The 64,944-nt window shown below is 43.4% G+C and overlaps 2 long non-coding RNA genes across 3 annotated transcripts; one reads left to right on the top strand and one right to left on the bottom strand.

Annotated features, from left to right (window-relative positions):
* Positions 1–16,864: 16,864 nt before the first annotated feature.
* On the bottom strand, positions 16,865–41,580 carry LOC116440265. 2 transcript variants are annotated; one of them, XR_004238519.1, is made up of 2 exons: positions 40,171–41,580; positions 16,865–17,586 (listed from the first exon to the last, which is right to left on the bottom strand). It is a non-coding gene; the product is annotated as an uncharacterized LOC116440265 (long non-coding RNA). The 2 variants fall into 2 exon arrangements; XR_004238518.1 differs by lacking the exon at positions 40,171–41,580 and adding an exon at positions 22,668–22,837.
* On the top strand, positions 20,492–22,905 carry LOC116440258. Its single transcript, XR_004238515.1, has 3 exons — positions 20,492–20,572; positions 21,101–21,207; positions 22,833–22,905. It is a non-coding gene; the product is annotated as an uncharacterized LOC116440258 (long non-coding RNA).
* Positions 41,581–64,944: the final 23,364 nt, after the last annotated feature.

Below are 64,944 nucleotides of genomic sequence, written 5' to 3'. Positions count from 1 at the left end.
TGTTTGTACTCTTGAGCAACAAACCTGCTGTAATTACTTGTGCAAACTGAGTATATGTGAAGCTTGCTTCACTTGGGGGGGATCTGTAGCTCCACCCCAGCAGGGAGGACATGAGCTGCCAGCTGCAACCACTGAATGCTGGACAAGAGTCAGCAACATTGAATATTTTTTAATTGGCGAGCTCAACATATTTCAACCAGCTTCAGGAGCATTGCAGAAAAACCTTGTGGAACAGATCCCACCCTGCTGTTGTGTTTCTGCAGCCTACATCAACATCTGATCCATCACTCAGGTTTTATGCTCAGAAAAATGGGGAACTAACTTGCTGCGTAGCACCAACCACTAATTTTAATGACAGCTAACTTAACATGGCATTAACAAAACTAATTATTTTATTTTCCAAAATCTACTGAGTTGGAATACGTTTTGAGGGAAATCTTCTATGGATATCTTATAGAGACTCACACTCAGCATTCTGGGAAACTTCTGCCCAGTTTCTAAGGATAATGCCATATGTACTGTTTCTCCCATTTCTCCCTGGATCCACAACAAACATGAATAAGATGCTTTCTTTGGACACTATCTACAAAACATCATACTGCCAGTCTGACCTGTGCTCTCTTTCTCTGGCCATGACCCAGTAGCTCACCCCCATTGCCCTGCCCTGAGTGAAACACAAACATCTTTTTGTCTTTCCTTTTGGCAGTGATCTCTGTGCTCCATTTGCATACTCTCTTCCTTAGACTTTTTTATTCCTCACCTCTTGCACAGGTCTCCATCCCTTCAGAGTTCATTCTTTAGCATTCACAGACCACAGGCTGGAAGCAGAGATGGCTGTCCAATGCTCACCTTGTGGGTGGTTTCCCCTGGATATCCAGGACACCAGGGGTTTTTAACAAGGTTTTCCAGAAGTAGACCCAGGACTTGAAGTTTCAGGATTACATCCCCTTCTGTATATTTTTCATTATCACAAATTTTTCCTTGTCTATTATTCTGTAATTATCCCTAACCTACTGAATTCCAAACATTCAAGCTTGAGAAAATACCTGTTAGGATTCAGTATGAAAGGATCATGGTAGCTTTATAACTACCCTGAATATTTATAGCATCTGGAATCTCGAGTGCCTCAGTGCTCAGGGCTTTGGCTTTTATTCTGTCAATTAGTGGAGATTAACTGAGCTGAGTGAGGTGACTTGGATTTCCTCCTCCTTGTGTAACAAGGACTGTTGGATCCCAACAGGTCTTCTTTCTGTGAGTAGATGTGACTGGTCATCACACACAGAGGCTATTATTTTATAGATCTATATTGATTTTTTGTTGTTGTTGTTTTTTAACTTCACCTTGCAAGAAGTTTGGGAGATGATGCTCTCTTTGCTGCAGCCAGCCATGACTTCTAGAGGTGTATCTGCATTTCCACAAAGGTGGTAAATAGTTTTTCTGTGGAGGTGACTGTCTTCTCTTCGCACATTAGCTTATTTAAATATATTCCTTAGCACCTGTGTAGACAGCTCACCTTGGCAGAGCTCAGGGTAAGGTCCCAGAGCTAAGACCTTCTCATGCTGGCAAATCTGCAACCTCCTCCTTGGGTACAGGGACACATTCTCTGAGCTGTGGTTGCTGCAGAGGGTTACACTGTCCCTCTGTTCTGTTGTCACTAGGACTCAAAATGGGTAAAACAAAAACCAAGGATTTTTAGATGTATTTACAAACCTTGAAAAACCTGGAGTTACAGAGCAACTTTTGTTGTGGCATTACTGTAAGGGCCCATAAGATCATGTTTCTTAGCAAGAATTTATTTTATTTCCTTTCAGACCCTGGCACCTGGCCTAGCCAATGCATTTTAAGATGCACTGAGCAGGACAGACATTCCCATCTCAATTCCCACCAAGATTCCTGGGACTGGACAGGGCTTTGCTGGCAGGTGACAGAGACATCTTGACACCTAGAGACTATTTCTGTGCCTTCACTTTTCATTGCTGCTTCCCGGCACAACATCCTACTTTGAAAGAAAAATTCAGCCTGGTACCCCTTTGTCCTGATTTCTGCTCCCTGGGTTTCATTGTAGGAGGTCTGGAGGCGTCACAGCTTCAGAGGTGGCCACACAGCATTGAAAACCCATTGCAAAGACCAAGAAACATCTAGGTGTACATCCATGTTAAACAAGACATCTAAAATCTGTTTCAGAAAACAACTGCAGACTGTATAGTGCAATGCACATTATTTTCTTTTAAAGTTAGGTTAATAAAGAGTGAAAAAAGGAAAACAAAAAGCAAGCAAGCAAACAAACAAAAAGTCAAAAAGCCTGGCTACACAGCAGCTTTTATGAAGTGGTTAGCTCAGTCCAGCCCTAAGTCATTGCTATTTCTTTTCTGTAGGATCTTAAAACTGGAATTCTTCACAAGCCTCCCGTAATATGCTGCTAATGACTCCTGTAAAGTTCTTTGTCAAATGAATTAAAAAAGGATCCTCGTGCCTCATTGTTCCCATTTTCATGATTTTACAGGCACAGCCTCAGTCAGCAGTGAGGTCTTCTCTGGCTTTTATCATCCAAGATTACCCTGGTGCTGATGACTTAACAAGATCTGACAAGATCGTAGCACAGGGCAGTATACCTGCAGGTAAAACAAAGGTCGCTTTGGAGTAATTTTCTCACAGTCTGGAGCACATAAATATTCAACTCTTAGATGTCTTTCAGTGGCAAGGGGAGCCTGGTAGCCCAATAAATACAGTTGTGCTTGTTGGAGGTGCACCTGGATCTCCTCCATGGGCTGATGGTGGTCTGTAGAACATCACCAGCACAAGCTCTGTGTGCAAATGAGTTAGTGGCTGAGATAATTTAGCAACCAGCTGTCAGATGCAGGAGAAGCAAGCACAAAACCAAGTCCTTCTTGTAACCCAAAAGGCAGTCAAAAGTTATCCCAGCCTATTTTAAACTGCAGGGTCCACTGTGACCCACTGTGAGGGGAAAGTTTCCCGTACTGCTGGGAAGAGTGTTGCCTGACTTGTCCCTGCCAGAGCTATCCAGGACTAATGCACTGTGGTTGGATCATGCATATTCTGAGGAGGACTTGGTCCCCATTATGGAGTTCTGTATATGTACAGTCGGATTTTACACTGCTTATTCCCATTTACATTCCCTCAAAGAGTCCACAGCTCATCCTTGCGAGTGTCCTCTATAGCTAATGTCCAGTTTATTTCAGTCCCTTGGTAAGGCTCTGACATAGGTCAGATCTTCTTATGGTCATCTTTAGGTCAGATGTCTCTGCTTATATTGCAGGGGGATCGGACCAGATGACCTTCAAAGGTCCCTTCCAACCCAAACCATCCTATAATTGTATGATAGGATGAATTCTCATATAATTTTATCTCCCAGCGATTGTATCTGTGTTTGCACAATGAAAAATGGATTTAAATAACCATGGAAAAATGCAAAAATCACCCAGTTACACTCAGCCTAGGTGATGTAAGCCCCTTTTCCTTCCCTTGTTGGGAGCACTAGGAAGGCAGAGGTGTAGCACTCGTGTTACCAAGTTCTTTACAGACCACCCGATTACTACCCTTTCTACCCCCAGCATGCCTTGCCTCTCTTTTAAAGAACAAACTCTTTTGGGTCCATTTTGAGCTGGTTTGGGCCAGTGTGACATGGCCAAGCAAACAGCACGTATTCTAGGAAACATAACATGTTTTCTTTCAGGAGTTTTTTCTGTGTCTTCCCATAAATCTTGGCTATGATTTTCTGAGCTCTTCCTTTCCACTGGAGACTTTGTCATGCACAGAGGCAGACTGTGAATTTTCAAGACCTATTTTCTTGAGACAAAATCTGAATGCAGATAAGCCACGTTCTCTAGTGCCCAGTCACAGGATGAACAACAGCATGATGACAACTGGGACCCATATGAGACCCTGGGTGCATGTTTGGGCAGGGCTTCAGAGAGAAATGTTTGCATCATAGGCAGGGAACAGCCTTCAGCAGAAACTCTGGACCCAGTGGTGCTGGAGGGGGAAGCACAGCCTTCCTGAAATGTGAGTCAGCCACCAGGAGCATGACAACCAATCTAGCAGTGACCATAAGCATAGCAAGGATTACTTTACCCCTTTACTGGGCTCTGCAGAGCCATCAAGCCTGTTGGAGTGAGGCTGTGGGTGTGCTCTTGTGCAGCAGAGCTGCCTGCACCAATTCTGTGGTGGAGTCCTGGAAAAGAGACAAAAAAAAGCTGAACTGCATGTTGAGATGGTTGCTGCAGAATGCTTTACCTACGTCATCTTCCCTACCGCTTTCTGTAATGCAGAGAAGTGATGCTTCCTCCTGTGACTGATTATATTGCTTTTTATTAGAACATCTCAGGCACTGGCTGTTTGGAGCACCCCATCCCAGGGCTTTAGGAGGTGTGCAAGCCTGTGAAGGTGGTCCCTGCCCCAAGCAGCCCATGCTATAAAACAGAATAATGGGTAGATAAAACAGCGAGATTGGGAGGCAGCAAGAGAAACCAGTGGGACAGGTTTGGGAGGCACGTCAGCCAGTAAAGGCAGCTCACCAGTGCAATTTTAGGGGAATTGTGCTGGTAGAGGCGTGATTTGAGAGAGGTTAGCTTTGGGCTGTTTCTAATGGGGGTTCCTCACTATCCAGGAGACAACAAGAATTTTCTGGCAGAAAATGTGCTTGGGCTTTGCTGTGTGTTGGGGGAGTTGGCAGCACTGACATCTGAGAGATGAGACGCTCTGAAGACCTTGGAAGCCAAGAAACGTAGATACCAGCAAATTCCCATGCAGTGCCCTGACTGATAGGTATTTTTCCACTCTGAGGATCCAGAGTGGCTGACTGTAGCAATCTGCAGGGCCATAATATTGACTGCAGTTTCCCCCTCCTCCTCTCCTTTAATTTTCCTTCCTTCCTTTGTGCAAATAAAGAAAATGCACTGGGAATTCTTTTGAAGACAGCATGGTTGGGGTTTGCACTGGAATTTCATAAGGAAGCTTATGAGACATTATAAGATGTCTTTAGAAAAAAGCTCTTTGAACCTTTTATCTTAATGTATTTACCTCTAGAATACACAGACTTTGCATTCAAGAAAAGCACTTTACAGGGAGAAAATTAAATACATAATGACTTGCAGGAGACCAGCAGACTCCAAGATCACTGTGTGTTAGCACTAGGGAAATTAAACCACTGACATACTCTTGACCTTGATTTTAGCATTTCTGTTCCATGACATAAAACAATTGAGTTAGTAGGAATATTTTATTATTGTCCCCTATAAATAAACTAGGAGCAGGATGCTGTAGATCAGTATCACTCATAATGGTGTAGTTGGTAGAAAATTCTGTTTCAGTATTTCACTTCAATTGTAAGAGCTCATATTGCCTTAGGTGAGTGTGATAAAAAAATCCCATAATAACAGGTTATTGTGCAATGGACTGTAAAACCATCAGACAAGGGTGTAAGCTTTTTTTTTTAAGTGAAAACCAACTGAATAAAGTGCCTGAAGTAATTTCTGTTATTTTTCTGGCGTTCCTCTGGTTACTTTCTAGTACATGCTGAAGACATGCTGTAACTTCTATTAGCACAGTACTGTTGACTTACATGAAATGAAGAAAATTATTATGTACAATTGGATGAATCACCTTAGTTAGGAAGGCAGGAAACTTCAAATACAATGTATTCTTCTAACAACATACATTGAAAGGAAATATTGAACACCAAGCTGTGTGTTTCGTAGAGAGGTTGGCTACTGAGATGGCTGGTGGTGTTTTCCTTAGGCAATGTGACAGCACTAGCATGGTCTTGGTTAAACATTTATTGAACTAATGAAGGTGTGTCTAGAAAAGGGGTGATTGCATTAGGTTGGTCTAAGGCACCTGTATCCAAGGTGGATCCAAGGCCACTGAAGTACAGCACACTTGGCTAAACCTGTTTCACCAAAGCCCAATCAAACTGCAGAGAAGATGTTGGCATTAGGCATTTTTGAGATCTTCTCTGCAGCTCTCAGATGAGGATGTTTTGTACTTTTTACAACAGCGTTTAGGAGAGCAAATGAACAAGTGTGTACTCTGACAGCCAGATAATTGTATACAAAAGATTGTCTAAAATCTGTGGCTTCAGGGGCCTTCTTGATAGATGCAGGGTTACACATAAAATTAAATTACTTAAAAAGCATACTGCTGTGGAATTGCATAGCCCACCTTTTGATCACCTATGGATATTTCACCTGTACTTACCAGCAGTGGCACTAGTGCTATAGGATTTCTTTTGTCTTTTCATTATCATGCTATCCCTTTAGCCTAGAGCAAGATATGACGACTGAAGTTATGGGAGATAGTTGCCAAGGCAGGTCATGGATCAGGTCATCTCCTGTACTTTGTCTTTGTAAGGGAAAATGTGTCCAGAACTGCTAAGAAATAAAGGGAGCTCAACAAGGTTATCCCTCCAGGATACCTACCCAAAAAAACCCCCCTTGTAGTCATGCAACATTGCCTGAAGTAAATGTAGAAATACAACGGAAAAGAAATCTACTGGTTTGCAGTTGCACAGAATAGTACAATAATAATACGAATTTGCCATGGAATTAATTATGGGTTAAAGTTCTGTGCTAATTTGTGCCTCATAAAATAATGAAAAGAGCACTGAGGCAACAGATCCATCTCTTCTGAGTCACTACTTCAGCTATTAGATGTCTTAATATTGTGAATCAGAAATTACATTGGGATTTAGGTCTTTAGCAAAACTGGTGTTCCAGTGTCTCTAGCTGCTATCCTGCCAGACTCACTCTTTTCTGTTGGAACACGTTTTGTGAGGTCTTGCTTTAACATCTGTGCAACCAGTTCCTATGCAAAATCTTGACTTATAAATAAAACATGTAATATATACATGTGTGTGTGCATCTGTAGACCCACATGCATCCATGTAGATTTTGCTGCTTTGTGAATTCCTAAATGCTTTTAGAGACAGACTACTTTACTTTGGTGGCAAATGCTGCAGGCAGACAACTCTATATGAAAGAGAGGAGTGATTCCTATAGCTCTGTGTCGCAATGTGTGCAGGCACAGTTCCTGCCTGCTGAAGGGGTTGATTGCACAGAGGCTCCCCAAGTGGAAGCAAGGAGTCAGATGGCATACCAACCGTGTCCTATCAACTGATCCCTGCCATAATCTAATCTTTTTCCTCCCTGCTGTTTATGATGCGTTTTATTTTGCTGTTAATGTTTCTCACCTGATGTTCAAGTTCACTTCTGCAGTAGCATCACAGCACCCAACCTCTGATCCTTGCCACATGTCTGTCAGCAGCTAAACCAGCTGTGCCAGATGGCTTAGAGCTAATGGAGGGATTGGTTCCTTTATGACTAGCCCCCATGGTGGATAATGGAGTCGATAGCTCTCAGTGTCAGCTGAGATGCAAAATTCTGCATTTAGCCTATCTCCCACTGGGTGCTTAGTTCTCTGCTCTGAATTGATTTTGTGTGATACATTCTTTCTTATCTGAATTTTTATAAATTATTTTCCAGTGCCAGATTTGCTTTGCTTTCAGTGGATATGCTTGCACTTTCCAGTGGCAAAATCCTCTTTGGGCAGACAGTGACTGTGAAAATCCCCGGTCTCTCCATCGAAAGAGACCGTGAGAGCAAACTTGCCTGTACAGCAAAGCACTCCCATAAATAGCAGGCTTATTTGGTAAACGGTGGTTTTGTTAGGCAGGGAAGGGAGAGACATTTCATGGCAATTTTGTATCACTAGATATTTAGGTTCAGAAATATCGTTATCCGCTTTGGGAATGCAAAACTTCCTGTTTTGACTTGCACTCTAAATATATATAATTTTTAAATTACAGGTTTACGTCAAGAGAACAATTTAGTCAAGTATTACTTTCTTTGGAGAATACATCCTTGTTGTTACTCATAAATTAGGGCATGCATTCAGGCATAAAGTATGTACGGATATATTAATCAAAACCCATGATCCACATTATGGGTTTTCTGCTGGAAATAGCTCTTTTGGACATGGGGCAATTGCTACAAAGCCGGCAAAATGAATGACAACGGGGGTCTGATTGGAGGTGAGGGGAGTTACTTGTCAGGAAGGACAAGAGGACATGTTAGAGATTTTGGAGGATCCAGTTCATGCCTTGATATAGCCTGTCTGCACTGCAGAGCTGAGGTGGCCCGTGATCAGGGTGTGCTTTGCCTTCCATCTTCCTCTGCTTAGACAAACTGGTAACTTCACAGAGTGCAGCAAAGTCAACCAAGGTTCAGCCTTGTTTAGCCACCCCAGTACCTGAAAACTAGAAATTTATCCTTCAGTACTGGGCTGTCTCTGTGCTGAGTCTTGCTTTAAGCCCTGGGTTGCAAAGAACTGAGTAGAAAGATGCCCCACATTGTGGATGTCCTTGTTAAGGAAACTTCCCTGTCTGGAGACAACCAGCTGGAGCTGTAATTTTGTTATTTAGTTATTGCACCAAGATTACATTATTATTTTAAGGATCGAGACGTCTTGAGGCTCTGCTATGGGAAATCTGGGGTCGAGCCAGTAGGGAAACCTGGTTTCACTGTGTGAGTGTTTTGTGTGTCGCTGTGAAGGGGCTTCAATCACACCTTAGGTGGTGTGAGTGTGACTGCCAGAGTGGCTCCTGGATGGTTGGAGAGGGAGGTTTCCTTGGCGTTCCGACTAGATGTGTTGCAAATAATACCGTAAGAGGTTTACTCACCAGGGACAGTGCCTTGGGCATGTCTCCAGCCTGCATTTCTTTCAAAGGGTAGAAGTTTGCTACCTGATCTCTAGACAAGGACAGGGCAGTTCAGGGAAGAAAGGCTGCTGGAATTTTGTTCAAGGAGCAGCCTGCTGCAGTAAGAGTGGCAAATGTACAAGTGGACTAGGCTGTACTCCACACCTATGAGAGTCACAGGAAGGATGCAGGTGGCCGAGACAGTTCTGATGGTGGTTTTTTTCAAAAGCTCAGCAGTCAGGAAGAGATCCAAAACTTTGTTACAAGGTCCTCCTTAGTCAAAACTTCAGACATATTTGTTTCATGGTGAGTTTACCCCAACAGCTCTAATGTATAATCATGAGAAGATTGTTCTTCTAAAAACAATTTTTCACATGTGTTTTCTGGTGGCTGCTGCAATTCCTGAGGTTTATAGTGATCCATGAGCAACTTTGTCATAAAATGCAAGCACAGTGTTTGATTGTATTAAAAGAATGATCGTATGTAAAATAGCATAATTACATACTCTTCTGAATACTGAATAGGGCTTATCTGTATGCAATTCAAAATATCATGCTTGAAAAAATGTGTGCTTTTCTCTCATGCGAATTGCCATAATAAAAGCTGAACCTGTCCCAAGAAACATTTGTGGGCATCAGTACCACACCCAGAAGCAAAAGGCCACTGCTAAGGCCTTGAATACAACCTTTGCCTTCCTCTGGAGCTGGGAATCAGAGCCAGGTTATGCCCCTTTGGAAGGCTAATTCTGCTAAGCTTAGAACTGCTTGGCGCACCTCCTCCCATGGAAGACATCCTGTAACTTAACACAAATGACCTGCTTGTGTAGTTCTGCTGCAGCAGCCTTGTGGAAGGAAGATGGTTAATTTGTATATCCTGCTTCCACTTAGGGCATTTTATGAGATAAAAGGATGAGAAACAGCCATTGCCCCACCCCTCCAGAGCAGCATTTGGTGTAGCACAGGCAGTGATGTGTTTTGGTGTCACACTGGCTGATGTCACACACATAAGTTTTTGATGGAATCTGTGTGTTCCATGTGACAAGCTCAAACACTCACATCCACTGTGTACATGCCTAACTCTCAGCCTTTCCCTAATTTTAGAGTAATCTGCATTACTTTGTGTAGTACATCCTACACAAACCTGCCCCAAGGAATATTTGGTTCCCAGTACAGAGGATAATAACATCTGTTTATGACCACTGTGGTAAAGAGAAAGTGCCATAAGAGTTTGGCAATGAGTTTTGAGTTTTCCCCATTAAGCTGATTCAGCAAAGCTAAAATGAAATGGCCTGTCAGAGCATGCCAAAGGGAGCCATTTACTGCTCAGAGAGCTCACAAAGTGTCTCTTTGTTTGTTTTCCCCAATATCTCAACCCCAAAACTTTCAGGAAAATGATAAACAACACCTCATTATGTTTATGTAAAAGAAATTGAAATTACTGCGCACAGCTATCAGTCACTGGCCAGGCTTCAGCCCAGAATGATTTTGGCTAAAGAAACCTTTGCAACAAATGTACCCACCCTCTTGCTCCACAGTGCTGTGAAATCTCTGAACCAGGGTCATGGTATCACTGGTAACACAGGATGTGCCGAGGCCCTGCTGAGCCCACCCATGTTGCAGCAGTCTTGTGTCTAGAAGATCCCCCAGCTTCCTCCACTTACTTAATCTTTCTCATATCATTATATATCCCCTTTGGAGCCAAGTTCCAAAAACAGTGCCCATCCTTTTCCTTTTCATATTGGTAATGTTCTTTTGTCCAGCACATATACACTTGCACGTATACACACACACAAACTGGTTCCAGCTGTTGTAAATTATAGCACAGAAAATGCTTTTTTCTTTAAAAAAAAAAAAAGTGAATGGAGGATCAGCACACAATCCAGATAGTGAGGGAGCAAATGTTTATCATTAGCGACTAGATCTTTCTCATGTTTTCCTGCATACTTGTGTTCCTTAGCTAGTTCCGTGCTCTTAATTGACTTGGTTTGGACTAGAACGCTTGCTGGTCATTTTTGAAGAGCCTTTACCTTCTGTGAGGCCAACTTAGTTGGTCTTTTTTTGTTTGAATTTTGCACCTTATGGATTCTCATCTTGTCTGGAAAGAATATTTATGTCCACATCTTTGGCCTGAACTTTGGGTTAGCTCAGTAACATTCATACGAACAGCAATGCCTTTATTAAAGGCCATCACTGAAGCCTCTCACCAAGTCTCAAAAGGAAGGCATAAGTGTCACTAAAAGGTTGTCTGAGACTTTTTCTGTCCTAATTATCTTTTCTTGGGACATATTCAGGTTTGTATTAAGATATTTCATATGTAGGACCAATGGTATTTCTTTTCTTATGGTATGTTTTCTTTAAGTTACTCTAGAGGTCAAAGAAATGTCCTTTCTAGACTATCCCAAAAGATTACAATGGACAGAGAAAACAAATTCATTCTTATCTTGTTGGACTGTTCTGCTCCTGCATGATGGCAAGTTTTCTGATACCATTGATGTGTTTGAAATGTGTTATGGATTTCTGCAACTAATAATAAGCAGCCTAAGTGTTGAATAGCAGATGGGATAGAAGCAGACCTGGTACGGACCTACCAGAGAGGAAAATATGTCATGAACAAAATATGAAATCCATGCCTAATGACAGTTGTTTGCATTTCTCTCACTATTGGTCCCCAGCCTTCAAACCTGTATTTTGGTCATTGAAGTATCTCATCTGACAGGCTGGTTTGTGCTGCTGCTCAGGCAGTATAATGAACAGTAAAATAAAGCCACGTGCTAGGAATATATTAGAACTGTTGCCAAAATGTGCTGAGAAAAGTCTGCTAAAATTAACAAGTGTGTTGTTTTCCTTGAAAACATTATCTGTCCTGAAAATGAAGTTCAAGACAGTCATGTTTAAACCCATAGGCTGGGGCCAATTTCTAATCCTGTTTACATGGATGTAATTGACATCAGAAGTCGGCTTGCAGTGTGCTAATACTACACCTCAGTGCCATTAGTAGTAACTGCAATAGAACTAAGGGCAATTTTTGAATATGTTCTACTTCACGTCATATATCCATCACAATGTCACTTAGCAAATGAGACATTTCTTTTATCTGTCTGCAGAAAATGTATACATCAAATTAACCCCTAGCCAGAGAGAAGCTAACAGACCTCACAGCTGAATTTTAAAGTATTCCATTGGCTGCAGTTTTCCTTTGCAAGAAACATTGCTCTGTCTGTAAGTAATTTTTGCTTCAACCACAAAGAATACGTTGGTGCACAGAAAATTTCTTTCAGGAATGTCTTGTTAACCTAGCAATTTAAAAGTGCTCTGAGTGTGGGAACAGTAAATAACTTTGGTTTCTGCTTTTCTAACTCTGTTACAGAAAAGCTCCATGATCTTTTAACTCCTTGGTCTGTGCATAACTCTTTTTGTGGAGACAAGACTGAGGGCTTCTAATGTCTTCTGCCAGTGCCATATTTCAAGCCTGGTATCAAAGACCAGCCAAAGAATGCACTTAGGCAACACTTGCCAAAGACTCCCAGTCTGATAGTGCACAAACTGTCAGGAGTTTTTTGATGATATTCCAAATAAATATTCTGTGACTTAACAAAAATACATAATCTCTGAGGCCAAAGACCATATAACCTGGGCAACCAGACTTTTGCAAATATCACCCAATTTTCTGTACATTTGTTGTCCCTGCCAGCTCACTATTAGGCATCCAGCAGCATCTCCAGCAGTACTTCAAGGCAGTAAGTACAAGGTTCTATTGAGGCAAAAAATAATTTAGGTCTTTTCTAGCCTTAACGATTCTATGATTCTATGCTCTCCACATTTGCAAATATTTAAGTGCTCATGCATATTTATGTGTGTCAGGAAGGTTGAGATTGGATATTAGGAATAATTTCTTCACTGAAGGCACTATCAAGCACTGTCACAGGCTACCCAGGGAAATGGTGGAGTCGCCATCCTTGGAGGTATTCAAAAGATGTCTATTCATGGCACTTAGGGACACGGTTTAGTGGTGGACTGGGCAGGGCTGAGTTAATGGTTGGACTCAACAATCTCAAGGGTGTTTTCCAAACTAAACTATTCCATGATCCTATGTGTGCTCACTCACTGATGGGCCCAGCACAGAGCACCACTGCTGGTTCACCGGCAGAGCTTCACCCCGTTCCCGCTCACCGGTTTTCACGGTTTGTCTGAGCCAAATGCCAAACATATTTGGCTCTGTTTTGCTGTGAGGTCTGATGAGCTCACAGAAAGGAAAATCCCCTCAAGACATTGCGATAGAAATTAACCAAAAGACTTCCTCTTGGGGAAATGCCCTAGCAGGCATGAATCAAATGTCAACAACATGTAGATTACAAAAGTCCTTCCAATCTGGTGCCATATAAGGATCATAACCAGCAGGATGATCCCAGTCTGGATCAAAATCAGCACAGGCAAGGAAAAGGGCTTTCTAGAGCTGAATGTGAATATACATGTTGGCAGATAAGAGTCTTCAGTCTTCACTTTGTATCCACACACTGTATGCTGGTAGTGGGTTCATTTAATTTCATTTGGGGTTTTTTAGTTCATTTCACACACAAAGTTTTCATGTAGAAACATCCATGCTTTCCCCTGTCTCTGTTCAGCCATGAGATGGTCATCCTTTTATCTGCCAGGAATCATCAACTTGACAAATCTTAACCCAGTGGTGATTGAACCTGTCAAGTCTTGTATTTGCACTGTGGCAGCACAGCATATCTGGGCATGAAGTCTTCAGGAAATTTTGGCTAGCAGCAAGTAGTGTGAGCTACTGTAAACTCAAGAACAAACATTATTTTCTCTCTGTGCTAGTTATCAGGTCATGTGTACAGTCCTGGGTGCAGGGACCTCAAGCCCCAACTGAGGACTCTGGTAAACGCCATTCCATTTGTACAGTTAACTTTCTATATGTCTCTGTGTGGAACAGAACTTCCTCAGGAGCAAGCTTTAGCAGAACAAGCTCACAAAGTCTCTCACAGCCCAGCACCGGCCTCCTCACTCCTTTTTTGAAGGTGTGCTTCTATGACCTAACATGCATATTGAGCCATAGGTAGTCAAACAAAGCATGAACACACACACTCACAACTGCTTTTTCTCCTGAGGGGAAGGATCAAAGATGCTGACTAGCATTGATGCCTACTGATTTTTGCCTTTTTTTCTTTTACATATTCTCTGTATTTTTTGTACATATATTTGGAGCTCTGTAGGCTGTTACTGCATTCATAGCTAGTCTTCCCAGTGCTTTTCCCTGCTCTGATAGGCAGAAAGACAAAACATATTCCAAAGCTCCTATCCTATCTTGGTTCTCCTTAGAAACCAAGGCCGAAAAACAGCTCTTTGAGACATTTTCATCAACAAGTTCAGTTTCCATCTGAAGGGGGAGGACTTAGAAGGAGCTTGGACTGTGAGGGAATTGCATCACCACTTGTGCTCCTAATTGGTGTTGTCAATTATGCTAATTTACTAAACTTATAAAAACTGTATTCACCCCGTGAGGGTGGGCTTTTGTGGACATTTTCCATATCTGCCCCTGGAGGCCTCCAAATAAAGACCAGCTTTTATATTACCTCCTATATCAATATTATCTCAAAAGTGTGTGATGTTTCATTTCTAGGTTGAAAAAGGCACCAGCATGTGGCAAAGTTGGTCTCTTGGCACAGCACAGGCAAGCCCAGCACATAGGCACTGGTGTGGGGAGGGAGTACAGCAGCCATGAAAAACAGAAACCAGTAAAATAGAGCAGCCTTTCTCACACTCCTTGGTTTTTGATAGTGACTTGAGGAATGTCCTGTTTGTGACACAGAGTGAAAGCAACCTGTTGGTCTGTATATGCAGCCAAGTGCCTCATGCAAGGCATGCCTGTTACCAATAGAGACCTCGCTGTGTCCCTTGAGAATGGCCCAAGCCACAGTCTCACGTGGGCTAAATGGGAGGATCTGGGATGCAGCACCAGGCTCAGCAGCTGAGCAGCATGGGAAAGCTGCTGGGAAGGGCAGCACTAAAGGTGGGGGAAACATGCCACAGAAAAGGGCTGGTGACACCAGTGGGGCATCCGGAGAATGGGTTTTGTGGGAAAATTTTTATGGGGAAATCCAACAAGTTTGAGAGACAGTATGGTGAACAGAGAAAACAGAACTCAGACAAAACTTGTGAGAGCAGAACGTAACCTTCTTATGTGCTTGTGGTCTGAGGGAAAGAGAAGGAATGACTGTGTGCAGTGGCTGCAGGAGGTGAGGTATACAGGCATTATGCAAGCACCACCACCACCACCATAAATAAGCCACAGCTTTAAAAAATGTATCTCCTGACTGCAGGAGGTAACGTGGGTGCTGTGTTTAAAAGCCTCACATGCTGATGTCCACAAACATCCATGAGGACGGAAGAGAATCTAGGGAAGATGAGAAGTCAGCTCTCCATACCCTGTTCAGAAATCTCCTGGATTAAAAGTCTGGAGTTTAGCAGGGTAAACATCCTCCTTTCTCCACCAGGGACAAATAGCACTGACTCTCCCTGCAGAAGGGAGGACCTCCAGTGCCCTCTAGTCCTGTTCGAGGCCCCAGCTCAGCACACTGCTGTGCTCGTGCCTGCCACTGGCTCCAGCCATAGGCATTGTCCGGCATTTCTCCCCCAGTGTTAATTAATGTAAGATGAGCATCACACAAACGGAGAGCATGTATCTACATATATCCTGGTCTGTTATTAAATACTTAGCAGCAATATCCAGCTCCTATGGCCATCACCCGGCCCAAAAAGCCTGCAAATTCTCAACGATGCAAAAATGATTGGCTATTCCCCTCCTCTGGTCAAATGTCTCTCAGCAACATCTGCAAAAACGTTGTAACTTTGCAATGCAAAACAAGGTCATGATTGCCACAGCGACAGAAGTTTGGAGTTAAGGTGCTACTTCTATCTGTGTCCCACAGTGCTCAGCCTGCCTTTAAAGCAGCAATGTGCATTATGCAGTTAGCATCAGAAAATCACAGGATCTTTCCAGTATTTTGGACATCTGTTCATTTCGTTGGAGATCTATCCTAGAGTCCCCTATTTTGTTGGTTGTTTTCTTTTTCTTCGGAGATCCAGATCTCAGATTTAAAATCAAACGCTGTTTTTAATTAATTATTGAATGATGGCATTTGCATTCTCACAGAATGGACTGTTAGCCCATGCAATTCAATAAAGGTGGTCCTCTGCAGAAGTAGAAATCTTGCTGCTGCTGCAAGTTGCAAACACCTCACCTTTAATACTGCCATATTTCCCTGGATATAGTATGGTCTTAATCTAGGGGATTAATACTTTCTTCATGGCATCTGTGTCTTCCATTTCTGTTAAAAATTGCAGTATCTTCTTCTGCCGCTTTTGGTAAAATAATTAAGTATCTAGAGAGATTTTTGGTGTGGAGGCACCAGCAAGCCACAACACTGAATTTGTTATGATCTGATTGGTAGGGATTTTATATTTAGTGTGTCTTTAGTTGTATTGTCTGGGATACTGTGAAAAATACTGACATTAAATTATCCTCCATTTCTTACAGACTTCCTTCCTCTCTCCTTCTCCCCAATAGCATGGTGCAAGGCCTATCACTACAGTAATGGGACACTGAAGCAAAAAAGACATCTGTCATGGATTTGGCCAGATGGCATATTTCTGTTTTTAAATCCAATTGTGAATTGGGATAAAATTAAATAAATAATTTTGAACAGAAATGGAGATTAGAGAGAGAAGATCAGAAAAGTCAAATCTTTTTGTTCTGATGCTATTAAAATGAAACAGCATTCTTCTTTAAAAAACTCATTTTGAAAGCCAGCAAAGCTTTTTTTAAAAGGTCTTATCTCATGAAAAGTAAATGAAATGTTTCATATTGGGTCGAATAAAATGCTTGTTTGAACAAAGCTGGGGTTTTTTTTGAGCATGTAGTTTTTGCAGCTATATCAACTATGCAATTATTTAAATCGAAGTAATCCTGCTCTGATCTATAAAACTATAGACCAAGACTAATTTCTTTAATACTCACCCACTTACTTTGGAATACTATCAAAGTATCTGGACTAGTACCCAAAAATGTGATCAACATCAGAGCGTAAAATACAGTTTTATGCACTCTAGCTGAGGCAATGAAAAGGTAGTTATAATTAAATCCTTCCTTTGAGCAACATTTTCTTTTTATTGAATACTTTTTAAAAACAGGAAGATAGACAAGAAACAGGAAGTGGAAATCGTTACATCTCATGCACGACTGATTGTTAAACAAATGCATAATTCTGTTCATCGTTGTTCCGAGAACTGGTGAAAGCCTTCCTTCATTGTTTCAAACAATCTCTACTCCATGGCCAAAATTCAAGTGATGTACCTTGTTACTGTCAACACAGTAGTAAAAGGTGTGCTGGGATCCCCTGGAGTCCCCTGGGTAGCAGGTTGGTAGAACACACAGGCTAGTACTGGGCAGAAATGCCATGCAATTGGTGGCAGAATGACCCAAAGGGTAACCACAGGTGGAGATCAAGACAACTTGGAGTACAGGCTGAGGGATGTGCCAAGGTGCTGTCCCATTTCCTTCCACTGATTGCAGGTGACATCTCTTGGGCACCCGCTCCAGCAGGACAGCTTTGTGCTTCATTTCAGCGAGGCACACCCGGCCAAGCTGCCCCTGCTGCCTCTGAGGCACATGCAGGCTCTCGGTTCTTGCTCCCAGGACACGTTTCCATGTGGTTCTGGCTTCTGCAGCAGCTCCCAAAAGATCCTGGTTGGCTGAAATGCTGTGTTCCCCAGATCCTGTGTGTCATCTCATTGAGTGGTGCCCACCCCGTCTTTTTCATCCCACTCTTGGGAGGAGAAAAGGACAATTTTCAGAGCTGCAAGAGTCTATGGATAAACAAACAAATAGCATGGTTGTCTATGAAGGTTGACTTAGGAAGAACAAAGCAGTAATGATTGCAGAGAAAATCTACCAGTGATCCCTCAGCAGGGAGCACCCTGCGTGCTCTTTGGCTTCTGCACCTGCTGGTACCTTTTGTTCAGCCTTTGCCCAATACAAGCACAGCACCATCGAATTCCTAAGTCCTGGTACAGTTTTTGAACCCATGCTCTCTGGTTTGATAGTTCAGAAATAGGCTGTCATGGTGCTGGACATGTGGCTGTCACAGAAAGCATTACCATTATGGCCCAACAGCCACTGAATTGTCCCTAAGGGCTCCAAATCTCATGGCAGACCATTTTGATGCTGAAATCAGAGAACAAAATGTACTACTGTGGACAAGTAATATGAGTTCAAAACACATCTTGAGTCCCAAACACTGTGTTTGTGGTTTTATACCTGTTTGCAGTGATACTTCTTTTCAAACTGCTAAGGTTGCTGCAGCTTCTCCAGGACCACATACCTTATGAATATTAAGGTATTCTCTTGTGAAAGGAATTCAGCATATTTTCCCTTGACAGAGGGTCTCTCTCAAAAGCACTTCATGTCAAGCTAGTGCTGAAGGGACACGTTTGGATTGCATCTCTGATGTCATAGGCTGCATGACAACAATGATTATATATCTTGTAATAGGGAAATACCAAGAAACATTACACATATTGCATTCATCAAATCTGCCTGGTCAAAGTAGACCCCTTAATAGATATATTTAGTACATAAAACAACACTTAAAAACCATTTTCATTTTAGCTTTTGATTCTCCCTCAGTCAGAAATACTCTGCATGTGCAACTGAAACCTGTGTTAAATTAGCCTTAGAGGGCTCATATTTTTTCACTTTGGGTCACTAAATCAAGTCAAATTCTAGCCTCTGATGAAAAAATGTCTCCTTATTAAATGATAGTAAAACACTGAACAATTTGATCTTTCCATATAATTATGTCAAGCAACTTCATTTGCAGTAGAGACAAGCAGTAAATGCAACCTTTGAAACCACAACAGAAAGCCTCTCTAATTTCAGATGTTGCTAGCACACATCAAACTATACATACAGAATTACCAGCTCCTAGAATGATGAACGCCGTTTCTCTTCTGTGAAAAGTGACCTCCAGTCTAAGAATTTCATCTAGAAATAGAAGGAGTTTGAATTACTAATCACATTTAGGCCTCAGCAATGTAACTGCCCAGCTAATCCTATTACTTCTTTTTTTAATATAAGTATATTGCTTTAGAAAAGTGTTAGAGACCAGCATGATATACTGCCATGACAACCAGACAGAAGTTCCCTGCAGAAGTGCTGCAAACACACCCTGTCCCCTTTCCCTGTGGGAGCTCTTTAGAGGAGGAGAGCCTGGTACAGATTTTTTACATTTAGCACAATTTGGCAGGATGTGATAATCTGCTGGGTAGGCTGGCTCAAGTCCCTGCCTAAGGCACTCATCATTGTTGTCTGTTGTCAGCCTTTCACAGAAGAGGATGTCCTTTTCTCTTGACAGAGTCTTTCGGCCTCAGAGGCTTGGATTCATCGATAGAAGCAGTGACTCAAGGGAATCTGAATCAGCCATGAGCAAGCCGATGTTCAGCTTAATCTCCTAATTCCCAGCTACTCCAATGACCTTTAAACAATTCCTCTCCTTTCCTAGAGTCCCTTGCCAGCTGTTGTCATGCTAGGTTTAAAATGGGTTATTGATTTTGGCCCTTAATCCTTCTCTGTAATCTGGCCCCTTAGTACCTCTTTGATAGGACAAAAATTCCTAAATATTGTTATTTTAAAAATTTTTCTTTGTCCTTTTTCTTAACAACACTTCTGAGAGCTCAGAAGGCCATTTCTCTTGTATCTTTTCTGTCAGTCACTGACATTCATCCTGGCTGATCTTTCTTGAATTTTTTACTTTCCCTTCTATGCCTCTCTTTTCTCCATGGTCTCCTCTGCCATTTACTGTGAGTGGCTCTTGGGAGAAACCTGGGTTTACCCTCCAGCTCACCAGGACATATCAAGGAGCACTTTCACATTCACCTTCCATGGGCTGGGTTTTATGCAGAAGAGTGCAGAGTACCCAGGTCAAGTGGGAGTCTGGCAAGCCCCAGCGGGTCCCTCTGGCAGCAGGATTGCTAGCCAGAACTCTGGCATGCTCTGCAGTATAAACCTGCTGCAGAGTTTATATACAGGCTAGTGCTTGACCCATCAGATGTGATGGTTGAAACTACAGGATTGGGTGGGGAAGATCCTGCTTTAAGTGTTTGTCTTTATTGCACCTTTCAGTAGATCAGTACTAAAAGCCTTTTCTCCTGCCCCTCCCACCCAGCAAAATGCACTGGGTCAAGTTTGGCTAGTCTCTGTGTCCCAGAGAGCTGATGGATCCCAGAGTTGAGTGCCCACAAGGCAATTGTGGAAGGAGCCCATATTCCCAGTCCCCAAATAATTTTGTCCAAAGCTGCATTGCTGGGCAGGGAAAGGAACTCTGGGGAGAGAAACTTCATCATGTCAGCTCTATCACATGCCATGTGTACCAAGGCATCAAGGGTTTAGATTTGCAGCACTTGCTCTGCTGGATTTGCACTTAGAGACCAGTTTGCTGCCTTAATTTTTTGCAGTGCCTAATTCTTCTTATACACTCCAGAAATCACCACAGCTACTCCCCTAAGAGCTGTATGGATCCCAGGTCTCAGGTCTTCTGCTAACCTGCAGTTTTGGTCCGCAGCTGGTTGGATCACCAGTGGGTTCAGCAAAAGGGACAGAAGCAATTTCCTCCTGAGGCATAAAAAGCACCCCAACCTCTACCTCTAATATTTGATTTTCCTCATTGTCTGGACCAGGTGCCACAGGACCTTGTTTTCTGAGTTAGTCTCCTTCAAAATCTCATGAGAAAACAGAGATGTGTGGGAGATCAAGGAAGAAGAGGCTCTGAACTGGGAATCCAGACCAAAAGTGCAGGTAATACCTGGCTGGGTTGTGGAGGACCCAGGACTGAGTCACATGAGAGGACAGTCAGGGGATGGCTTCGGGTGGTGCTGGTGCAGTGAGTGCAAGAGAGAGCGGCAAGGTGGGCAGCAGCATTTTTGCAGACTCACAAGAGAGGAATGAGTGCCAAGAGACACAAGAGCAGGAACTTGTAGCAATCAGGCTGGGAGAGACTGTAACTTAAATCTAATGGCTGTAGGGTTGGGAGGAAAGGAACATTAATGTAATTTTTCTAAATCCCAGACTAAGAACCAGATTCCTTGAGAAAGCCTTCGGATTAACTGATAGCACCACAGAAAATATGCAGACATAGCTTACATTTTTCTCAGGCTTTAACTACCTTAATATCTCAGATAATGGAAGGATGTCAGAAAAATTTAAACACCCAGAAGCCTTTGGAATTTGAAAAGCTCTCCCAAAACCTAATTAGACCTAGTTATTTAATCTGGACAATTATTTCACTGTGGGCTCTCATTTTTTTATTTTTTCTTTCACCTGCAGTGCTCCATACTGGAGTTAACACCGTCCTGTGAGAGGCACAGGATCCCCCCCACTGTGCACAACCACCAAGTCCAGCATCTTACATTTTGTCAAGAGTTTTGGGGAAGGTATGTTCTTCTCCAGGACTGTAACATACTGGAGCAGCAAGGCTAGGCTTAGCTACAGGCCATGGCTGTCACACCCCAGGCCTGGCCTCTGTGACCTGAAGCTTTTCTACCCAATCAATCAGAATGACAAACATTTCAGAACTCAGCAGTTTAACAAGTCCCATAAAGACAGCTAACATCCCAGGAGATTTTACTCCCAAGTTCATCCCTAGTTCTTTCTGGGGAGAAATAGATCAGAAAACAACCAAAGCAATAGCCACCATTTTGTGACACAGGATGCTTTTTCAATTATATCAAAACACTTCAAGAAACCATTTTTCTTGAGTTACCATTTCTCTTTCTTAAGGGGGAGAATAACAAGGAGAATATCTCACGAGTTTTAATAGTCAGTAGTGAATTGAACATCAGATAACTCCATACAAAATCATCTTTTCTACATTTTAATGCACAGGATATTCCAAAAAGGGTAGAGGGGTGTTCCTATTAGGAGCAAATAGGACCAAAAGATTATTAAATGAAAATATTTCACAAAGTGAATTTCTTCCTTCTGAACACCTGGAGTCAGATTTCTTTCCAAAACCAATGAGATTAAAGAAAGCTCAGTGTATCTGTAGGATCATTCATGGAGGAGCCTACAGGGGGGTGAGCGAGCTGTGGCCCCAGACTGAACTGCTGACATATAAAGGAGGCAGCTCCCTCTTTCTTCTGTCCTACAAGTCCTTATCCTGCCTGTGTGCCCTGGAGGAGGCCAGGGAGAGGATGCAAGAGGAGCAGATCTGCTGCTCCTGACAAGTCACAGTTTTGACTGCAAGGAAAAGTTAACAGGAAGGTCAGCAGAGTGATGGTTTTCAGGTATCCTTTGCCCTGTACAGCAGAGGGTACCTGAGGTTTCTTATCAGTGATTTCGAACACTAACTACGCCTCCAGATTCCATCACTCACATTGCCTGTCTTGACAGCTGTCCCTCAAGGTGACTGCCTGATGCCCTCTAGGTTTTCCTGATCCTTGGAGCAGGGGTTGCATTTTTAAAATTATTGATACCCCTCATCATTTCCCCCCCTAGGGATTTCAGAGTCTCCTGGCCTGTGAGTTCAGCTGTCTCCACTCTTGTGTACTTAGACCATGCATGTCTTTGTCGTCCTCTCCTGCAAATGTACTATCTGTACCATGCCTCCTTCCTAGGAAATGTGGGAGGCCCATAGAGATGCTTTCTGCAGTCAGCTGAACAGTCTGAGCACCCCACAGCCTCACTGCACTTTGGCGTTAGGCTCCTTTCCTCTCTCTCTGTCATTTCTGAGGCTACTGCTGTCCCTGCCTTTAGCGGCAATAATCAAATACTTCAGGTCTTATGTTCTGCAGCCCACACCAACACCACCACCAGCACCCAAGGCAGAGTCAGACTCTTTCCTCACAGACATCACCATGGGGCGGGGTCCTGTGTCCAGTCTGGCTCAGGTTACCTCTCTGGAGCAGGACAGGTCAAGTTACATGATCCAAGTGCAGACCATCAGAGACAAGAGCTCTTCAGCTGAGCTTGTCATCTTTAGCTCCATTTAGGAACAATGGGGAGGGAGAGATGCCCATATGGTATGATTCAACTAATCTCATTTATGCATCTGCTTTAGGATGGAATGAATTGTGCCCTAGATTCACTGACTCCAGATACTCAGATTGTGGTGACCACTTCAGATAAAGATGTCTACAAGACTGCCAGAGGAACCACACCCTGTGAGACAAGTTGCTCTGGAAGTGTGTGGTTAACTCAGCAATCTCCTGAGACAGGTCTTTTTCTGGTTTACTGTATATGAGCTCAAGGCAGTTTGATAATAAACTGAAATACATTCTTAAATTAAATAAGAATATTCATGCAACACATGGCACCAGGTTGAACTGAACTAGTGCATATTCTTATGTAGATAAGGTATGTGATGATATGCTTGATCTGTTATTAGGAACAACTGATTAGACGGAAGTAACCTTTTTGCAATTAGCAAAATAAAGTGCGTAAGTAATCAAAGAGTTCTCTTTTCTAAGACTGTCACAGTGTCTGTGCCAGTCTATCCAATGCTCATCATTAACCAAGAATTTCCTCATGTTGCTTTTCGCCCCTTTACTTTTCACACCCTTTTACTTTTTTCTTGCTTGATCTAGAGCAGCTCAGCCCCCACATATTATTCACAGTTCAAAACTGGAGCTACGTCTGTTATCTCAGAAATGTTCCAGTCATCTCTGGGCTGACACTTCTCTAGCAAGAAGGGCAACAAGGAGGAGTCAGTCTGGCGATGAATGTCTATGTATACAGGGAGTATCTTACAGAAAAGTCAAGGACTGGAGGATTTTAGAAAATATTAAATGCTTTCTTTACAGGCCACACCGCTGTCACAGGAATGCAGTTACTGCAGGCAAATCAAGTTAGTTCAAGGCTTATGGAAGAGTGTAGATTTGTTTTCTGAAACAAATCTATTATCCTCAAAGCTTGCAGAATCTCCTCTGCTGTGACAGCTCAGGTCAAATTCAAGTGACTTTGCTATAAAATGAGAATGATGCGCCAGAGGAAAAGTATAAAAAAGGTTGATCTGTGTGAACTCCCCGCTCAGAGTATTGAGTTCACAGAGCAGTGCTCAGTAGTGAAGGGATCTGAAAGGACCGTGTTCACAGAGTTACATGGATGCCTTTTCAAAGAGCAGGCTGACAACTTGCTAGAACATGAGAACTGTGCTGAAAGGTTGAATTCTGAAAGGCATCTCCACTACTTGAGCCAGGCAGGCTGAATCTGCTCTCCTCATGTCCGTCCCAGGAGCTGTTCTCACCATCCTCTGCAAGCACTGAACACAATCCCCTGTTTGAAGTTAGGCATTTTGATGCTTTCTGCTCCTCTGAAAACTCAAAAGCAACAGGGCTGTTTCAGGCCTTCATACCTGGAGGACAGCAGCAGCAAGGCACAGGACTGGCAGCAGCATTGGAAGCATGGAAGTCTGGACTGAACATTAGAATTTTTATAAAAACAAGCCTCTGGGGAATAATCTTTTTATAGGTTACTATAGCCTCATTATCTCACTATATAAGTTTACTCCCTGAGTATTACTTCATTAGTTTCTTGTTTGCTGTGAACCTCTTGTTTCTCTCATGGTCTTTTGCCTTACACTCCAATTAGAAGCAGTTTTGGGCAGGCACCATCTTGTGAAGACAATTGTCTGGAGGAACCTGCTCTGCAGTGGGGTCTTGGAAGTGCTGCTGTACTACAGGCAGGGAACAGCCATCCTGCCCTTCCTGAGGAGTCCGGAGCTCTAGAGGTGCCTGCCAGCTGTGAAGTGCTCTTTGCTGAGGCAGTTCGCACACAGAAGTGGAGCGGGTTTCCACAAAAAATAGTCTCAATCACAGAGATACGGGGGATAATAAAAATGAAGCTAAAAGGACATGGAAAAAAGATGTGTGAGAAAAAGCTTGAACCTGAGAAAGAGAAGGCAGACAGCAAAGAGACTGCCCAGGTCTCAGTGCTATGGGGGTGTGATCTGTGAGCTGCAAGACAACTCCAACATCGGTTTCCATGACTGTAAGGAGAGGGACAAGTAGGAACATAGAGCCTTTTTTTCTGAGGAGGATCTGGCCTACTTTTTAATCTGCAATGTAAAAAAGTGCATATCTAACAGGTTAAAGAAGAAGGGAAGAAGGAACAGAACAAAAGGAGTGAAAGAGATAATGAGGAACTTAGTGGAGGACTGACTCAGGGTTAAGAGAAGGACAGCTTAACCTCCAAGGGTTAAGAGAAGGACAGCTTTCCACCTTATTAAAAATAAGCTGTCACCACCATCCCACTAACAGATTTTTTTCTTTGAAGGGTATGATCTATAAAAGTGAGCGCAGCACAAGGACAGGTTTTCTTCCTCTACTTTTATCACTAAAGACCTTAAATAAACTAAGGCAAAGGGCATAGTCCATTACTCAGTCTATATGGTGGTCTCTGTGCCGGGAAAGATCACACACTTATACCACAAACCAGACCTATAAAGACAGACAGTCCTTGAGAGCAAGCAATCCAGGAGACAGTCTTCCTGGAAAAGACAATTTTATGGTACCAAGAATGATCATAAATACACTTACTCAATGCAAGGCTAAACGTATCCTAATTTTCCCCAGGATCTAGATAACAGGATTGGTCTTAATTAAAGGGAAAACTAGGCTGGGGCAAAGAGTATGGAGAGTTGATCTGCACCCAGCCTTCTAGGCAGAGTAAGACTTCCAGTTCTCCTGGGAACACAGCAAGGACCTGGCAGTGATGACAGCCCAAAATCAATGCAGGAGAATGGGCATTCACTTAATAAATATACTCCTCATGCAACACACTAGCCTTACCCAATGACATTTCAGGCAATATATACCCAATCTGGCACAGGCTAGAGCAGATACGTACAGGCAGAGGGATCCAACCGGGCTTCAAAGGTGTGGGAAACTTTTCCAAGCAGCCTCATAGTAGAGTTCATGGTGGGAGGAAGAGGCATGCTAAAAAAATAATGGTGATCCTTTCCCTTATGGCTCCTTAGTGTGGGACATGTAGGCTGCAGTAGGTTGACAACTAGCCTGTCAAGAGGGAATGGACATCGTCAGTCCTTGAAGTGGACATTTCTTATGGTCACTGACCAAGCAAGAAGCTGCAAAAGACCCTCCAGTGTCACTGCTAGGCGGTACCAAAGAACAGGTTTCTGTTTGAAATCGTGTTCAAGTATAAAGCTATTGAAGAGGCCTTATGGCAGCAAAATCTAAATCTTTCATTAATGAAAGAACAGCAGATGAATAATCACAATAAAAGTGTCTGTTACCATGGGACAGGGAAATAGGAACACAATGGGCATTTGATGAGCAGCGATTAGTCTGGCTCCACAGACTATTTGGGAAATGGAGAAAAAGAATGGATTGTATTAAATGCCAAATTCAAAAGACACAATTGGGAAGCTTAGGTCAAAGAAATTAAAGATGGCTACACCAAAATGAGATGCTGTCTCTGTGGATCTATGGTTGAAGTGAAACTTTTGAGTACAAGTTACGTCTATGAGCCTATAATTACAGGGTGTCAGGCATCTCAGGGATGTGGAGGGGCTGAGCTCAGGCTATGCATACCTCCCACATGGCGTTTTCTGACTTCGTGCAAGTCTTCAACCTTATTGTGTTCTTAATGTATTCCCCAAACCTTGCTGAGATATTCCCAGCTCAGAAATCGCTGTGACATTCCCTGCCCAAGGGGGACTCCGTAGCTGATGCAGAGCTAACTTGCCCCATGGTGAGTCTCACACAGCCGCGTTCCTGGCTGGCTGCTCCACAAGTGGCTGGAGTCCTTCTGAGGTGTCCCTGCATGAAGTGGGACCTCCTGACCTAGTGACAGCCAAGAAAAAAGCAGAAGAGAAAGGAGATGCATGTGAGAGTGCCAAGTCACTGGACCACACATGCTGACACAACTGGGAAAATCTAAGAGAAAACAATAACTATGAAAAAGAGACAAATACTGAAGCAAATGCACCTCTTTGGAGTGGCAGTTTCTCATCAGCAGAGTGGGCAAACACTGGCTTTAGAGGAAAAGCCTTGGCAATACAAGATCTCACTTCAGGGTGTACTCTTCTCCATTGTGGGGATAGGCAAGCTACAGGATAGGATCAGAAACAAATGGGAAGAGGCAGAACAAGTAATACCACCATTTGATAAAAACTGACTGTTAATTCTATATGGGAATGTAATTAAAGACAGCCAAACCATCATACCTGAAGTGCTGTGTAAAAATTATATTGAAAGGAACCCAAGAAGCTCATTTGCCTAAGAAAAGGGGCAGAGACACTTTATACTGCTTCAAAGGAGAGAGACACTGAAGATGTTAAAGCTTTTTCATGTATACCAAGGTAACAGTCAATTCAAGTAAAACTATCCACATAAGCAGCCCAGAGAAAATTGTCCTTTGTCTCTACAACAACAGATTTGTTCAAGCTGCTAAGCAATAACATCCCCACACTTTATATTACACTTCTCATGACCTTTGGCAAAGTTTGGTTGAAAAAGAAGATATGCAGAACAAATCTTTCAGTAGATATGGTAGCAATATAGTGATGTATAGCAGTGGGCCACACTTCACAGGGTATGACTGTGGCTTTTTTATTGGAGTACACCCAAATTATCACGTCTGTGGGAAACAGTCTAGCCAACAAAGCCATTACTAAATTACTATTGGTTTTTATACAGCACTGATCAGTGCATGGACATACACCTATCTTGGGCTAGAAATTGGCAATATCTACTTGATAAGAAAAATAATTTTAGGTGAAACAAAGACAGGAAATTTTTTAGAATTTGCAATAAAAAAATCAAGAAAACATAAGACAAGGAGACTCAGTCTGAAACTTTTGATTTAACATCTAATGGAACCATTCATTTCAAATTAATCCCTGAAAATGTTTGCACTTCTTTTTGAAGTTCTTGGGTGAAAAAAAGTTTCTGATTAAAAGAATAAACAAAGTTGTGTTTAAAACATCAAACCAAAAAGCTCTTCATCCTGTTTTCTCAAGGACATCAGAGTGTCAGAGAGAAAACTTTCTCCAAGAACAAAAGTACTTTTTAATTAATTTACCTGACCTAATCTCATCAAACCATTCATCTTTCTCAGCCTCGTCTTTAGAACAAATATCCTATATGTGAAGAAAAAACCTCCACTCTAGTTAACCCATTCTGTCATTTTGTCAGAACACTGACAAATAGGATTTGCTCTCTATAAAAAAACTCATACCAGAGAAGCTGTAGATACATATGAAAGAAGAGATGAAACAACAAAGTTGTGAGAAGCCTTAGAGAAAAAGGCATCTGTGGAAGCAACAGCAGCCTGGGGGCCACCCAGGGTGTGAATCCCCCCATGCTGGGTGACTTGCAGACAAAACCTCTCTTGGTGCCAGGGAGCAGATGCACGTGGGCACAGCAGCAGCGGTGCTGCCTGCAGAGGTACCGGTGCAGACAGCTCTGTTGGGCTGGGGAAGCTGGGCCTCAGCGTTTGGCTTTTGTGATCCTCAAGAGCTGTGGCACTGCTGTGCAGGTCGCTGGGAGATGTCTGGTTATAAAAAAGAAGTTGATGTTGGCTGTGGGTTTTTATTTTTGTTGTGTTTGACCGGAAAGGTATGGGGCAAGCACTTTAGAGGGCTCTGGCTAAGCCAGGCTTCATCCAGTGACGCATGCTGAGAAGAGCTGGTCTCTGGAGCTTAGTGAATGACTTTTGCTGTTTCCTCATCTCCATGTGATGTATGGACCACTCACCCCTGTCCTGAACCCCTTAGGTTCTTCTTAAAGGTAAACAGATGGCAGCATGGCTGCTCCAGCACTAGTTCTGCAAGCCCAGGTGAAATGCTGGGATTCACAGGGACATGCAGAGTCCAGTCCTTATTCTGGGCTCAGGTGAATCTCTGCAGGCTCAAAACCTGGTATTTTATGTTACATATGGGTGCTATTTTCATCCTCCTCAGGAGGTCTTTATTCTCAGTGTGCTGGTTACAGACTCGTTGAAAGTAGGGCGTGCAAGCTGATCTCTGAGCTCTCTGTGCCGGCAATGCTTAATCACATCCCACTCTAAAAGAAACCATCTGATGTCAAGATTTGGATGATAAGAATATGGGACACATTAGTCATGGAGGAGCTGACACACACAGAGCAATAACAATGAAATTATCTTGATATGGCTGCCCTTCTCAGGATGTGGACATGGAGAACTTTTAATACCTAAAAACCAGAGACTTAAATCCCTTTGTTTCTTCTAATAAATGTCCTGTCCTTAGCTACGTGGGACCACCACCCTACGCAGCAGATGCATACTATTAAAGCATAAAAAGTATAAGAAAGCTGCTGTAAAGGACTGCATAGATCATTGTCTCAACTCACAAGGTCCTGCCTTTCAAACCATTTTGGTTTCATTATTAGAGATAATTGTATGCTTTGTTGTTTGCAAGCAAACATTGCAAAACCTGTACTCTATGCTCTTGGAATACACACATGAAAAAGGTGATAATTTTTAATTAAATAAGTTCTTAGACAAGCAGCAAAAGTCTTAACCTGGCAAAGTGCTCAACAGCATGCCCAGAGTGAACTGTGTGGGTAGTTCCAGCAAAATGTGTTGGCAGGATGAACTAGAACAAGGTTAATAAGCCAGGCTCATTAGGAGCTGACATAGGACCTGGAGCATGAGATGGGACTAAATGATGCAACCAGTTTGAGAAAATCCCCTTAAACTGAAAGAATACCTCTTCCCCCTCCTCCCACCCCACACCAAGAAAAAAACCCAAACAATCCAAAACCCTTATACAAGGCAAGTGTAACATGTACCCTTTTGCCTTCTGTCAGGAGTGCCTTCCAAGTACCAGCATGGCCTGGAAAAAGACAGGATTTCCTGAGAAATCTTAAGAGATATGAGATGATGTGCTCCCAACTTGGTAATGCCATTGGGGAGGACAGAGTTTTTCTCTTTCAAAGAAACTTTATCAGCTTGGAACAAGCACTTTCATTTTCATTTTTCCTGAAGAATCCAATGCATATTGCCCTCTCTTTTTTCCTGGGTGATGGAAAAGGGACATTTCCCCAGACCTATGCATCAGTGCTGATAACACCACTTTGAAATTCACCAACAAGCTATTAGGGCCATGAAATTTACTCTTCTACATTCTAAGAATATTTTAAGATGCAAATACTTCAGATAGCTAAAGGTGTCAGGACCCAGAAACCAGCAGGAGTTCTGTAAAATTCAACATGTCCTGCATTTGTGAAAGTTACCTTAGAACCACAAGGGAAACCGATGCCATAAGAGACCTTGATGCAGGTATTCTTTGTACAAGGATCTCGGAGCAAACTGCTTATGTCTTACTTGTCAGGTACCTGTACTGCAGACTCTAGCATATGAACAGAATCTTGAATTAAATACTGACATTAAGAGTGCTTTAATTAATTTTCATAGGAAATGAATTTGAAAATCTGATCAATAATAATGTGAGCACTTTTCCCCCTTGCCCACTTTCTACCATGCTCAGTATCTATCAGTAAGCAAAAATTAAGTTAATAGTACACAGGGCAATCCCGAATTAGGCCTTAGATTCTTGAAGATCTCAGAAGCTTTTGCCTAGCACTGCAGTTTTCACTATTTATGGGGTTTTTTGTACATACCCAGATCCTGAATTTATGCAATTAATTGAGAATATGTATTTCCTCCGTCCCTTGAAGTTATCAAAAGCTGGAAACCTTGCAGTTGAAACAGTATGAAAACAAAAGGCAAAAGTAAACAATATGAAAGTTAGCAATCTTAAAATATTCGTGAGTTTTTGGTACACTTCCCAATTTCTGAATACTTGTTTGGGAATGCCTTCCCTGGTCCTTGACAGGACTTTCTAGGTCAGGGAAATCCAGCTATACTGTGCTAGCCACTATTCTTTGCTTGCAGAGTATGGATATGTTTTAGTTTAATCTCCAGAAGGAAGATGTGTGAAAGCTGGGTTTGCTTGGGCCCTGCACAGCGCAGGGTGATGATGAGGGATGACTGCACACGAGGACTCTGCTCCAGCTCAAAAGCCAGCTGATGCACAAGCTTTTACCTTTCCACATCACTCCTCCTGCAACTAAACATTTAGAAAGCCTTGAACTGGATTTTTTATGTGTTCTGAACTACCCCAGAACATCGGATTATGGACCTGTTCTGGTCACAAGTGTGTTTCTTACGTCTCGCTACACATGCACACAGAACACAGATGCCTAAATAGCTTTATTCATAACAAAGGCATCCTATTTCAAAGCAAGTGAGGACCAGATGATTTTTTAAAATTCAATTCTCCTTTACGCATCTTTCTCGGGTGCTTATATGAATTAAATTCCTAATCTTCTGAGCTTTGCCCACCGTATGTTATTAGAGCAATTGGTTTTGCAGTGACATCTTTGATTTCATTACAAAAGACCGTGGTCAGAACTGTTCTTTTAGGACTTTAAGTGACTGTGATGGGCTGTTGCTTCCTTGTTACCTCCTTAACACTAATCCTTCAAAACCTGTGGCTAGGAGAGACAGCCCATTCTCCTGCAAACTCCTTTTGCCGTTTGGCAATTTGGGGAAGAAGAGCAAGTCATTCATGCTATGGAAATGAAATGAAAAGTGAGATGGAGAAGCAGAATAAGATGCTGCTCAGGGAGATGCCACACCAGCAGAGACACTGACCACCCCAGGATCCACCCTTGCCACCGCCCATCCCACACCTCAAACTTGCCCATGCAGGGCAGTGGCACACTGGGAGCGTGGCCAGACTGATGCTGGGAGCAGGCTCCTGCCCTGGGCTGAGGACAGGCGCCTTCAGTCACAAACAGCTTTGCGTGACCAGAACTAACAAGGTTTCAGTGAACAAAGTTTTGGAGAAACTGCAATGCTTCACTTTGTTCCACAGAGTTTATAGTTCCTCACCTCTGGCCCCTTTTAATGCTATAATTGCTCTCTTAAATTTCTCTTTATTTAATGTCACCCAGTCTGTCTTCTTTTGTTACCATTTATTTAACTAAAACAGGCAGAGGCTGATATTGAAGGCAGGAACAGAGCCAGCATGTTAAAACCTGCTTTTAATTTAAGGTTCTGGGGCTAGTTTCCTAGCCATTACCACATTTCAGAGAAAATGAATTTTCTTTCTCTCTGTCAAACGATGGCTGATCTAGATCTAATTAGGGTCAGTTTCACCTAAAGATGAGTCATTTATATTCTGAATATATGGCTTCCAAATTATTGTTTTGGTTTAACATCAGACATGAATAAACCCATGCATATCTTTTTTAGATGGCACTGAAGATAAAAATCGATGGCTTTTCCTCCACAAATACCTTTCCCAGCAAAAAGATGGCAGCTGTATGAAGAAAAAAAGATACAGCTCAGGATAAGGACAAATAAGATTAAGTGTAATTGCAGAATACAGTTTTCTAAACTGCAGAAAAAGTGGCCTATTTAAGACTTACTGAAAAAAATAGCTCTGAATGCTCAAACACTTGAAGATAATTTTTTTGACAAAAATCCCTGGTCATGCAGGGCCATACTACTTTTCTTTAAGCATAATATGGGTACAGAAACAAAACAGATTGCAATGGAAGCAACTGGAAGAAAAGAAATCATACAAGACAGCAATTCTGTAGCAGTATTGGCAAATACTAAACAGTGAGGAGAAAAACTCTTCTTTTTAAACAAGTCAAAATCCCATCCCTTTTTCAGATAGGAGCTTTTTGTGTCATCAGTATGCCTTGCAGCAAAATGAAAAGAACACAATTTTATAATATGGCTTCTTGTAGCCTTACTTTGTCAGGAAAACCTTGGAAACATGAATTTCTGTTATCACTCTCATTTATACTCTGTGCCTTTCTTTGGCATCCATTACCTGCTACTTCCACTCTTCTACTTTATCATTGGATGACCAAGAATCAGCACTGGAGACACACATCTCTGTCCAGGATAACACCAGGGCATTCAGCTGTGACTAACAGAGATGCCTGGGACATAAGCACTTCAGTGCTGGGAAATAACAAGATCACTGAAATACACCGTGGAAATTAAATCTCATGCTGCTTCTTATAAGATCCTATAATAAGTAACATAACCTTGTTATTTTGTGTTTTGAATAACTTGGGTCAGCAAAGGAACTATGATTTTGTCAGTGTTTGCTTCCTCAGAGGAGGTGTTATCTGTAAGTTCACAACTAAAGGCTCACCAGAAGTGCAGATGGCACCGACCCTCTGCTGTTCAGTGCGATTAAGCAAAGCAGACCTCTGCTATCAGCAAGGTCTGATTTAGGGCAGCCTATAAATCAGTCAAACACCAGGACTATCTGGCATCATTGGGATCCTGAAGACTTTGCAGATCCCTTTCGCACTGTGTTCCTACTGCAGAACAGCAGCACTGGTGTCTTTTCACGAGCCTGCCACGTTAAGAGCATCTTTTGTACATGAGCTCTTAGAGAGATGGATTTTTCTTTTCATCTTAAAAAAAAGATAAAAAGACTTGTAATCATTGCCACCTGTTTTGGTGGAGATTTAAAGGAGCAGAATGAATCACAAAACTCAGAGATGCAATGGTTTGTTGCTTTACAAAGAAATAGGGATAGTTCAGGGTTATATTTCTCACATAATTTTTAATCATTACACTTTCCCTGGGGTCTGATGCTTTTTGTTCATTTAAGAACCCAGCAATATCAGTACTTTTGTGTATTTAGATTTTTTCTGCGATTTCATAAAGCCCTGAGTTCCATCACTCACCACATAGTCCCTGCCCAGCAAAGCATCAGCAATGTACAGAACTTATGCTGAAGACACAGCAGTGAAACTGTGGGGTGTGTCTACATGCAGCTCAGGACCAGGGTCCTGCAGGAGGAAACCCAACAGGTCAGAATTATTTATCCCAAGAACACTTTCAGCTCCTTTTTTGAACTTTTACTAAACTGTAGTAGCAAACCAAGGGTAACAGCTGTGTGGATCGAAATTGAAAATGTTCATTGCCTTATCTGAAAGCTGAAGATGTGTGTTTCCACCTTCTACAGACACATGGCACTGGGAGGCAAGAGCCCATGTAGGTGTAAGGTGGCTCAGAGAGCAGCAGCTGTGTGGTGTCCAGTGCCGAGGAAGGCATGCACAGTAGTCTAATTGAAGCCTTCTGACAGTGAATGGCTGTGGAAATTCAGTTACAGTTTTCAGCAGGATGGTTATCTTACTTTAATCAGCTGGAAGCAATCACTGTCTAAACCAGTCTCTGTTAACTTTGCATGCAGTTTCCGTTCACAACAACCAAACTCCTGCTTGGAGCCTCACCAATTTGAGTCAACCATACTTCAGTAACAATAATTTCAACATTATGCCACAACTTACCCAAGAACAAAAAACTCCTCCCATGCCAAACTCGTCCTTGGTTCACCACTAAACTCCGTGAAGTTATTCTGGCCATGGTCTTGACATAGAAGTGGTTTAAGTTTCCAGGCTGGTCAAATTTACTGCTATGTCTGATATTCAGTTTCACGTATATTGAGTACTTGTCCCTTTGATCATGTGAGCTGTTTATTTTATATCTGCCTTGTTATTGTGGTTCTTATTTACAAGCTGCAGCCTGGCATTGCACGCACACACACCCAGGCATACACAGATGCACAGACCAGATCATTGCTGGACTTGATCAGCTTCTACTTCTAAGAACTTTTCCATCTTCTTTCACAAGTGTTGTCTACTTCAAACAAGCACCACAGTTTACAGAAACACTGTTAAGAAACGAAAGATTAAGCTCAAATACTGCATTTTCAGCTAAGGCATGCCTGGAAATACAGTCAGCTTTCAGGCAGCATTTTCAGTGTGTGCAAATATCTTGTCAACACCACCTATATGGCATGTTGAGAAACTTTGTGAAACAGAAAAGGCAAAAACCTCTTTTAGAGAAAAGAACCAAAATAAAATAAAAAAAAAAAACCCAAAAACTTAAGAATAAAACATTAGCAAGATGCGAGAACTCAAACCATTTAAAAAAATCTTATAAACACATAAAAAAGAAAATTTCTAAGGGCAACAGCCCTTTAAGTGGTGGCTTCATAATAACAAACAATGACAAAAGTTTGTAATTAGACAGTGCCTTTCATCTGAGAGATTCATCAGCTCTTAGCCATTACTGACTATTAATTTGACACCACTTCTTCTCACAAGTGCACAGCTGCTGTGTTTGAAGGAGAGGAGATAGGGAAGTGTTCGCCTAGGAGCAGCACATGTCTGAACTGCAGTTGTTCAGACTTTTAAGGAAAGCTTACCTAAGTGTCTGCCCCTAAGCTGAACTAAAACATCTGCAATCCAAAACTGTTCTTGCTTACTCATTCAAGTTGTTAAAAATGCCCATACTTTCAGGCACCTTCTAACTCCCACTCACTTGCCTCAAACCAGAGTGATAACACAGGCGTGGAAAGGGCTGTTACGGCTGTGAGTTTAATTGTAATTCAAATATACTTGAATATTTGAACAGCTTTTGATCTAGAGCTAAATACAAGCAAATTGCTTTACCTGACTTAAGTGCATTTCAGACACGTAGCTGCAGAAAAGGATAGGAAAACGCCTTCCCTTGAAAAGATATTAGTGGCTAATGTGCATGACAAGATCCCAGCAAACTTCACGCGCATGGAGGTACGGCCAGTTAAGCCATTGCTCAGGCATTTCCTGCATGCCCTGTCTTTACAAGACTCTTCAAAGATTCCTCGCAGGCATGTCTCTCACATTCTGGGCTTTACCAAAAGCTTTTGGTAATGCTCTCTGGGCACGGAAGCCATTAGCATGAGAGGCAGTGAAGTCCTGTGACTCACTTTGGGGAGCCAGAGCCTCTCAGCGCACATCCTTGGGCTGCCACTGATTCACCCGATGTTAAGCAAATGCCTTTGCCTTCCCGTTTGGGATAATGAATACTCTTGTCAGACAGCTGTCAGCCAAGTTAACTCAGGGCTTTAAAGACAAATCATGCTAAATAGGCATTGATTTATAGACAGCTCCTCATCAGCTGGGGAAATACAGGGCTGGGATTCCCGGTACTGTCAAACTCCTGCAGCATGATGCACAGATACCTGAGCAACTTGACAAAGACTCAGCTTTGGTCCAGGTTGGCTCCTGCAGAAACCCTTCACTCCTGTGCACCTGGTTGTTGCAGGGTAAATTCACTGGGAGCCAAGCCCAGGCTGCCTCCACAGGCAGGCACTGTTCCCTACCAGAGCAGTAGGATTTCCGGCACCCCGGAGCGTGAAACATTCAGCACGATGGTTCCAGGTTCTACCTCCACCTCTCTCCCAACCCCCAGGGTTCATGCCAGCAGCTCTGGCTTGATTGACTTGAGCTGATTTTGCATTCAGGTATCTTTGCATCGTCATCTCCAGAACCTGCAAAATGCCAGCAGTGATACCAAACAGGTCAGGCAGGTAACTATCTCCCATCCACCAGCTTTTACTGGTGCTACTCCAGGCCACACTGAAGTGATGCAGTTTCCAGACTGTAAGTGTGGGGTCCGAGAGGTGCTTGCTTTGCTTTTGTTTTATACTTTATCTATTGGGCTGGGCTGTGAGTGAGAAACAGTGCTGTGTATGGAGCACTAAGATGAAGAGTCAAGGGAAGAACGGAGGGGCAAACTAAACACACACTACCTATCTCTTCTTGACACATCTATCAAATGCAGGGGCACAGGAAGGGACAAAGAAGCTTGTCAGAATATGTGTGGCTGCTCTAACAGTGTCCAGACCAAGCAAACATGCCTTGCTGAGGTGCTAAATGGGGCAATGAGGGTTATACATATGCATCACTTCACAGTACCAAGGAGATGAGTGCATACCTCTAGCCTGTGGCCTCCTTCAAACCTTTCCTTTTGTTGCTGTGTGTCTGTCCCCCCCCCCAAATAACCACTCAAAAGTGTCTTGTGCTTGAGGAGCTGTGGGGCAGTTTGCTAATGTATGACATAATACACAGAATTGCCTTGCTGCTCCCTTATCTGAGACAAGAACTATTTTTTTCCAAGCTGATGGTCAGGCTGACCTATTTATGCAAAGGTGTTTCCACAGCTCATTCCCATGTCAGAAACATGGATTAGTCTTATAATGTTAAAGTATTTACTCAACATCATGGGCCAAACTTGGCCCTCAACACATGGCCTTCACTGCTCTGTTGAAGAGCTGTGGGGAAAGGGTCACACATATTGTTAAACCCAGGGTCTTAGAGCCCCAAGCTTGACAGGCTGTGTATGTGTGTGCATGTGTCTGACTTCACACAGGCTCTGTGCTGAAAGAACTAAGAAGCCTCAGTTTACTGTTACAGCCACCAGAAGCTATAATGACCTAACACATTGTGTGCTTTGCAGCCCTGTGTGCCCCTAATTTAGAACTTGTGTTGTCTAAAAAAAAAAAAAAAAAGCCTAATTCCTGTTCAGGAAACAGAGACAGGCACTGTTGGCAAAGGCTGCCAAAAATAGAGAGGAGTCCACTGATACCATGTGATGACAGATGTCTGCAAACTCACCATATACCATTGTGGATCTGTGCCCAGTAGAGGCAAAGGCAAGATCCTGAACAATAATTCCCAGCCTATAGGAAAAACTTGGTGCCTTTTCAAATTAATAAAAAAAATCACTAGGAAGCTTGATAAATCACAAAAATGCTGAACAAATGGATACAATAAATTCTGCATTTCTCTGTAGGAATTGAGTGCTTATCTCAGGGCTGCATTGGAAGAGCCACTATCCACTACAGTTGGTGTAGTAAGGTCCCTCACAAGCTGTAGTGGAAGGAATTCTCATCTCTCCCAAGAAAATCCTAATAATCATGCTCCAGAGCAACTTGTTGTAGGGTTCTTCCATTCTCCTCCTGAAGGTGGGCACAACACAGCCAAGGACCCAGGAGTCAGTGGACAAAATACGACAAGCAAGAGGCCTGGTTCTGTCAGAGCACTGAGATACCTGGGCTCTTGCTTCCCTGTTCCTGATGCTGTTTGTGTGATGAGATGAAAAGCCAAGAGACCTGGAGATAAAGTTCAGCAGTCCAGTGAGTTCAACCACCTGATCTACTTGCTTCTTGCTTCAGGCACCTCAACACCATCACTGAGGATCTCTCATTGCATTCCTTGCTAGTTGTGGCTTCTTACTGACTTTCCATTAAATCAGCTCAGTGTGTTTTCATACGCTTCTGCCCCAAGATGCCAGTGATCTTTCCCATGCATTTACTCATCTTGGGGTCTGAGAAGAAGCAGTAAAATTACTCAAGTCAATTTAGGACTGTGGGACCTTGACATCCCAAGGGGTTTTCCTGCTGCTAGCTGAGCCCCCAACTTCATTAGTAAGGTATGATGATGATTCAGGTAAACCCAAGTGTTCTGCTGACTTGTTATACCAGCTCGTGTCTCTACACTGTGCCTTTCCAAGTTGCCTGACTGGACAGGTACCAGTTCACACCAGCTTCCTTTGAAGCTTTAATTTGCAGCTTGGATGCACAACTACACCCAGGACCACAACTGGATTTACAAGGCCTGGGAAAAGACTGTAGAAATGGATGTACTTTGCTTTCCTCCCACACTACCCTGCAGAGCTCACAGCTACAGTTTAGCACTGGCGAGTGTGAATGTGGTCTGTCTGAACGGCCTGAGTGATGAAAGCTCTGGGTGGGAATCTGCATGTCCGGCTGGGTTGGAGTGTGCTAAGAACAAGAACAGGGATCTTAAATGCTGACTTTATTAAGAGGCATATACATTCAGATTTCTAATCCTTTTTTTCCAGCCTCTTCTGCCAAACATAGGAAACTTTTACCTTAGACCCCCTGGCTTGCCATGCCTCCACAGATTGTATTCACCAATAGAAGGGAGGAAGAAACAGGAAACAAAATCTGCATATTTTTGTGGCCAGCTGCAGCCAGAACAAGATGTCTTCATTCTGACATCTCTGCTGCTCAGATGTGCTGCTGCATGTCTCTGGTACATGACTGGCAAACAGGCACTTTTCCCATGACAAGCTGTACTTTCCTGTAACATGGCCACATCTCTGCTGTACAAATCTGCTTAGGATTTTACAGATCTTTTACAGACTGGTCAGTCTCACGTGACCTGAAGGTGGGCATGGGACAACCCTTTAATGTTTTTTCACTAAGTTTTTATTGAAAAAATCCATTATCATTTCAATGAATCTAATGCAACATTCAGGACATTTTGAGTCTATCTTTGACGTCTTCAGCATTTTTGCTGTTAACATCTGTGGTGATGTTTTCCAATGATGCCATAATGAGGAGGCAAACTGTAACTCTTATAATCCCCACTGCTGCATCTTTCTTCTTCTCTAGTGTGGAGTAGCATTATTGAAACTCAGCTAAATGGTCACATACAGCTGATGCTCCCATAAAGAACCTTACCTAAACTAAAGTCAAGGGTATATGGAGGACAGTCTCACACTCCTAGTCAGAAGCTGATTTGGATGAAATGTTGAAAGCCAATATCTAGAAACCCCTAAAATCAATTCCAAAATCCCACTGGCTCAAATAAATGAATTTGTGATTAAAGACCTGTTTCAGTCATCTGACAGCAGCCCTTTCAGTGATTCCAGTAAGGTTTGCCTCAGACCCCTTTCTTACCTGTTTCTGTGTCTCAACATGCAACATGTGAAGGCCTTCAGAGTCTGAACATGGTCTTTTATCTGGATACAATAAAATCTGCAGTAAGAGCATTGTGGTGTCTCTTGTGTAATGCTCAGCTTTAAACAATACATTGGGGGAAGACTTTTTATCTCTATTTTGTAGGAAGCAGGGATTAAAGTGGGTTGCAAGATTTCTCTTAAACAAAGAGCTTGAAGGGGTGGGACTAATAAAGCTGAGCATGATAAGTGTGGGTCCATGACTAAAGAGAAACCTACATTTCAGGTATAGTATGCAGATAAGGCTCCTTGGCAGGGCTGCAAGATAGTGTTTTTCTTCTTCTGGAAATGAAATGTATCATTAACAACAGTTCTAAAAGAGAAGGAGGAGAAGGAGGAGAAGGTGGAGGAGGAGAGAGGAACCACCAGAGAGCAACAGCTTTTAGCCAGATGATGTATTTCCCATGTAGTACAGGAGCTGTTATATTCTGGCACCCTCTCCTAGTATTGGCCAGGAATGCTTTGGTAAAGCTGGGAAGGCAGATTTCCACATCTCATTGCAAGACACATGAAACAACCCCCCAGGCAGATTTCCACTGGCAAACAAGCAGGATGCAGCATAGAAGTAAGTAAATAAATCACTATTAAATCATGCTGGGAAGAATATCATGGCTTGGCATGCAGACATCTCTATCTGGAGGAGCCAATGCTTGTCAAGAGAAAACACAAGAAATTCCCTACTTAACCTGCTTTCAGGGGCTACTTATTGCAGTGGCAAGGTCCAACAAGGATGAAACAAACTAAGTAACATTTCTAAAAGCTTGAACAAACCATCTCACCCCATTGAAGAGCACTGCACCTGGGCCCCAGTTCCAGAAAAACTTCCAGTGTTTTGGATCTGTCAGCAGCAGACTTCAGGAGCCCAAGATCCAGGCTTGAAATCTCTTCCTCTAAGATGGGAATAGTTTGATCCATTTTCTGGGGCTGGCTGTCTTTATCTAAAACAAAGAAATATCTATTGTGTGCTGAGATGTGCACCCTGCTGTGATCTCAGCCCCATGCTGAGGCACATAATATGGAAATGCTTCTTCCAGTGGGATGATCTTTAAGTAGCACCCTGCCTACTTGTGCAGGATGATAAAGCTGGGAACACTCCATGGTGCTAATCCTGCAAAATCCTTTCTAAAAGCCAGTTTTGGTGTTCATAAATAATTTAATGAATTTGACTTTTCAGAGACATTGTGTTTCCTTAGTAGACTCCTTTCTGGACTTGTTAAATTTTGGTACTGTGTCATAAGAAAGAAAGAAAAAATATCAACAAGGTAACAGCAAAGGCTTGGGAAGATTTTAGTCTGTGTGTAAATACTTGATTGGGTTAGTAAAGAAGTTTGAGACATCCTTTTCTCAGCAATGCCCAGTGACAAGACAAAAGGATATGGGCATAAATTAAAATACAAGTAATTCCACTTAAACATAAGAGAAAACTTATTTTGCTCTGGAAGGGGTCAAACGCTGGAACAGGCTGTCCAGGGAAGTTGCAGGTTCTCCATCCTTGGAGACGTGCAAACCCCAACTGGACACAGCCCCAGACAACTTGCTCTAGCTGACCATGATGCCAGCAGGTGGTTGGATTGGATGATCTCCAGAGGTGCCTTCCAACCCCAGCTGTTCTGCAATTCCAGGATTTTCTGATGTGTGAGATGCTGACCTCTCCAGACCCTCTGGGATGCTGGATGTACTGTGCAGCCCAGCCAGCAGCCCACAGGTTTGCCTTCTCATGTAAAGTGTGTCTGACCCAGTGAGGCTCTTGGGAGAAACCAGGAATGGCTTCTAAGGGGACCAAGCCCTGGTTCTTTTTCCTTGGCAGAGGAGCACAAGCCCCCAGAAAGCTGTCCCGCTGTGTCAGGTACTGGCAGTGATCCCGAGCCTTGCCCCCGAGGCAGTCTGAGCACTGTTTTTAAGATGAGAGGGGCAGGGCAGAGCTCACCCCGCCTGCCCAGGCACAGCCGTGCCTTGCCCGGCAGCCCTCTCCCCAGCGGGGCAGCTGGGATGGGGCAGCTGAGGCAGATGGAGGCAGATGCTGCCTGGGATCCATCCAGTAGAAACACCATCCAGGAGTGCCATCTGCTGGGTCCTGGCTATGCAGCCATGGGAGCTCCTGGAGTTGCCCTCGCACAGGTATTGGGAGGCAATGGAGGGCTTCAGCTCCCAGCAGGCTTTCTTCTCTCTTCCCGGGCTGGCTGGGCATGCCTCTGCCAAGGGCCATGAGGAAGCCTGTGCCAAAGAAGAGCTGGCTGGTTTTATACAAACTGATAGTCACTGAAATGAGAAATAACAAGAGCTAGTCCAAGGAAAGCATGCTTTTTAATTCATTATTCCATCATGCTACTCCATGGAACCAAGAAAATCACCCCAGGGGCTTTCAGCTCCTCGCAGCTGAGTGGTTAGGATGACAGAGTGGGAGCACTCTGCAGTGTTAATCCTGTGAAATCCAGTTTTTATCTTCATAAACAATTTAAATACCTGTAGCATTTTCAGAGCTATTGCATTTCTACAGCAGGATCCATACTAGGCCCAGGAACACACTAGGTCCCTTCTGATGTAACACCCTAGGGAGTATCAAATTCCCCATCTCTCCTCCTAATCACTGCCTCCCAGGCCAGGCACTGTCTGTGGTGGATCTTGGTGAGGGAAGAGTGGATCATGAGTGCCACAGCGTGGGGAAGAAATCCTGTATGGTTGCTGCCCAGAGGCATGGAAAGCTCACAAGTGAAATCTCTGGCAATTATCAGTGTTCTGCATTTTTTACCAACTTGTGCACCATCTAAACTGGTGATTCATCCCCTTCTGGTTTTAAAATCACAATATCTAAGCAGGAAGTTGGAATCCAGGGATGGTATTCAGGACAAGTCTCTGATCTGCAGTACTTGGTTTGTCAGCACTACCTTGGCCATGTGGTTTAAGAGCCAAGAGGTGTTTTACTGAGAAACATGGCTGTGTTGGTCCATTTAGTCCCAAATTCTGTGGCTCACTCCATGGACAGGCTGTGACTTTATTGCCTGCAGTTCTTTGACAGAAAGTCCAGGTCTTAGACTGCCATCTTGGAGATATTTTCGTGGGGAAAAAAAGAAGAAATGTAGAAAGCGTTTGTGCTGACAAAGAGGGAATAGTCACAGGTAGAGTTATCACAGAATCATAGAATGGTCTGTGTTAGAAGGGACCTCCAAAGATCATCTAGTCTGGCATCCAGATAAATTACTGCTGGAGACACAATGTGCATCTTCCCACTCGTGAGCCTCCAGTCAGCTGTGGGTAGCCAGATGTAGAGACCTGACCAAAGCTCTGCAGCCTGCTGCCAGCCCTTTGCCACCAGCACTGTCACATCCCCAGCAAAGGGGATGAGGACCCCCTTTTTTACCAGCTCAGCCTCATGGGGAGTCACTCTCAGCCTGTCCCAAGAGCTTGGGACAATATGAGCAGTGGAAAGGAACTGCTAAATCTTTCTGAGGGCAAGAAACAAGTTTTTTTTGTGGTCTTTTGGAAAAGGGGTACATAAGATATGCTGTGCTGCTCTACATATAATTGCCCCCCATCCCTGAGAGAGTGGTGTTCACACAAAAAAACCCCTGACTGAGTGTAAAGAAGAATATTTCCAAAACAATGAATAATAGACCTCCTTTGGAAATTATATTTAATTAAAATGTTTCAACAAGGTGTTAAAGCAATGTGGCTTTGGCCAGATGTGCATCAGCAGCAGATAAGAGGTATCTCGATTAATGGCAAAAGTACAGGGAATATTCTTCCATACAATACTGAAATATTTCTGTTTAGTGAATGTTTTGAGTACCAAACTACTGGGCACACTTTCTTATCACTTGTGCCACCAAGATTTTTATTCTATTGATACATGTTATTTTAAACAAAAGCAGTCCATTCTTACTCACTGCTTTTATTATTTTACGGGAATTAGAGTTGTGAAATTGCAGTTTCAGTTTTTAATGAAATTAAATATTCTGTTCTCAAATGAATAGTTTGAACTGGTTTATGCTGGTGTAATCTAGACTGAATCCTGTGTTTATAGAAGCTCAGTGACATGTAGGCTTGCATCAGACATTGAAACAGGATCTTTCTCCAGTTCTTGGTTTCAGTATCCCGCCTTCAAGTCAATTAGTGGTGGGTGGGCACTGGACTGAAATACGCACCAAAAAGACCCTGATATGGCAAAGTTAAGGGTCTAGTTAAGTTTATGCCTGCTTTTCTGAGGGCAGAAAATATGTAGCAAGGTGTTTCACCAAACAGGACCCCAAATAAACTCTTCAAGGGATGAGGTAAAGCACAGACAAATGAGGGTGGGTGAGAGGGAATTCTACACTTCTTTTCTGTAGGGTTTATGGGGGCACAGATTACATATGATCCAAAAGTTCCCTGGGTGGGGGGAAGGTGATCAGCTGTCACAGAGGGCTGGTGTCACCAGCCCTGAGCTGAGCTGCATGATGACAAAGCCTGGCTCTCACTCGCTGTTGGAGCCTGGCTCTGTACAAACTGGGGTGCTGTACAAACTGGGGTGCAGAGCAGTGAAAACAAGGGGTAATGCAAGATAGTGCTAAGCATAGTTAAACATTTTCACTCCTCCTATGTTCTCATTTGAAAGTGTGGTTTTTACAAGGGTCATTTTCCCTTCCCAGAAAGTGCCCCAATTGGAGGGACTCCCCCCACCAGCAAAAAACGCCAGAATGACCCATAGAATAAAACTCTTGACCTTGAATGGACATGTTCTTTGCTGAATAGGGTATTAATGAATTTTGGTTTCCATTTTCCATCCTGCTCTGAATAATGCCCGTATTTCTGGCATTGCCAGATGTTTTTCTCACCTGCCCTCTTTGAGGGCACAAAAAAGACTTGAGGGCAGGAAATCTCTGGAGCCAGAGTTTTGAGGGGAGCACAAATGTTATGGGAAGACACAGCAGGCTTGTATAAAAGTGCTTCAGCTTAACATCTCTGGACTTTTCCACTGTATCACAGAACACCAGTTGATTAGTAGAGATGATACAGAAATAACTTCTGAACTCCTGGCACCCATTTCTGGCCATGGTACAGTGGGAAAAATGTTAATGACAAAATGGGAACATATAAGCATGGAAATATTACAGCCATTTTCTACAATGTGTCCTAAAGAAGTACTCCTTGCTGAAAAATGTTTTTAAAAGGTTAAAATTGATTTGAAGCTGAGTTGACATCCCCAACAGAATAGTAAAATGTGCTGTCAGAATTACAAATAAAAAGTGTTACTTTATAGAGTAGTGGATTTGTTTGCTGGCTTTGTGTATTCTGCTTTACACAGTCCCTTTAGTGATATTTCCTGATAGTCATGCAACTTCCTGGCAACACTTTTTGTTGTTGTTTTTCTTCTTTTAAATAAATCAACAGTCAGGCTACTGTCCCTGTCCTGTTGAACAAAGCTGAATGCTCTGAGTTTGTCTCTGGGCTGTTTACACGAATGACTTCAGAGGAAATGTTCTCACATTGGCATTGATGGAACCACAAAGGTTCATTGAGATCAGACTGAAAAGTGGACACTGTGAAGCCTCCTCCAGCTGTCCCCCTGGCACCATTAGGAAGAGTATTTCTGAACTGCTGGTGAAGTTCTAGGAGGTGGATTCAAGGGAAGGCTGGATTTATCTAATCTGACTCCGTATGCTTTGTCAATACAGTTCCTTAAAAGTCCCCCTGAGAATGTCCAACAACTGAAATCTCTAAACCAGGCTGCCCACAGCAGATGATATGTGTGCACTTTGGCTGCATGAAGCCTGCCACCCAATGAAGGTGACTGGGAAGGAGTGGGAGGATTGGTGGAACAGGCTGAAGCACAGGCTACGCACAGACTTCAAACACAAAGCTAAGCAAGGCAAGCACTGGGCTCAGCACAAAGTGTTTCCAAGTTGCTCTGACTTTACCTTGTATGTAATGAAGCTCTTGTTGCTACACATCTCCAGATGTTTAACTTTATTCTGCAGGTTGCCTTTGGAAAAGCTAATCCCTGTTGAGTTATATGCAGTATGCAATGTGCAGAGGTGCACAAGGTATAAATCAGGGATGAATTCACCCCTTTCCCCTTTTCCTTATGAAAATACTAAGTCTAGCCCTCTTTCCCCCATTCAGACTCTATTCAAATGAATAACAACCGTGACTGGAAATGAGACTGCTGTAGGTAATAATACCTGAGCTACCTCAGCATTGCATTTGAGGAAGCAGCAGCATTTACTTTGTGGCTCTGAGGGCAGCCAGGGTCCTGCTGTTCCCACACCATCACAACTTTGCACCTCTTGAATCATATCTTAGGTGCAGCTGCCTCTCCTGAGGCCATGGAGATACCCTCACCTTCTTTGAAAATTATTTATGTCTTCTGTGGAGCAGTGTACTGAGTAATAGAAGAAGGTCACGTGCACCTAATGGAAGCATTTTGCAGCCAAGTCAGCTGACGTGGGCACAGGGACGCGGTAACTTGCATCTTTTTTGCCTTTCTGTTTGATGTTTTTGTCACAGTGCTCTTCTGGTTCTCCAAGTGCTTGGAGTGTTTGACACAGGCCCAGGGGAGAGAAATGAAGTCTCTGGAAGCAGATTCTGCAAAAATTGCATGTATGCAGGGCAGCCAGAAAGCCAGTGCCACCAAGATCCTTGGAGCATCCCCTGCAGAGAAGGATCAGCTGCAGGTGTGTGACTATGGCAAAAGAAAAAGCCTTGCCCCTGAGCCCAGAGGTCCCTAATCCTCAGGTGCTGCTGTGTCTCAATGTATCTAGAAATACTACTGACACTATTTTAACTTTGCAAAGCCCATCACCATGCCAGAATCTGGCGGGAGGTTAACATCATGTCCCTCACTTGCCTCTGGGATCCGTGAGGAGCCCCCAGACACTGGTCCAATGCATGTGATTTGAGAGTGTACAGACTTGAGGTTCAAAGGTTTCCTTTGAACTGCCAGCCATTACATTAAAGGATGACAGGATAAAACAAGCACACAGCCAGAGACAGGGATTTTCATTCCGTCTCAGATACTGTGGCACAGCACACCAAGGTGAGCTCATCAGACGTACTCATCTTGGCAAAATACTGTTTCCTAGTAAAGCAGATATTTTTCTTAAAGTACATGACCTACTCAGATTTTCCTTTGAAGAAGGAAATTTGGGAACTAGGAGTCAGGCTGGCCCAGTGCCTGCACAAATGGCAGGGCTCCTGCCATACTCTGCAGGTGGCTCTGGGCTAACGGAGGTTTCGCAAAGCCAAGGCTCTCCTCAGCTTACATTAAGCCTCCCACAGTATCTCCCTATACTTCAGTTGAAAATCCTGTTCTTGAGAAGAACTTATTGATTTGGCAGGGGATTAGAAGATGAGGCAGCATACCTATGTCCTGACTCACCCACATGGCAGGAATCTTGCATTTCCTGTGAGACTTGCTATCGAAGTCAATGCAGTTGACATTTTAGCTGAAGACTCCTCAAGAGCTTTCAATGTCTTTTTGACACTCTGATGTAATACTGCCCTTCAGACAAGCACAATTTTCAGCATCTACAGCTTGTAAATCACTGGTGTGAGAATTATTAGTTAGGAGACCTTCTAGAGAACCAAATGTCCAGGAAGATGCCTGCTGTATTTTTATTTGCATGCAACCGTGAACAATTTTATCTTCTACATAACTGAAATACCCCAGATGTTTCACTTTGGCAGCAGGGCACATATGGAAGAGACATTTAATGTCAGTACAGATTTAATGCTATGTTCAGATTTCAGATTTGAACTTCTGCTGCCTTATATTTCAGTGATATTTTCTCTCAGGCAAACTAGAGGCCATGTCTACCATCTGGAAAACCCTAAGTGTCTGCCAAGTGTAACATGGATGAGAAAATAATTGGTTGCCAAGAGAAATTGGGAAGTAACATCAGCAAATCCAGCAAGTTTCTTGAGAGACTTGTTCCCTCGCTGACAAACTCTGTAGCACACTGAACAGCGGCTGGAGTGGCAATGTGGAAGCTCCAGCACCTATACTGGTGCACTTGGAGGGGGACAATGTGGGTTGCAGCCACAAGCTAATCATCTTGGCTAGTGATGTTCAGCCTTTTATTTTGATTTTCCTGTACCAGCTAAGCAAAAAGAAAGTAAATAAGCTGGCAGACATTTCTTGTAAAGACAGAAATTACAGGTTTTCCAGGCATCAGAACAGAGAGCTCTGTTGTATTTTCTTGCAAGATTGTTATTTTCCCAGATTAAATAGTGCATGAGACTTTCAATGTCGAAGTGCTTGTGAAACAAGTTTGTGCTTTGTGTTTTGTTTCATAAAAGTTATGAAGGAGAAGAGTCGTGTTAGTCCTTCCTCTCTCTCTACTTCGGAAAGAAATTCCAGGGTTGGTTGTTGTATTTCCGGGGGAGAGGAGTGTTGCAGGGGAGAGATCAGTGAAAACCGCAGCAATCTTGGAAAGTCTTTTTGTGTATCTGGTGTCTGTACATGGAGCGAACCAGACTTTCCCAATTAGGACCGTGACATGGGTGAAATAAGCAGTTCTTCTTTCTCACAGATAGCTGTAGCCCCAGTTCATTAATCAGCCATCACTCAGACAGGCTCCAGCAAGGAATGCTGATAGCATCGCGGCCGGAGCGCGGAGGCTGCGGCAGGGAGCGCGACGCTGACAGCACCCTGTGCCGCAGCTCCCACCGCAGGGGCTACCGGCATCAAACCCTGCCACGGCTCAGCACTTTTCCATATCCTAAAGGTGAACTACAGGCGATCTCAGATCTGCCTCTGAACTTTTAAACAAAGGGACCTTTAATGGCTCAACAGGACAGAGCCAGGAGCCCCTCCAACCTATATGAAAGGCTGTCATAATTAAAACCAAACAGAAACCGTCTGAATTCCTTATTAAGGACACTTACTCGAACAGTTTTAACCCCTGAGTAACCTAGAAAGCTTTTCATGTTTACAGATGTTGATAGGAGGGTATGCACAAAGGCTTTCCTGGTTAGTGCCACATTCAGAGCTGGTGTAAATGGAAAGGTGGGATGCTGTGGCTGTGGCTGACCCCAAAATGCGGCTTGTTTTAATGCATTTCTTTGTTCATCTTTTCCAGTGCCATTCTTTGTCACCAAAGTAGAGGGGGAAAAAGAAAATGGAAAAAAAATCCAAATAAGCAACAAATTGGAAATATGTTTCCTTATTTGCAAATTAGCTTTCTGGGATTTTTTCACTCATCAGAATTGTACAAATTCCCAAAATATTTATCTTCATTTTCTATTAGGGGGAAAAAAATTGTAGGAGGAGATCCTGCCACTTCTCACGTGGTATTAACAGATTTGATACAGTTAATTCACGTGGTATTCATGGATAAACGTAGATAAACATTCAGTCTACAAAATTACTAAATTTCCTCATAAATAGGAACAAATTTATATCAAATATTATTTTCTCTGTTGCCAATCCACAAATACATTCAAATACCCTTCTACGATAATAGCATTTCCAGTATTCTCTTGAATGTGAAATTTAGGTGTCAGGAACAGTCACAGTAAAGCACATTCAGTAATTTTCTTAGGCATGAAGGCAGTTAAAGAAATTACAAACTTCGTTCAAGAAAAACTTGATCCATTAATCAATTGAGAATGTGAGGGTGGCATTAGTTCAAGAGAATTCATATTGTAAGTTTTTTTTCTCTGCATTTTCAGTATGAGGGAACAGTGTGAATTGAAAATAAAGATAATGTGTGTATTTGTGTGTGTGCGTGTGTGTATACATGCCTGCATAAGCCTCTCTGTGTGTATATGCAAATATTCCTAATCTTATATCAAGATTTTTAGTTGCATAACTTCAATTGAAGAAAGTTATAAAATTATAGTAATTGAAGAAAATTATAAAATAATAATAACAACATCAATAATAAAGAAGAAAAAGAAGAAGAAAAAGAATAATAATAAAGTAATATCAGTTTTCCAGGTAAAACAGACTGTGTATGAACTTCCTTTCAGAAGTTATATCTGAAAATCCCCTTCAAATATAGACCAAAGTGCTGCCTTTAACCTCTACATCAAAATTGCTTGAGTTCAGACAAGCCCCAACAATCCTTCCACAATAAAGCACTGTTCTTAATAGATAAGGACACGGATGAAACAGATTGTTGTGACTAGAAAAAATCCTGACGCTGCAAAAGAAATGCCAAGGCATTTGCAGAAAATAAAATTCAAGGCAAAGTCAAAGTATGGCTGTCAACATAGATAATTCCCCAGTAACGACGTTCAGTGCCATTGCCATTATATGCTGCTGAAGCCAATGTCATCCCCAAAATATTTATAGTGCGTGAAGGAGACTTGTTGTAGGCCAAAAAAAAAATCACTTTCAGGCAAGAGGTGCAATTATGCCTTTTGCAAGCCTTTTGCACTGCCTGTGCTGGTGCCTGCAAATGCCTCAAGGGTTTGGTGCTGGCTGGCCCAGTGCAGAGTGGCCAAGCAGGAGCCTCTGGTCTAAATAAAAGGGTGCAGCAGCTGATGCCAGCCCCTGGTCCCTGTACTCTGCTCCAGGTGGCATTGAAATGCACTTCCAAAAACATGAACTCATCATTGCCTAGTGGCACATACCTGCCTGACAGAGCCCTACATATCCCCTGGGAAAGGACAAATGGCATCTGCACCTTGGCACAGGCTGCACGGGACCATCCGGGCTCCCATGGGGATGCAAACCCCCAGCCCAGACAGGGCTGCTCTCCTGCAAACACAGAACCCACCAGCTGCCTGTGCCTTTGGCTCAGTTAGAACCTTCTTCAAAGCCTGAGCTGATGCTTCAGGAGGTCTCATCAGATGCAGGCATGAGCCTGGCTGACTTCAAAGACCCACTGGAAATGTAATGACAGTACCTATTTTTAGGCTGCCATCAGGTGTGCTGTGATGCCACCCAGCCAGCTTCAATGCAAGTGAGACCTGTTACTGTCTGTTTCCAGGCATGATGACACATTTAGAGATGCTGATATCATGAGATTGAAATGATGGAAAAGGGAGAGAAAAGCAGTTTTATGTGAAGGAAGATACAGATTGAAATAAGCTTTCTCTTCCCAGGAGTGGCAGATGGCTTATTACCCTCAAGGTTTTCCTCAGAGAACCTCACCAGTGTCCTCAGGAGCAATTCAGCTGACTCATCCCTCAGCTGGAAACAGGATGGTGGTGAGGTACACTGAAATCTGAGTCCTCAGAAAAGTTGCATAGCTGAGATGTTTTCACCAAGCTGACATGGCCCTAGAAGCAATGGACAGCCTATCCCTACCCCTTCTATCCAGCTGGCCATGTCCAATGGGAAATCTTTGTGCCTGATTGTGGTACTAGTCCTTGTCAAAGGGACACATCTATTCCTTGGTTAGACAGACACTAAGGCTCCCATTGGTACCCCAAGGACCAGCTCTGCTCCACAGTGTCTGCCCTCCACCATTGCTGGACATGGTGGGAAAAATATTCCCATAGTGTGTGGAAGACTGCTTAAAGTGGCCACAGGGATACTTTTCATCGTAAAACAGAAGTTAAAGGAAGAGCTTAGAGTTCATAAATAGTCTAATTAACCTAAATCCTTTATTTTGCTTTAGTTGTAAGAAGCTCTGGATTCTCAGCTACTTTTTCTTGCCAAACGAAATCTTTCTTGCTGCTTCATTACTGACCCAGCAAAGTTAAGTGGTGTCATTTTATTGAAAAAACATGGTCAAGTATGTTACAAACTGAGAAGCAGTAATGTAATTTGCTACTGCTCTGCTTCAAGCGCTAAGAGAGAACACAAACAAGTCTAGCTGAAAAATGAAGGCTGCCAAAAGCTATGTTTCTGTTCTGTATTGACTGGATTTTGGAGATGAAAGAGAGAGAACACTGTATTTTGAAACCAAAAAGGCTTATAAATGCAAATCAAAATCTGCCTACTGTGAAGCATTTAGTTAGTACTCTCCTGAATCTGTTGCTGTGCTGGCTCTGTCATGGGGCTGATCTTTTAATTTTGTTTATATTTTCCTAATGCAAATTGTGACTCCTACCCTGGGAACATGACAAAGTCTTTCTTCACAAATGCAAAGAAGACAGGAAACTCACGGTTCCCACAAAGCAGCTTTGACTCTGACTAGATGTGATAATTTTGTTAGCAAGATCCTAGACATCAGAGCATGGATCAGTGAGCTGGACTAATAAGCTACAGGGGCTCCTGTCCACCCATGGAAAGTGTCTCATCTGAGCAGGGTCCAGTCTGTGCTTTGTCATCCTGGGCCAAGCTGTGCAGCTTTTCCTTGCTTGGTGCAAGTTTCACAGAAACAGATACAGGATCTTCGCCTTTGTTCCAACTCCGAGAGCTCCAGAATAGGGCTCCTGGCCATTTGTCTCCAGCCAATACCAAGAGATGCATCATCTTGGGCAAGTGGCTGCTCAGCCCCCCTAATCCCTGCTGTGCCTGTGGGCAGTGCAGACACCCTGTGCCAGCCCATGGGACACCAGCAGCAGGATGCCAGCAGCACCACCCTCTGCAGAGCAAACCACCAGCATAGTCACCCAGCTTCTTGGGAGGGTTTGGCATCCAGTGGACTTTTGTGCTCTCCTGTGCCCTGACCTGTGTTCATCTGCTCTGTGTAGCAATGGTGGCAGCCACCACAGTCGGAAAAAGCCTTCAGCCATTCCAAAGAGCACATTTCCTTGTGATGCTACCACAGTCCCTTTGCTGGTATCCTTAAGGGCTGTGCCCCTGTTTTAAAGAAGACCTACAGACCCTGGAGTTTTATCATTACCTGCCCCCGCTGTGCTGACTTCCAGCCCTTAATCACTCATTATTGCTGACAGATGGTGCTACAAAGCAGCAAGCTGAGAAGGAAGCACACTCAGATAATATGCATTGTAATGAAGGAATTGCTGGGATTTATAGTTAGCATGTTGGGAGCTGAGCCCTTCTAAACCAAGGAAAGAAAAACAGATCCAAGGCAAAGTAGTCAAGGCTGGATACTGCCAATGATTCAGCTTTTCCTCTAGCATGTGATGGTGTGTTTTCATAAAAATGTCCAGAATTACCTTCTCCATGGCCACCTTCTTAAATGCATTTGAGAGAGAAGCCCATGCCTTCACAGGTAAGAACTTTACAAGTGGGTCAAACAAAAACAGGAGCCTGGAAATTGCCCTCCATCTAGAGTCAGGTTGGGCCAAAATGTAAGTAAAATCTGAATTAGAAGTCAATGGGCCTGATGCCATCAAGATTTTTTGCCTTTTCTTTTATACCCCTGTTATACCTTTTTTACATCTTCTGTATTCTCAGTGCTTTTTGCCTACATTCTTGGGTTTTTTTGTCAAGCTAGGAGACTAAACATTTTAGAAGCTTCGTAGCTAGGGATCAGTGTGCCTCAGACCCCAAGGTCCTCTCCAGAACACATTCTGTAAACTAAGATAGAACCATCCACGGGAAGGTTCCTTGGGGAGGGGGGCTCACTTGAGCCTCTCACTGGGGAATCTTTGATAGATATGCTAATTAGTAAGACCTATAATGTAATACCAGATCTTTTGGGGGTGTGCATTGTGGTGTGCATTGAGGTGCATTTGACCTGGATGTGTGCACCTAAGGATCCTTAAAATAAATGCAAAGGTAAAACCCCTTTTTCCCCTTCTAACTGTGTTTGACTCTTGTTTTTAAGACCAGGGAAAGGCATCAGGCCCATTAGTCGATTTTGTCAATCAGAGGAACTCAGCTCTAAGTGCTTGCCTTTGCTTCATGCCTCAGTTTCACTATGGATGGAAATATGTAAATTGCTCCAGCAACATGGAAAACCATGGAAGTATTTTTTTTTTAAATCTGATCATTAGACAAATGAAATAGAAAGCTTGGTGGAATGAGACTTAATTACTTTTGCCTATCATACATGGGAGAATTTAAATGAAAAAGTAAATCGCTGAAATGAACAATAAAGCAACCCTTTGTTCAGGATTAGAAATAGGCAACTGGGACCTAATTATACAATGCAATTTCTGAGTAAGTGAATCCTGCAGGAATAAATGTTGTGCAAAAATAAATCTGCTACATAGAAAGTAATATATGAGTTAGAACATAAAGGATTTGGACCTTAGCAAAAAAGGTATTTAGAGACTAATACCGATGTTGGCTGTCATTCAAAGCCTACCCATTGAAAAGAAAATAATAGATTAATAACATGAAGCATTACTGAGCAGATGATGCCAGTAGGACTGGGAACAAGGAAACATCACAGGTCTCATCTCCTGCATGAAGGCTCTGATGCCCTTTATGAGCTGCCAGAGTTCAGATTCCACATGAGGCTGGGGTCTAAAGCGCCCTCCTTACCCCTTCTGTGTTGGGAGCTGAGGTGAGACAGAGCCAGGCTGCGTGATGGAGGAGCAGCTGGTACCTCCAGCTCAGTACCTGGCTTCAGGGAGCTGAGGCTGGAGCTGCCCAGACCAGGCTGTGCTTCCCAGCACTCATTCTGAGTCCAGTACAGTGCACAGCAGCTCCTGTCCAGCTGGAACTTCCTTCTTCCTCTCCTGGAAACCAAAGCCTGGGAATGGGAGACACTGGGTGGGGCTCACATCTTAGGGAGCACTGAGCCTCTGACATGCTTTCTGCGTGGGGCAAATGCATGGAGGATGCCCTAGTTGCCTTTCATGGGTTTAAATCTAGTCTCATAGTATTTCCATGCCTGCAGAAAGAGAAAGAAAGAAAGAGGGATATCTTTTGTCAGTTTGTTCCCAGGCTCTTAAGTCATGGGGTTAGGGCTGTGGTACAAGGCAGCCGACATTTCTGCAGCAGCAAAGATGAAAGTCAGACAAAATAATCCAAAGAAGTGCTTAACTGTGACTATTAAGTCCCAAAGGATTTATCAGAGTTTACTTTCCTCTGACTTCTAGCAGAGACTTCAACTGAAGTCCATTAAGCAAATTAAAAAGCAGAAGGAAAATAAACACAGATTAATGGAGATAGGAATTTTATGAAGAAAAGGAAACAGCCAGACCTTGTGACAAAGCTCCTGGCCTGCTATTCAGGTTTTAAGACCCCCAGACCTTATAAATGGAGGAGATTATTCTCTTCACGTTGCCCTGCTGGTAGTCGTAAAAGAGAGTTAATAGAATTTTTTTTCCCCCACTGAGAAGTCCTGTAGAAACTCAAGTAATAATATAATCCATAATGTTTCAGTTCAGTGCGTGACATGCAGCTATTTGTTCCTTTGTTTCCAGGCAGGGAATCAGGCTGTAAATCTTGTAGGGACACAGATACTGTACTGGCTCTGTGGCATTTTATCTCCTGCTGAAACCAAAGCCCATCTGAGCAGCTCCCCACACAATTAGGGATTTGCATGTCTGAATAACTAGGCAGGATTTCTGTATTTATTACTTCGACATAATGATTAATATTTAATCCACAGGAGATATTACCAATATGTTTGAAACCTCATTTTGCTTGTTAAAAAACACATTGAAAACAAGAAGATGAGCAAATAATACCATCATGGAGCCTTGTTGTTATCTTTAGATAGTTTACATTAAAGCAAATGGTCCCATAATGAGGACGTTCCTTTTGCTGCTCCTCTTCTAAGAGATTTTCTAATTTTCATCAAGTTTGTTAGTGTTCATGGCCAAAAACAAAGACATAGCAGAATGGTAAAACAAGAGTAAATAAACTTCCACCATGCTGCGTGGACAGGCCCTGTTTTGGCTGTGTGGTGGCACCAGCCCTTGGGGAAAGAGTGGCTTTCATTGCCTCAGCTGGAGACGTGACACATCAGGAGCAAGCACTGACTACTCTGGGATGTACAGAAAACCTCTTCGGGGTCTCACCATAAACTTGAGGAAAATGGGCATGTTCATACTTCTTTTTTCTACTTTGACCTTCTTGCTAATTGTCTTTGCAACATCCAACCCAGTATCAATGTGTAATTAGTCTCTTGCCTCTGCTCATCAATTGATCTGTATGATAATTCTTGGTTTGACGCTTATTTACAGGCAACTCCCTGTGGAAATTAAAATCATTTTGAACACAGATTTACATGAGTTTTGTTCATGGGAGGCATTGGAAACTCATATTATTCTGAGAAAGTGATATTTCTCTCTGTAAATATCCTATAATATCAATGTAAAATATAAAATATAGCCCTATTTTCACTCTGTTGAGGTGCAGATTTGAAGCCTTCTCTCAGACAAACCTCCTGGACTTGTAGGGTGTGACTCACTGTGTGTGCAGGTGATTGTGTAAAAGGCAAAGGGTGCATGCACACCAGGGCTAAGGGTTAGTGAGTTTAGGTGTGGCTTCCCAACAGCAGTGGGTTCAGTGCACATCACGGCTTCTGCTCAAAGACTGACCAGCACCAGGGGAAGAGGCCGAGATGTCTGAGCAGCTAAAGCACGTAGCCCTTCCCTTCGTGGGTCCCATTTGTCAGCTTTCCAGTTCCCGTGGAACCCCTGACCTCTCACTACTGATATCAGAAAGCTGCCAAATGGCAGTGCCTGAAGCTCTGTGTTTTCCACGTCTGCACTGATAAAACCTGTTTGTGGCCCAGGCTGTCCAGCACAGCCCCTGTGTACGTGCGTGCCTCTGTGCGCACCCCGACAGACAGCGGGAGCATCCTGGGGTCACCAGAGCCAGCCGTGCCACTCCCTGCTGGGGAGCTGCCCTGCCTGACTCTGCTTACTGCCTCCTTACACCCACTTTACCTTTTGCACTGGGGATCCCAGTGCATGAGGACCAGCAGCCCTGCAGGAATAGTGTCCCCTACTACTGCTGCTGCTGGCCAAAGGAGTCCAGTCGATGTGAGCCGCCTCACGTGCTCCAGGAAGAGAGACTGGAAGGTGCAGGGGCTACAGCCTCACCAACTTTGGGGTTCAGTCCCGTCTGCCCACACCCTCTCCTTACATGCCATCCATGTCCCCATGGATGGCAGCTGTGGCACACTCTGAGTACCTTCTGCTCCTGTCCAGGGCTCTGCACGGCCTTTTAAGAGAGCACTGTCAAGAGGACAGCTCAGAGCACTGTGGCAGACGGCAGTGCCGACTGCGGCATCTTCCGGCTCAGCAGCCACTTGTGGTGTACTGGCAACCACAGGCCTTCAGATAACTGCTGCAGGATGGCTTGCAGGGGTACCACAGCACCTCTCCCCCACTTGCAGGGGTACCACAGCCCTGCTCCCCCAGCAGCAGAGGCAGCAACCCGAGCCCTTCCGCTCTGCCTTACTTCACCTCCTGGCTGCAGGGGGCATCCAGGGTCCAACCTGGGCAGCTCAGTGTCTGTACCCACGAGAAGGTGGGGGTGATGGATGGCTGGGTCCACTTCCTCTTTCAGTCTGTGCAGGGTGTGGGTAGCCCCACTGACTCCTAAGGCTAGAGAGTGAGACATCATGGCCATTGCCAGAGACATTTCTCCCAGGCACCACCACTGCCCACAAATGTTCTCCAGGATTTCACCGTGAACCTCTAGGCCAGCTCCTTTCCCTTGTCCCATATCCATCCTTTCCTCTCCTGGGATACTAGTGAAACCAGGGCTTTCTGGGTGTTTGGACTGTTGGTGGAAGATAACCAGTCCTGATTTGGGTGGCTTGTGACGTGGGGCTGGATGAGATAAATGCATCCCGCTGGTTATGGAGTTAGTAGTTGGGAAAGTGATCAGTCAAGGCTATACTACTGCCAGGCAGATCCCACTATTGGCTTGGGGTCTGCCATCAGTGTGGATCTCCCAGGCAGGCCTGAGAAGGGTTTCATTGTGTCTGACCAGCAGACATCCTGCTAGAAGAGAAAACTGCGTGTCTGGGGGGAGGCTGGTGATGGACCTCCCATTTGTGTTCAGACCAAACCCTCCTTTTCAGAGACAGAAAGTCTCTTTAATTATGCCTTTTTTTTTTTTTTTTCCACAGCAGAGCATGCAGGAAGGGATTGAAAGCAGAGGTGGGTCTGCCTCCCATTTTCTTCCCTCCTTCCATCTCTCTCTCATGTCTGACTACAGAGGCAAGCACACCAGTATTTGCAGAAAAACATTCATCTATGGTTGTTGCTGGCCATGTAGAAGCAGATGAGGATGCCTGCCTGGCAGCATTCAAGCATGTGAAGCTAAAAGCAGCCTGGCAGGAGCTGATGTCATGCTCTCGAGTGAGGTCATGGGCTGTGCTTCTCTCCATGCAGATCTGCTGTTGGGTAACATATCTGAAGACATTATCTGTGTCAAAAAAATTGTGAGAAACCCACAAGGACTGAATGCTTGGTGAGGGGCTTTGGGGACAGTTCCTTTGGCAGGGCTCATGTGTGCTTCTGAATGGGCATGGCTACCCTTTGCCAGACTGTCACACAAAGGCAGCACAGCCTCTCTGGAGAGGAGGAACCCACAACTGCAAGGCTTTGCAAATGGGTGGGAATGAGCAGACAAACTTCCACTGCTTCAGTCTTTGCCAAACACCTCACAGGAGAGACTAGGGAAGAAGATAGAGAGAAAAAGTGTTACAGAAAAGTATCTCAGGTGAAAAAGAAATGTCCAGTAAATAGCATATCAACTAGTAGGCTAGCCCTTGACGATTTCTCTCCGTCTTAGGCTTTCAAAGTCCTTCAGAGAGCTCCTTCCCAAACTTTTTGCAGTCTCTTATCTTATCTGGAAGCACCTTTCATAGAAGCAATTCTTTCCAGAACATCTGAGACCATTAATCAATGAAATACCCTGATGAATCTACATATCAGGACTTGTTTGGTTGAGACCTGAACCATCCCTGGGGCTCTGGGTGGCTATAAGCTAGGAAGACTGTGAAGGCACAGCAACCAACAGGCTGAGAAAATGGAAGTGGGGGGAGAAGACAATTCCAATGATCATATAAAAAACATGTAGTTGTCTGAAGTCCTGAGGCATTTTGTGCAAGAACAGTGGCATTATCTACTGAAACCTGAACACGTTCCAAGTTGAGGGATAAGCTTCTGCCTTCAGATTCCCCCTCCCCACCATTGCAGCTGGACTTATCGCCGGGTTTGCGTCCTGTGGCAGGGCTGCTGCAGCCTGGCTCACTGTAAGAGCAGCCTTGTTGCTGTGCTAAGGTAAGTCATTTGTCAGCACACATGGCCAGTGGGCTCAGGGCCCCCGTGGTGAGCTCTGCATGGTTCTCTGCCCACTCAGCACACTGTTCAGCTGTGCTGTCCCAGCAGAACAGGGACCTGGCAGTGGCAGGACCTGCCATTTCATTGTTCCTGGCCAGGACTTAGAGAGAGCTCAGGCGGCATCAAGTGACACGACTGCTGTCACTGATGTTCAGGAAGTGTTGCAGGGTCTGCAAGTCCTTCTCCAGGAGTAGTGACAGAAGTTGGGAGTTCCCTCCCAACATTGGGAGTGGGTCCCTGTTAAAAACAGCCTGCTTGTAATGGGTATGAATGATATCAGTCTAGTACCTGAATAGTCTCTCCTTGCTGCTTCTGTCCTCAGGGAAGGCTGGACATTGCACTGCAAGGAAGACCTGTCTGAGCAGGTGGGAGGACTGACCTGTGAGGGAGTCCCAGCTCTGCTGTGCTGACAGGGGCTGCCTCTCCTCTGCTGCACGGGGAGAGCTTCCCCTCGCTTCACAGAGCTTCTCAGTTTCTGTTTGCAAACCCAATGCATTCCATAAGGTCTAAAATAACTTTAGCAATATAGTTTGGGTTTTTTAAATGAACTTGATTTTCCATTTTCACATATAATTTAGGGTTCAGCTTCAAAAGATTTTCCCCAGGGTCTCTTTTGTGCGTGTTGGAATGGGGCACGGGGGTGAGGGTCAGGAGCTGGGCAGATAACAATGCCCTTGGACACAGCTGATTTATCTTGAATTTTCAAAGACACTGAAAAAAGGAAGACCTCAAAAACAGATTAAAATCTGCAAGCTTTCCAATGCCTCTTATTTATGTATTTGTAATAAAAACACAACAAAACACAGCCCAGAATCTTGCCAGGTAAAACTTTTATCTGCTCAGTAGAGTAAGCTGTCCCTGTGGAAGTTTGAAGTGCTGCATAAACACAAAATTTTTCTCCTCCATGGAAAGGCCACAGTGCCATGGAAGAAGATGTCTGGTGTGGAAATGTTTGCAACTCACAGCTGGGAGGATTCAAGCCAGGGACAGAGAGAGTTAAAGAGAGAAAGGCTGGTGTAAGTGGCTGTCACCACAGATGAGCATTAGCTCTGTCTGTTGTTTTCTTTGAATGCTTGGGAAAGTACAAATTACAAAGGAGTATTTTTTGATCATGCTGTGGTGGCTGTTCTTGTGTTTAAAAGGAGAAAAGAGAAAAAAATCAGAGCAACGTATTTGTTGTCAGTAGGTGGAGTCTGAATTAAAGTCTTACCTTCTAACACTGCTGACCTTTGAAATCCAAGACTAGGTGTAGAGATGTATGCCAAGAACAGACATTTTAAATCTCTACCAAAAACCTTTCCTTCAAAATTAAAATGCCAGTTCCTAACAGAAAATATACTTTAATCTTTGGAAGATTCTTTTTGTACCTGTTCTAAGGAAAGGCTGGGGCAATTTCTATTCAATACCAGGAATTAAGTCCAAAATTTTGATCTGTGACTTAGTTGCAGGTTTTGTGTGCATTCTGGAGATGGTGGACATCTCACTTGAATGGTAGCTGGAGTCCTGCAGCAGGTATGGAAGCACAGGGGAACTGTGTTCACTTCTAGATGTGATTAGCCACGTCCCATAAAAGCTCTGGTAACTTCCTCAGCAAAATATGTAGTTGACTCATAGCAGAGCTCTGAGTACATGGGGCAGCTGCCTTGTGTAAGGTGTGACAGAGAGCCTGTCTCTTCCCTTTCACTTAAGGCAAAAATCTAAGTGTCCAGTTTAACTTTCATTTGGAAACAGAGTAAGTAACTTCCTTTCAACCACATCCATCTGAAATCACAAGGAATGCATAAAAGTACGTTTCCTTTGTTTACTTGATGAAAGCAGTTTTTCCATTTGTTTCTACAAGGCAGTGTTTTCAGAGGAAATTTGATAATCCTTATGAAAAGCACTGTATCCCAACCTGCAGCCCCTCTGTGACACGAGGACTGCAGGTGATCTGTCACGCTGTCACGTGTGAGCACTGTAAGGGCTTGAGGACCTTGCCAGCACACACAGACAAAAGGGATCATGAGATCATCTACAGGCACATTTCAGAGGAACAAGAAACCTCATACCAAGATACAAATTAAATAGAGGGCCTGATCCTGTTTCCCCATGAATTTAAAGGAAGTGTTACCACTGAATTTAACAGCAAACAGGACTGACCTTGTAGTGTATGTCATCAAACAGCCCTGGACTGCTTGAGAAAACTTCAACACTTCCATTATATGCCCAATCATTCAAACTGGACATAAACATACACTTGGCAGAAATCTCACGCTACAAGTAAATTAGGAGATTTGTTCTTAACATTTTTTCCAGTCACAAAGAAAAGAGAGAGAGAAAGGATTCTTCTGGGATGTTTTTAAGTTACTGCTGCTTGCAATAACATTGATCATCTTTATACTACCCTCCCTTAAAAAATGAATTCATTCATTCTCAGAGAAAAAAAAAAGGCTAAATAAATAAATTAATTGATTCTGCAATCACTATTTTCAGCTGCAAGGGGTATAAGTGATACCGGGAGATCAGCCATCATGAGGAAACTGCTGCTAGAACAGGAATGGTCCTCTGGTTGATGTGTGTCTTGTGGTCCATGAGAGCTTGGGAGCCATCAGGCCATGGCTCACACCACTGGGAGCGGGGTTGTTGGTGTCCAGAGCTGCCAGCTGATCTCGGGGGTAGGAGCAAGGTAGCTGGAGCTGCTGGAACTGCTGGAATCAGTGTTATGTACCATCCCAAAACCCAGCTGTGTGTCCGGCCAGCCATCCCTACAGTGGAGCTGTAATTTTCTGAGAAGCTATTTGAGACCAAATTACCTGTGTATCTGCTACAGGGATTTAAAAGCATTGGTATGACATCCATGAGGTGAGAGAGGAGAGCTGATCCTCTGTTCCATGATCTCCAGCCCCACACTCCCAATTCCAGTGAACAAAGCTGGGATGCCAGATCCATCTGCACAGTGGATGCAGGAGATACCTGGAGCACCAATACATCCCTGCCAAAGGTACCACTGCAGTTTCTCAGTTTATTTTGCCACTTGCAAAATGCCACTACCTCTTCCCAACCTGAGTATGTAGCCAGATTTTTGGATCCTGAAAATTAAATTTATTAGAAGAAGAAACTGAAAATTAATTTCGTTATTTCCTCAGTGCAATCCCCTTTCTTTACAGACTTACAGAGAGTGCATTGGGCACAGGATGGCTCATGCTACCAGGGACAATTGTTTTCTCCCAAAGCAACATGAGATTTCTTATGGTGCCCTCCCAAACTGTTCCTTGTGTCAAAGTCACTTTGTGTGGTCTAGCATGCCAGCTGCCAGCCCATCCCTTCTCTGCATCTGCTTCTGGGCTCCCTGCATCCCTCTTTAACACACCCAGACACACACCCACCATCACTGGTCCTCTGCATGCGCAGGCCAGGGTCAGGTACTTGCCATCAGCTGTGTAGCAGCTCCTCTCCAGGCTGTGCTTCCTGCCTGCTGGAGCTCTGCTCTTACAACTACTGATCCTGGAGCTTACATAAAGAAACACAATTGTTTTTACACAGATCCTGAGGGAGAGACTGGCAGCTTTATTGTAATTTGATCTAAACCAGGATAAGACAGTAAATATTGTTGTGTTTTCATAAGGATGAAAAAGGATGAGTAAAGCAGAAGATGCTGAGGAAAGAAACACCTCTATGATTCACAAGGAGGGAAAATATTGAAAAAGCACGAAGTTTTGCAGTTTGACCACCTTCACTGAAAAAATGTATTGTTACAGATACTGGGGAATCTGTTTAATGCTTTCAAAGAGTTTGATCTCCAAACCATCACCAATATTCATGGCCTGTGCTCCTGTATCAGTAATGTTTAACCAGGGAACCTGGTCCCATGCACTCAGCTGTGTGTGGAGCCAGTCTAGCACAAACATAGTATTTCTGTTCAGCACTGCTGTCTCCGAGATATCTCTCCAGGACTGGCAGCTCAGCCTGGTGGCCCGATCAAAAAGATCAAGAGATGATGTGATTACAAAGCATAAATACCATCCTGTGCAGAAATTCTAGGCATGGCAGAGCTCTTTAATGCAGGGGAGAAAAGCATAACAAGAACCAAAACCTGAGGCTTAACTCCAGGTAAATTCAACCAAGAAATCAGTTACAAACTTCCAATCAGTGACAGGACATTAACAACCAGAATAAACAAGCAGAAGAAATTGTGGCTTTTCCAGCTCCTGACATCTTTCAACAGAGTCCAGATGCTTTTCTGGGTCTGCAATGGTGGAAGCCAACTCCTGGGGCTCTGCCAAAGTGGGTATGGGTGAAACCCTGCAGTCAGGGATCAGCACTGGCAACTTGCTTCCCCTCAGGCTGGACCAGGATCAGATTTTAACCTGTCCCGGGTTGGCTTTGCAACACTCACCGTGCCTTTCTAGATGAGACAGCTTGCCATCACCAGCTCTGCTCTACAGCTTATTGTCCCATTCCCAGTACCTGTTGCATATCCTGTCTCCATGAAGTAGGGCTGAGTGCCTTTCCATGGGCACAGGCCTGTCACTTTGCCTCTTGCTGCTCTCCATGATTCCTGAATGCACCCTCCAAAGAGAAAGGGAGAGATAGTCAGTTCTGCTGATGCTGACAGGGTCCCATGGACTCCTAAGAGGAAGGCAGGGGTGGGAGACAGAGGGGAAGGCCATCCTGGACACCAAACAGCTGGAATGATGGAGGTCTCAAGGGCCCCATGGTTCAGTATTTTTATCTAACTTGCATGGCAGTGAGAAGTATCCTGCATGTTTTAGATCTCAGATGTTTTAATTGTATTTCCAGGGTTATTAGATAATGGGTGAGTGTGGGTTTACTACGAAAGCCTTGACATTGAACCTGGCCCTCTTTTCCTGAGTATCAGAGCCTTGCTGAAAATGTAGACCTCTTAATAGTAAGGGCTGTGCCACCACATGGCTCTCAAAAGGTAATTGAAAGTCACATTTGGCCTTCAGTGAGGAAAATATGATCTAATGGACTCTTCTTGGCCTGATGTCTATGAATCCTTTCACAGTTTCCCAGGACACTAAGTGTGTTTGCTCATGGCACTCCTGAAGCAGCAGTGGGGCAGGGGCTGCAGTTCCTGCAAGGAGCATCACCCCTGTCCTGCAGCCACCCCTCCCTCCTGCCCCAGGGGCTGATCCTCACTTGGCTGGACCATGTCCTGGCTGCCTCCAGCTGAGACCCCCCTGGGCTAGTGCAACTGGGGTTGCTGCAAACCATATCAGGAAAATTACTTTGGATTTGTGCCAGATGCAGTTCACCCTCAAGGCCACAGGACACTTTTTATCCTGAACTCCTTCTTTCCACATACTGTTCTTTTTTAAACTGTTCTGGGCTGATGTCATCCATGCTGGTCTCAGCTAGAGGAGTAATCTTTGTGGAAAGTTTGAACAAAATCTCCTCAGCATTTTTCAAATGGGAGAGTGGTAAAATAGACTTTTATAATTGTTAAAAGTTTAATCATTTCTTTTGGCAATGGTACAGCAAAATAGATGATGTTAAAATTTAGCAGTAACGCAACGTTTTGGGGTGGTCGTACTGTGCTTGGTTGAAGGAATTAAAAAAATGACCACACGAGATCTACCATGTCCTGGAATCTGCTCTAACCTTTAAGACAAAGAAATTCAATTCATAAGCAGCATTGCTGTATAGTTTTACCGGATTTCACATAAGACAGGAGCCCTGTGATGGCTGTTTGGATCATTTTCATGAGGGAGTTTGTAAATGGAATAACAATCAAACACACTTCTATAAGAATGTCCAAACCACAAGAAATATTCAAAATTCCAAGCATCAACCTCATCCTCTGAATTGCTTAATGTTAGGCTACAAGCAAATCCATGTGGACAATAGTAAACAGAATTTAAGGGTGAGATTGTCAGAAAACCTGGATGATTTTTTGCTCTGATCTGTACAGTCTATGCTGGTACCATGTGCTAACCAGATCCCTCTGTAAACCCACTGACCTAGCAGTGCACACTGGTGCTAGTTAAGTAACGGTCCCATGAAAGACTCAACTAGCCTCATTCATGTAATTTACAGACAATTTTGTCCCTTAAAACTGCAAAATACAGTGTGGACAAAGGAGAAAAGATCAGAATGTTTGTGCCATAATTGAAGTCCACAGTTAAAATAACAAAGCAAAGGGCAAAATGTGATGTGGTTGCAGCACACATCCTAGCAGCAGTGGACATGGCACTTTCAGTTTTATGGTTGAATCCATAACAGCCAATTGTTTGTTGGGAGCACTATTATATAGGGCTTAAAATGTTCTGGTAATGCCTTCATGTCAGCATTTTCTGGCTATTAGAAATTTCATTGGGCTGCTCTAAGTTGGCAATATTTTTCATTTAAGTTCCACTACTATGAGTTTTGCTTGTATTTACTAAAGAGCAGTATAACACAGACCCTCGGGGAAAATTCCATTCCCCTTATTAAAAAATTGTGGCTATTTTATTTCCCTTATCTCTGCCATCCATTTCCTTTTGTTTCTCAATGCATTGCTGCAAATC

The sequence above is a fragment of the Corvus moneduloides genome, chromosome 1 (genome assembly GCF_009650955.1).
Source record: "Corvus moneduloides isolate bCorMon1 chromosome 1, bCorMon1.pri, whole genome shotgun sequence".
Lineage (NCBI taxonomy): Eukaryota > Metazoa > Chordata > Aves > Passeriformes > Corvidae > Corvus > Corvus moneduloides.
This window is presented reverse-complemented; position numbering and strand designations above follow the sequence as displayed.